The 57311-nt window shown below is 41.8% G+C and overlaps 1 protein-coding gene across 1 annotated transcript; it reads left to right on the forward strand.

The window, feature by feature from the left end:
* Window positions 1–3970: 3970 nt before the first annotated feature.
* On the forward strand, window positions 3971–43297 carry T265_00999 (hypothetical protein; the record flags this gene model as incomplete). The annotated part of the gene is made up of 15 exons (XM_009164914.1): window positions 3971–4147; window positions 4181–4264; window positions 4300–4379; window positions 13323–13596; window positions 17386–17654; window positions 18522–18765; window positions 21756–21947; window positions 23997–24233; window positions 24878–25091; window positions 27550–27811; window positions 30303–30491; window positions 35052–35172; window positions 37689–37847; window positions 40016–40183; window positions 42855–43297. The coding sequence occupies 15 exons, from the start codon at window positions 3971–3973 to the stop codon at window positions 43011–43013; spliced, it is 2829 nt and encodes a 942-aa protein (XP_009163178.1).
* Window positions 43298–57311: the final 14014 nt, after the last annotated feature.

Below are 57311 nucleotides of genomic sequence, written 5' to 3' on the forward strand. Positions count from 1 at the left end.
AAACGTGCCACGCTATGCTCAGCTGGTAAGTATTACTTTTATTTACGATTATTGATTTCAAAAAGATGGAAAGGTGGCTCTTGAAGGAGCCTGGTGATATATAAGTGTAAGTTATCAACGTTCTTACACGGACGTTGGCACCGAGGCAAGCCGTACTACTCTATTGGCGCGGAATAAATGAGAAAGAAGCCTTCGGGTCAACCAGGCTCGCTCTAGGACTTGTTTGTAATTATTTAATGGTTATGTTATATTTAGCTAGTTGAATCAGTGTATGGATGAGACTCAATAACTATGTTCTTCATTACAGACGCCTCAACTGGGAAGTTTCCGAACACAAATCTGCGACAAATAAAGGAAATCGTCCATCACTGGCTGAAGAACGAACGGCAGAAAGTTCGGAAAGGCCTGCAGAGAGCCACCAAGAGTGACAAACGATTTTCCCCCTGTATTTTTTGAATTCATTCATAAAAACATTTGTACTTGAAGGCGCCTATTGATATCCGGGAAGGTAATACGTTGAGCAATTTTGTGAGGGCAGATGGGTTATCACGGCATGGGAGCGTGGTGTTTAGGAAGTTACTGAATTGCAAAAGGGAAAGAGATAAGTGCGTATAATGGGCCGCATTCGCGCGTCGGACAACTTTAGATAAGTGTGGATTGGGTGCGGAAACTTGTTTCATTTCCGCACAGAATCTGCACCCAGGTGCGGAAGTGTGCAGATATTGTGCGGAACTGTCCGCACCCGGGTGCAGACATTCTGCAGACATTTCTGCACCGGTGCTAACTGGGTTACTTTTAGATGCAGAAGTTCGTCAAAATAAAAGTGTCAGGCCTTTATCGACTCCATATGGGAAAAGATCACACATCAGTGGGAACACATTAACCTGATGGCACTTATCGGTGCAACACAATATGTAGACGCTTCAGTAATTTCAACCAGCTACGTTTCTTGATCAAGTGCCAAAGTTTAAGTGTACATGCCCAAAAATGTGTTGCACTCGCAAACCACTGAGCACAGATTCCAGTGAAGAAACATATTTACAATTTTTGATAAATACTGATAAAACTACAAACAGCAGATTGAAAAAAGATATGGATCACCCAAAAGGCACTTATAACATTTGGACAGTCCAATGTCCATCTTTCGAGTGTTGATATACACTGAGTGGATGACCTGTGTGCGCACAAGTTGAGTGCAAAGTACTTATGCCTACTTCCAGTTATCTTCACTGACTGCGGTGATTTCGTGATGGGTCGTGGAGATACTTTTGTGTCCAAAAGCTAAGATAAGGGCGATGCGACCCGCAACACATCCTTTTTGTCCATTCGCAGAATGGATATTGTCAGTAGAACAGAAGTGCATGAAAAGTAAGAAAACTTCAGGCGCTTTTGAGCGCGAGTGGTTCAACCTCCTTAGCTTCCTTGGAGGCTCATAGGCCATGGAGGAACAAAGACAAATTACTCTCCATAAGCCCCCATTTCTATGTGTAAATCAAAGTGGGATGCAGATGTAAAGTGAAGAAAGACGCATCAAAGCAGAAAAAATATTTTTCTTCGTTGGCAAAACTGAGTTCTACGATTGTTCAAGTTGTGACATGAACATTGTCCAAACAGCGGACGAAATTCGGGCTTAATGTTGAAGACTGAGCAGAAAATGACCGATGAGCTTCATATTTTGACATCAGTATCCACAGAAATGATTAGATGTGGGTGAAAGCACACACCCATTGTGGTGAAATGATTCGTTGCGGGATTTCCGTACTGCCCACTTCAGGGGAATTCTCTCAGTGGATCCGTAGTGCCTGCAACTACAGCGCCAAAGCGGTTGACAAAAAACTTCTAGAAGGGCAGGACTTCAGGCCTACGTATTTTGGAGGACAAGTGCTGTAGTTTTCGCTGTACATAATCATCGCTTTTTTACCAACTTTCCGCCAGACTACTTTGTGCATTTATGGAGGGTTGTTGGATTACATAATAAAACGCACATGGAGATCGGGATCAAGACCATGCAGAGAGTTATTTCAGGATGCCGTAGCGTTTTCATTATTTTTGTAGATGTTCAGGCCACTTGAAGTTTCACACGAGTGCAGATTCGCCGTTTAGGTCAATCGGAGATGGAGGTCATGCTGGTGGCGTTTTGTACCTTTAGTTTACTTCCATTATAACACTAGGTATTTCATCAATTGCATAATAGCTTTTTGTTTGAATACGAAAGACTACAACAACACGCACATGTACAATTTCACATAAGACAAGCGTGGTCACGTGCTTCGACTCTCTCTTCTGATTTCGCTCGCGCTTGCAGTGGTCATTCACGAGTGTCATGCTCTAACTCTGGTTCCAAAACACTTCAGTCAGTCTTCGGAATATAGTATATGTGGGAACTGTTCAGAAGAAGGCCTCTGAACCAACATAAATTGATTATTGTTTATTTACTGACCTGGGCCAACGACGAACTATTTTAAAGAGAACAATTGTTAGTGAGTCTGTTCCCTCTGACTTCTTTACTATTGTATACCCAACTTAGAGTTATTGTTTTTATTTCTTTGCCACACACCTGGTAAACTAGCTTATTGGGTAGCCAGACCACTACATGCTTCACAGGCTTTTAATGTCATATCCTATATTCATGCGACCTAGGTGGTGCACCATGATTACTAGTGGTTTTTCAACGACCAGGACGCAGTTACCTGGACAGTACTGCGGCAGCCGTCGTGAAAGTGGACAAATATTTCGTGTACGCCAACTTCCTTACAACTTAGGACTACGCTTACATAGACAACAAATGTTCCCATTGTTAGCTACTTTTCACACACCCATAGAGATGTCGAAGAATTTTCGATGGTAGTGATCTTGGTCCACATAGATGTCGTTCCAACTGTCTCAAATTTGCCTTTGACGAAACATAGGGAGTCGTATCAAGAAGGTCTTGAAAGGTTGTAACATAACAAGGAGCGCAAACGCCTGATTTCCATACATTTCTCCAAGCGTGTTGAACAAGAAAGCTTATATAGAAAGCATGGGAGGGGTTAAAAGTTTGAATATTTCTGATGGATGGAGAGCAGGCATGCATGCAGGCTGACTGCATTTTCAGAAATCAGTTGAAATGCCCATGGCAGCTCACGCAACACAGAGGAGAACATTAGTAAATGAGAGCAGAAAATAAGATTATGACATTCTCCGCGCAGTTCGAGAGAGAGAAACTGGGGCTCCCCTATAAAGATAAGCCTGCGATAAGCTTTGAACGGGCATTTTCGCTGGATGCATCTACCAACAGGACTGATTCTGTCTAGTGTTTCCTTACACCCCTTAAATTAGGAATGGTTTTAATTGCCATGATATGTAAACTGTAAAATAAACTAGCGAATCACTATCACGGATTAGCCTCAGTGTGATCAGCTGCGGTAGACTCAAATCACTAATTAACTCAACCTCTGAAGACTCAGAAACACCATGGACGCTCGGGGTAACCATGACATGAAAATAGCTCTCTGTGTTATTTACCTCTTTGGTCTGCCTCGTTTTTTTCGAAATCCGTTTTTCTGTTCGGTATATCGAGGTGCCTCATAGGATAATGCATGAAAAACCACTCAAATGAAGCAGATTGCTATCACCGCCTGCTTCTTTGTAATACCAGTTGGGACTAACGGAAAATATTTGTTTCGCGCCACGAAGATGAGCAACAGTGTTACAGGAGGCTTTTAGTATTTGCTATAAAAGGAGAGGGGCAAAGCGCCCACTAGAGACCGCAAACTTTCAGATTTTTTCTAACTTGAGTAATATTCTCCCATAGATTTGTAGGTGGAACTGGCCTTGGTTCACATAGTTACGGTGGCGCACTTTTGATTAGGCGTTTCGCCGAGTGCACGGGTCATCAGCCTTTTACGCTAATGTCTATAAGCCTTGGTAAATAACATTTGGAAAAGAGTCTGTGTACGGTTGCCTAAATTTATTTTATTCGTCGGGAAAAATGGAACGACTGGATGGAATGGTCGGTGTCGATAATAGGCCGAGGGAAATATTTCCATCAAATGTGGTGCGACCGTTAGAAGATGCTGAGAATCTGAGCAACAATGCCTCCGTATTAGAAGAAACGGAGGCAGATGATGAGGAACGTGGAGAGCTTACTGTGTTGGATCCAAATCATGTAATGCATGCGGCACTGTGCTAACGAATTTAGCCATTGATGAAACGATTTCAAGAGAGCTTAAAAGCAATGCTGATAAAACAGCTTCAGAAGTCAGAAGTGGCACTGAGAGAGATGGTAAAATCGGTCATTTCTAATTGAGTTTTCCCTAGGATGAAGAATGCAAGCGCCAGAAATCTGCGCACATTGAGACCGGATGCGAACTGTACAATTTTCAACAAGAACTTGCTAAGTGAGTGCAGTAGAGGCTCTAAGATTATGCTAATTATTGGATATTAGCAGTCAAGCCTGAGTTTGGCCCTCACATTTGGCTAAATGCCGTTGTTAGAGTGTAAATGTAAGTACAAACAGTTGGCGCCGCCATCTACAATAATAGTTTATCAGAGCTGCCTGCACTGATATCAGAAAAGTAAAAGAGAGCAAAGGTCGACGTCGTCTAAACTCGAGCTGGATGAATTTGGATTAGTTTTGTTTTTCTGATATGCCATGTTTAATCTCGTTTAAATTCCAAATTTAAAAGCGTTAAGCCACCGAGTTATCGCCGGTGCAGAAATTTCTACAGCATATCTGCACCCAGGTTCAAAATAATATATAGGTTCCACATATCGCGGCATCACCCGGGAGAGGTTGAAAAGTTAGCAGATCCACCGAGTTTCGCCGGTGCAGAAATTTCTACAGCATATCTGCACCCAGGTTCAAAATAATATATAGGTTCCACATATCGCGGCATCACCCGGGAGAGGTTGAAAAGTTAGCAGATACGGGAAGAACGTACAGTCTTTTTGTAGCCGGTGGACTTATGATTACTTTCGCAAACAAAGTGGTATCACAACTGAAACCAGAATCCGATCCAGCCGTGAAATCAGACCGCCGCTGTTTTCTCTTGCTACAACCATAGTAACACGATTGATTAGCATACTTTTTGGCTTAGTTGTCCTTCATCCTGCTACTCTGGGGAAAAAGATACCCTGAATCAATGGCTTCCTGCTGGCCACACAGTGCATCCGCAAAAAAATATAAAAAACTAAAATGAACATAAACTTACTGCAACGCCGGAACACATCGTACGTAGCGACTTTGACTGACACGTTGGTGAGGTGCCCTTCAGCAAGTTAGCATGTTAAACACTTGCCGTGCACGAGGACCAAAGGACCTAATCAGGTGGTACGAGCCGCGCGTTATGAACTATTCAGGAGGAGTTGTCCTCTAAAATCATTTAACAACGTACATGGCTAAAACATGTTCCAAGTGTGAAATTCTAGAGAATTTTCACATTCACAAGGAAGCTTTAAAGAAACAACACAACATCAACACAAGTATATGTATTTATTTTATGAAATATTGAGCTATACAAGTAGAGGGCGCATGTATTTGACGAGTATCAGCGACGAGGGTACAGACTAATCAATACGGGGTTGCAAAATATGGAAGTTTATATGACATTTCCTGTGGAAAGAACTCGAACATTTACAAGACATTTTATTGACTAATGCAAACAACCTAGTGTGTTGCACGGCAGAGCACCGTATAACAGAAACGTTCGTTGATTTTACCACAAGAGTGTAAAAATGGGAGAAGTGTTTTAAATATCTGACACCCAGTAATATCCCTCGGAAAATATACAATATCAGGGTGGCCAATTATCATGCAAAATGCAAGTGTCGGAAAAGTTTTCGGAAGTACGACACTTGTGCACATACCTGTGACATCTGCACGTGGCTGATGATCCTAGTGGCAAACCCACATCACCCATAAATATTCCCCCTTCGACTGCGTCCAATTTGGTTAAAAAATCAGCACAGTGTTGTGAAAAGAAAGGTGAGCAGCCTATAAAGTGGTTGCGGAAAAATACATGCACAGAAAAAGCTGTCGTAGCTCAAAAGCCTTCCACCGATCCCGTTGTAGCACACTTCGACATTTTCGTGGGAACTCTGCACTTAGGACCACACGCTGTTGCTCAATTTTGTCATTCATTATGTTTCAGGACTCTAAATAGCGTCTAGCCTTTTTCCAATTTGCATAGCTCTGAGTAAGGTAAGGAAATCTCGCATCAAACCAAGTCACATGCTGTGCATGTAGTTTAGTGAGAAACCATCAGTCATGGGAAATTTCAACTCCTCCGTCGGCCTGGGACCTGTATGATGTTTCTCTTGCGGAAATCAGAGCCGCGACGTAAGACAGCTGTTAAAGATGGGAAAGTCATTCGTGTGACAATGTGCGCTCCTTTGTGTGTGCAATAACCACATCCTTAATATCCTGTATGTCACTTTGCTTGCTTCAGAAATGCCCAATCAAGACCATCGCAAATAATATGTGAAAGACAAACGGTGTGAATGTGGTAAACTCAGAAAATACCTTACAATAAAACGTAAATCAACTCAGTGACTGTTTTAGACATCAACTTTTGAGCATCGTCCGGCTTTTTCTCACCACAGTACGTTCCAATGACGAATAACCGACGGAAAAAAGGGTAAAATATGCAAAATAGTATGGGCCACACCCCGGTACGTGAGTTACTTTAGGCGCGAACACTACCAACGTTAATTTGAATATTGACATTTGTCACCGCAGTACCGCAGCAAACCTGCTTTCATCGGCCTTCTGTTGCACGCAGCACCGACAAAGAGTTTTTATTACGGTACTTGGATTCTCCGAGAGAAACGGACAAAAGACCTAAGTTCGTACAACACAACGGCCAAATTGGATAAAGGTAGGTTCAGACTTTGCGCCATCAGGCGAACACCCGTTAAAATATTTCCACACTGTTGTGAATAGTTAAAAATATCATTGGAAGAGAATATAATTGAAGTACAACCCGCGGGCGGATTCCTCAAATGACATGCAGTGGGCTATCTTGCGGCAAAAAGCTGAGTTACCTGTAGTAACAAAAAGGCTCTCCGGTAACCGTAGTGCCGAATGACTTTCTAGTACCAAAGGAATGATAACACGGATTAGGGAACCCCCCAGCTAGCAGCGTTGTAACGCACACCCTAGTTTATTCCCTGGGCAGTGAAATTCGGCATATATAGAACCTATCACCTGATTAATTATGAATCTTACCCCAGAGATTCGGTAAAATGCATTATGAATGTATTTATCAGTTGAGCAACGAAAACAGCCGGTTACTGCAATAGCCTGGCCTACTTTCCCAAATAACGTTGTTCCAAAATAGCCTCTACGCGCAATACGCATGAATTTGGGACCCAATGGCGATTATTAGAAATAAGAAAATATCGTTTACAATTATCTAACACGTAAACACACCAGGCTTGAAGTATCCCACAGTACAACCACACTCACTCTCTTAGTTGCACGTACAAGCAGAAAGCACATTTTTCCGCAAATAATGGCTCTGCACACTTAAACAAAACCACTTAAATCGGTCGAAAGTTTACATCCTGCATGGAACCAGAAATGTAGTGTATTGCGGTTTTTTATTACCTCGAAACAAATAAAAAAGCTTTGTTGCCTCTTAAACGTCTTGATCTCGCTCGACATAAAAGTCCTCCATTAGTGCAGAAGTTCTTCAGAGATTTAGCACAGGTTCTGCATCCAGGCGCGGAAGCGTACGAACAAGGCATTTAGAGATGTCATACAAAAAGTAAATCAATTCTGATTAAACATTCGTGCACGGTTTCGCAATTTCTTACATTGTTTTGAAATGGAATTATTAATAAATTTTGTCGAGTGTAGTAGAAGTGTCTGTGCGCATCGAGAACTTATGATCTTAGCGTCTTTCAGAGTGTGTCACTGGGGGACGTTTACGGATTTATCGTTTATTCAAGTCAACGGGGCGGAGCACTGGAGGATAGAAGTTCTGTATGTTTATTTGTGGTGCAATGTGTTTACAGTTCCTAAAGTTTAAAATGTCTCTCAGCTGTAACACCATTCTGGTTCCTACCTGTCATGCCACCCGAAGAAAGCACGAAGGCTAGGATACTGCCGCGTTGGAGTTCAACAGCTACTTTGAAGGCGCTAAGTGCGGCGCAGAACCAAGTTGTTGAGATGACAGTGTGGGACATTACCATCGTGTCACTCTAGTTGAGTCGACAATCAAGATTACTATGGGTGGTGCAATCAGAACGAGCTATTCAGACGCACCCAGCATCCATCCAGTCTGTAGAAGGTCATTGCGATTGCCTACGTTTTAAGCTAGCCAATTTCTGCTCCCTAATACGGGGAAAACAAAAAATGCTGATGAACGAAAGTAAAACATGAACAAAAATCAGCGTTTTCTTCTTGCTGTAACACACTGTTTCTAATACCGCTAATCCAGTCGTCATAGCTCTTGAGCAGAAGGCGCTTTGGAAATGGCTCACACGAATTTAGCAAAATAAAAATCCTAAATTCACCAGTATGCAATCCCAGAAACCATAGTTTTGGAGCAGCGAGAACTCACAATTTTCAAAGTGAGTGCAATTTCGGAAAATCACATGGCTGCTTTTATTTTTTCCGACTTGTCTGTGCTACATGGCAACACTTTACTAATGGCAGCCGTAAGGGTAATTATTCGCAGTTGCTTTTGGTTTTCAGAAGTTATAAGGTTCCATTTTCCTTCAAATTTATGCTTGCGTTGTGTGCCGTTATTTTATTTTCCCCAACCAGTCTCCACCGTTCTTAACCAAGTGCATTACTTTCACTGCACAGAGTGAGCCATTGCTTTCAATGCGTGATTCCCTCCCTTTATTCAGTTTATCCCTTGTGACCAAAGCTGCATAAGCTCAAACTACTGCACCTGGGTCCATTGCTTGAGTTACAAAAAGATTGAACTGACTGATGTTGATTATCTTATAATGCTATTATACCTTCATCTTCCACCCTTTCTAGCTAACAGCGTAATTTTGCGTTGTGTCGGCAAGCCATGTCTCAGTTATTGGTTACTTATATGGTTATTTGGGACTTCATTCATCCCCACAACTTACAAGAAAACTGAATGGATAAGACGGAATCTACTGGATAGAAAGTTTGTTTCAAAGTTGCTTCACGCTTCCATTGCTCGTATTTAGGCTTAGAAATTCTATTTGTGTTTCAACTGCTCTGGTGCTTCTGGTTGTCGTGCATACAACAAAGCTAGTGGTGACAGCGGAAACACGTGTGTTTCAGAGTTCTGCTGTGTTTTGAATGAAATTTAATTTGAATTAAGAGCACATTTTTGCACTACCACTTTAGTCAATAAAACATCTGTAATTTTCGCTTCTAGTTTAATAACATGCAACTTATTTACGCATGAAATTGTCGTGGAAGCTTTCGTGTAAGACACAGAGCTCAATGTAGCTGAAAAATTCATCGTCGTCGGTAGCACAACATCAATGAAAAACACCGATTCTTTACTGTCGTAAAATCACGAGCGGTATAAAAGCCTAATCGCAAGAGAAGAATGAAGGTGGGTGGGAGGTGACTACATCTCCATACGATCATCGAGATACTCGGACGCCCAGTCAGATGCACTCAGATTTATTTAAAAGCTAACGACAAAAATATCACTTATTATAGTGTTCCAAATAAGCTTAAGGGTAATCAGACCGACTTCATAATCGTACCCAGAACTTTTAAGTAGTCTTCATGCTCCTGTGCCACATCAAAATGTGATCCCCTGTTTGCTCGCATCGCTCTGCATTGAGCACACAAAGAGCGGTCTTCTCAGGAACTGGTGATTTGGTGTGGACAATAGGTGACCAGACACCGGCGACGTTTGACTTTTGCTACACTTTACGACTGATATCTCTACTGCATAGAAAATGGCTCACTCTTTTGTTGCGTATTTCCTGACGCTAAACTACGCTCATTGCGATTTTGAGACAACTTTTGACAAAGACACGAAGACACTGTAGCTCACTGCTGGCAAAGACAAGGTCTCACAACCACTCAAGAGGGAAATCCGTTATGTTGCATAATACAAGCACCCCCTCAGATTAAATAATTTATGGCTTGCGGCCAGTGCTGAGGTTTGTTTACTCGCAGGTACTCAGAGGGTGCTGTTGGGAGGATTTTCTGAGATGCGCACAATCCGGTAATAATTTTGAGTGCACATTAGTTCGGCGAGGCAACACAAAACGTAGTACCAGGTAATCAAGTATTATCTCAATTCCTGCTTTTCATGTGAGGACTAAAAGTAGCTTGATTTTTAATTATCACCTGCAAACAAGTTTATATCATTTTTTCCTTCCATGCAACACAATTCTGAATGATTTTAACATCGAAGACTTTAACGGCATGGTTCTGAGTGGCTGAGTGCTTGTTGTTCAGCAGTCTGCGTGTTTGTTATTGCCAGATAGCAGGGTAAAAGCTTTGGTCGGTTCAACGCATAGTGATCGGCATCAGGAATGTCAACTTCTACCGCTACTCTGTGTAATTCGCTACGCTGCGTAATTCATATGAGTACACAAAAGTAATATGTCTCCGGAAATACTTTGCCATGGTTATTAATTCCTCGCACAGCATCCGTCTGGTTAAACAAACTGGAATTTTTGTTGTACTGCTTTAATAAAAACCAAATATTCCGGTTCCACCTCCAACTATTTTGCGCTACGAAGCTTGCAAAAGTATGAAGCATGCCTATAGTAAAGTCAATCCCAAAGAACCTTCAGGCCTTTAGAACCTATTTTCATTAGAATAAATTTTAGTCCCGAGCTTATGGCGCAAACTACTCATGTGCATTTCACCAACTTTGTATGTCGGTTTGGAAGAGTACACACGGCACGCGTTGACATAGTTTGAACATACAAGCAGGGATAACTGCACGTTCCCTAATGCTACTGATAAACAGAGACGCCTATAAATCATCTCTTCAAAAGCGGGCTAAAGAAACCAAGTGGTCAATTTTGAAAAGATCTTACACTATGATGAAGGCTACTATTTGAGCTTGTTGATCTAATTCTGCAAGATTTTAACACGGATTGGAACAAAATTGAGTTATATCGCTAATGTTTTTGGCTTACGCAGTATGCTTGGATGCATCCCGGTATATATATGATGATGGCGCTGTTCCTTACTCATTAGACTGTCATTTGAATTTCAAAATGTTTCCTTGTTAAACAAACGCCCCGTGAACTAAATATCCCCACGTTGTTTCTTGATGATTTCGCTCCATTGCGGCATTTTGACGTTGAATGTTGCCCTTTAAACGTAATATTCGCACTTTCGTCATCCATTACTGTCTTAAGTAAAATGTACATAAAACTTTTGTTTTCTGTTAACTTAGTCCAGATGAAAACAAAAATTTGCCAAAACTTGAGGTGAATGGTGATAATATGGCGTGCTGTTGGGTTTTATTCTACTTCGTTAGCATTGTGAACGCCAGCCAAATGATTAAGAAATAGCTAAGTTGCAAACATGGGAGAATGTGTTTGTGTTTAAAAGACTTTAGAAAACCTCTTCTGGTTAACTGTTACCTGATGGTGGACACAGAACTTTCATTGTGCCGTACTATTTCATTGTCCACACTTCTCTAGGGCAGCGTAGAATGATCTACATATGAGCCTCGTGTCCGAAACCTCAGTCGATTTTTCCTGAAATGTCTTCGGAAGTTTCTGTGCACTTCATTGTCTGGATGAGCTTTTATGTGCTGAAGTCTTTTAAGGGGCGAAATTTATCGGAATCAAATGCGCACTGATTTGTGGCAAGTTTCTTTAGTGAGGTGATTTCAAACACCTATACACCTTCTATGGGGGCAGCTAACCAGTGGTTCGTGAGACAGAAAAACCAGAAACTATCACATATTGAAAGACTTCGGTCGAGTTTAAGACAACTTTTAAAGCCTAAAATTTGCATTTGCGCTGCAACACAATGTCAGCTGGATGTCAGCAGGAGTAGAATTGTGACTTAATATCAGTCACCCGAGCTTAAGCCTTGTAGGCCCGACTATCAGACCACTTAGATGACGGCATGCACCCATCAGCTGTTAGCGCTACATGCCATGTTCTGACATTGTGTGTCCTCTAAAGAATAGTGGCTATCAGAAATGTAATCATTTAGGAAATCTCGTCATTCTTCAAGAGGAGCGGATTGGTTATTTTCTGTGATGTTAAATTAGCCGAGTGATCTTTCATCTTGAAAATGGCGGCAAAAACCTATTTTCCATTAGGGTTATCGGGATGAAGTTAACATTCCAGTTATCTTGCTTCAGGTACAGATTTTGCAGTATTATGGACCAGCCATCCAATTGAACTTTAGTTATATTTCATGCAAACTGAAACAATGCAAAATGTTCTGGCTGTATCAACTCCGAAGCAAGTCGTGCATTGGAACAAATGCTCATTGACATTTGATTTTATAGTTTATGCATCATCTTTGTGTTGTCTCCAGAGGGATGCTACATGAATTTTCTTGTTAGATATTACAGTGCTTACACAGTTGTTACTGCTATCCCAATGGTAGGTTCTGGATAATGAAAACGTCCGATAAATAGAATGATTCTTTCAACTGCTTTTCCCCTGTGGAGGTTATGACGTAGTAGAGAACCAAGATATCTATGCAAAAGTAAGCGAATTCAAGCTAGTTCTCTACCTTGTGCTTGAATGTGGTGCATAGCTATGGATATCTCAGCGCTTGAAAACTCTGAACGAAAGATCAGTGGCTGGAACCTAAGTCAGTTTTTTAATTGATCCTCTCTTGGATTAGACAACCTGTAATTAGTTAAGCGATGATGATTCGTCCGGATTGCCTAACAGCTGTGCCGGAAATGAGTGCCTTAGTGTACCGATTATTTTTTGTTTTTAATATGTCCCAACCATTTCGACGGTTTTTCAGCATAGAAGCCTATGTAGGCAGAACAACACTCTGAAAGTGAAAATAGAAATGAATGATTGATGGAGGAACCTGATTCTAGCATATCACAAGCATTCTAATGTACCTACTCCTCCTGGCTGGTGCTGAAAGAAACGAACACCACGAACGATGTATCTTGATAGGAATCCAGTCTATCGCAAGGAACCAGATCAACGAAAGCTTATTCCGGAAGAAAGACCACACCAACAAGTTCTGAACTCCTCACACTCTCGTTCATACCCATTTAAACGTTTATATGAAAAAAGACATAAAAAAGACCACAAAAATGTTTGTCACAGATCGGGGAGTCTACAATATGACGTAGGACCAATAATTTAGCGATTTAAAGACTTATGTTAGCAATTTATGGTCTTTTGTACACCATCTACGATATGCTTTCTCTTTGCAGATTTCAAGTACAACTAGAAAAGAAGCATGCAGAGTATGTGGAAATATCAGAAAAGACCAGAACAGCACAGGACGACCTGAAACAGCTGCGAGAAAGCTACAGCGATTCTGTAAAAGGACTGGCTCAGGAGACAAAAACTATGCATTCCATGCGAAATGAAGTGGACTCTCTTAGTTTACGCTTATTCTATCTGAATATTGCCAAAGACGAAGTGACGGGAGATATCAAAGTAATGAAGCGTGCGGCAGAGAAGGCAACAATAGACCTTTCCAAGGTAAGATCTCAACACGTCAAACGCTGGGACATTGCAATACTGGTATTGAGGAAGTACGGTATAGTGGAATTTTGTCCTGTGTATCTATCATTTTGTTTGTGATGAAATTAGTACACTGCACTGGATCTACACCAAACGGATGTTACACATTGAGGCGTGTACGAGCAACCTTTTAAACTCAAAGTTATGATAAATTTGAAGGAGTTCAATCAAAAGCCAACTATCTCGAGGATCTTGAACTCTATTCTAGACAACGACGACTTCCGTCCAAAATTCTCTTTGGCCGCACTACTGATGGATTTAAAATCTACTCCACAAAATTCACTATTTAGCTGGTATGCATGGTGAACCTTATGAAAGTGGAGACAATATCAAGTCGTGGTCGGCTGCACAGTGATATTTATTGTGCGTGGTCACTAGATTTGCGCACACAACTCTCTCGTCTGAGCAAAGAAAAAGCATAAATTTGTGAAAGGATTGTATTCCACAAATGAAACCATTAGAAAATATAGGGAAATCGACCCAGTTTATCAACCACTGAGAACAGGAATGCTCTAGAACTTTTGAGCTCAACAAGGTATAAGAAACCACATACTGAACCCAGAAGAGACAGAGGAGCACGAATCCAAGTGATACATTGATTTGGTTGAAATGTGCTTGGATGAAAGTCGAAGAAAGAGCCAAGGACATCTGATTAACCTATCAGATGCACCTACGCTATCCAGTACGAACGAGAAAAATGAAAGCGCTACCAATTAAGCAAAGTCATTTAAAGGGATCAGACCTTGTGCAAACTGACATTGGTGTCAAAGGAAAGAGTAGATGAAAACCACTGAAATTAAGCTATATTGTGTCAACTAGTTAAACTAATAGAAGGTAAGCTACACTGAAACACCAGTTGTAAATTCTGTAATCCAGTAAACGTCCAAATCGATAAAAATCTTGGAACCAATCGAACATTAGCTTTAGCAACCATTATAAACAGACCAATAAGCTCACGAGGAAGTTGCCACTCAATCTACCGATAACTCCAAGAGAAAACAGGCATTCTCTAAAAGCTTCAAAAACGTAGACAAGGGGGATATACCCACTCAAAGGTACATTGATGATGTCTACTCGCTTGGTGGTAAAATATTTGTAAGCCACTTAACAAGCTCGGTGGCAAGATAAATAACCACCCGATCAAAAGCCGTCTCTCTTCCGCCGTCTCTCAAGACATTGAACAAACAAATCACATCACCCAAGTGTCAACAGTTGAGGCTGCTCGGGTTCGCTTATTCAGGCGCGTTCAGCGTGCGCTGATGGCACTATAACCAACGGCTCGCATTGCATGTCAGAGCTCCAGGGTTGAAGTACCCGAGCATCCAAGGGTGTGCATTACTGATGAGAAAAAGAACTCGACTCCAACGGCCTGGTTGTTCTTTTTGAATGTTGCTCCAGAACAGGAGGAGGACTATCACAACAAATGATGTGAATGCTTAATGATATTCCTCTGCATAACATCCGGAGATTACGTTTACTTGATGAGACCGGAGGTCGGCCTCCTGAGAATATTTTGCAACCGTTCCATTTCAACGCATCACGTAAGGCGTTCAAACTTTTCATACCTGATTGAATGATTTGTTAGATCTCTAAGATGTTCCTAACACAACCAGGGCTTTTAGTAGGCTGGTCAATACTGGAAGGTCGAGTTCCAATGGGTACCTGTTTTGATTTTCGCTAAAAATATTAGTACCAATTGAACTGGATGAATTCTTTTATAAATATATAAGTATGAACGTAAGCAATATCGGCTACTAAAAAATCTGAATCCACTGCACAGGTAATGGTTTGCATGCCAGGAGAGTTTGACCACATTTTATGACTTTGGGATTATAAGCTTTCAAATTTTACTACAAACGCTGACTTTTCCCAAGGTGCATCTAGAAAGTAATTGCTACGTCACTGGAAGTTGAATAGATCATCGGTGGCATGGGCGAGTCTCTCTGTTCTTATATTAGGAACTAATTTGTAAACATTCCTTCACGGCTACAAGAGGCACTGTTGTTGTGTGCCAAGCCCGGCAAACCTTTCAACACATCTGGAATTATGTTTGAGGTGGATTATGCAGATGACAATGTGAATGACACGGTGCTGCAGTAGCCATCCTTTTACATACAAATAGTGCCCAAGCATTTGGCTCATCAGTGTAATATCTGTTTTGTCAACCAGTCAATGCGCAGGTACGGGGATGTGTGAGTTGGTAGACCGGACCGAAGCTGTAACTGCAAGCAAAAATGTCTATTGACTCAGAGGTGACTGTACAAAATTGACTTATCCCGAAGAACATTGCTGTTCTCTCATTGCGTCAGCCAAAGTGAGGTGAGGAAATCGCGTTTTCGCTCGTGTGGTTGAAGAAGATTTCTGGGTAACATACTGCCCATCCTACCAACACTGGCAGATGGATCTAATCTCCAGTTTCCGGTAACTTCATATGCCACTTGTCTATCAAATTAGAATACCTGTCGTGAAACACTCGTTTGCTGATAAGTCGGTCAAGGTACATGATGAAATATTGGTGTGTAGATTGATTATCAGGGTGAGTATGCAATATTTGATTGGTGCTGGAGCACCGCAACGTCTATAATTCTCATACTGATCCACGTTCTTGTCTCTCGTTCTTCTTGGCTTTGTCTGGTTTGCTGATAGTGCACTGCTTGTGTTGGGTTTGTTAGTTGCAAGGCACGGAAGTAATTAATGAACTATAACCTAAACTGCAACAGTGTTTACGGTAACTTCTATAAGTTAAGTAGGCTATAATTTTGATGGAACATCTTGGACTACTTCTTCTTGAGACGCCTCAAGAAAGGCGAAACTAGTTATATGTTTCCCAGGAGTTCTCAGGAATATTTTGAGTGGTGCCATTTAGAGGTATTAATTAATGTTTGTTGTTAAGGATTCCCAACCTTTACATGAGAACTGTTCAAGACTTTCAAAGCATACTATTTACTTTAATGTTCGGAGGTTTCTTGTCCTGGCATGAATCGAAATTCGCTTTCGAGGAGACTTTTTTCCGCACAACCCTTGTCGCTGGTTTTTGTATACGAAACCAGTAGAAACAATTCAATTGAAGAATAGGATAGTTCACCTAACGCGCAACTAAATGTCTGAAGCAAGTCCTTAGCCCTTGGTATGCAAGGGAAATATTGGTTTATGACACTCCAAGATTGCCTGGTCAAAGTCCACATAAATCTCAGGAGACAACCGCGGAATGAGCCCTCAAGGTTTGTTGTCAGGCTAATTAATTAGAAAAGCGCATAATAAGGGAAACTTTATCAATCTTACACTTGTGAGGTCTTTCTAGGTAGGTAGAGAGCAAATCTATTTATCGGAAAACAACAAAGCACACGGATTGTCTGGCGTGGGCGAACCACCGGTGAAGGTTTTTGACATTAGACATGTGTGCAACTGATCGGTCATCATCGCCACCATCATCATCAGAGACATTTGGTCCTCAAGTTGTGTTAGATTAGACCCAGGAAGGAGGTTTACGTAGTCGTGAAATTTTTATTAAGCGTCTTGAACCTTCAGTGAAACACTGGATGTTTGTGTGCATGTGCACTATGCGCAATAGGCGGCACAGCAAAAAAAATTGCAGAATAATAGCTGGTAGCAGTATACGTCTTTCTGTGTTATCCCGCAGAATAAAATGAAGAATTTTATCAAAGTAGTGACAGTTTCCCAAAAAAATTAGTCGTTGCTTCAAAGTAAACACTAGTGGTGACTAAATTAAGTCTTTTTGGCCCGTAGCAAGAAGACGAGAAAGTTCGTCAGGATCTGCTGGTGAACCGCATTCAGACCAAGGTTGATCAGCTCACCGAGGACATTGCCCTGTACGAAGCACAGATTACTGCACAGGAGGCTGAAATGGAATCAAGCCAAAACCTTCTCCACGAGGCCGAAGCTCAAATTGTCTCAATAAGCGTGGATAAGAAACATTTGATGGCACAGTGGAATACCAGCCTTCTTGGACTACAGCGCCGGAATGAAGCATACGCAGCGCTGATGAAAGCTCACACGTAAGTCACTTCAGAAGCCTTGTTTAGCGTAGCAAAGATCAACCAACCCAAAGGGACTTGAAACAACTTCGAATTCAAACTTATTTTTACTACTATTTGATCAATCCAATTGTGATATCATTTTTGTGGCTACTACATCATCATCATCATCATCATCATCGTCATCATCACCATCATCGATAGCATTACACCAGTGTTCAACACCGATGCTTCAGTGCCGCACAACCATGATTTATTTCAAAGCCTTATTGTAAAGAAAAGATTAAAGGTGGCCGGAAAGGGATTTAGTGCTAGCTTACCACAATCATTCCGGGGTGCCTACACCTCAAGACATTCGCCCAGGCGATCTGGATAGAAACGGACAACAAGAACGCCACTGACATCGGTTGGCAGCCATAGCTTGTAGTGTCTTTAACCGGGTATAGTGAGGATCACGTGGTTCTCACCCTGGAAGGCGAGTAGCACCGACAGCACACAAGCGTTTCGTGATCTCCTACAAAGGTATAGTGACACGTGGTTCTCACCCTGGAAGGCGAGTAGCACCGACAGCACACAAGCGTTTCGTGATCTCCTACAAACTCATTTGCCACATACATTTCCAATACCAAGCTGTTTGGGGGTGAGTTTCATCGTAACTAAGGTACAGCCGTTTAGTTAACAGCTAACATGTTAACTCAAGCACGCTGATTGTATTCGCAATAACACACGGAGTAATGCCAACACATAAAGATTTTATTTGTTTGTTAGGATATCGCTACGCATTATAATTGTTACAGCACCTTAGCCTCAATCTTAAACACCCAATGCACGATGTAAATAGGCAGTGTTGCTAGATCATCCTTCAGTATTTGCCTTCATACATTTCAGCGAAGCAAAAGAGCGACTGATGGTCCTAGACAACGAACAACTGGCTTATAAAAGATCGATCGCAAAAGAACAGGAAAAGCATGAACAATTAACTGTGCTTGTTAACAAAAATGAAGCCGATTTAAACACCCTGAAGAAACAGATTCTCCAGACTCAGACGAAACATGAAGCTGACAAACAGACGTACAGTACCTATACTCGGATGCTACAGGAGACGGAACGTAATTTGTCTGAGGCACAGTCAGTGAGTTTCAGCTATGTGCAGGTCATATGGTGTAATACCTGATCTTGAAACTACATAAATTAGAGTCGGTTCGTTGTGAAAATTATCTATTTTATTCACTCTTGAAAAAATCCCTCAACGGATTCATCGTACGTGAAAGCAGTGCACTCTTCTATGGAAATAGAAATTCAATGAGATGGTCTTGGCGTCACTTCCAGGTGACAAATATAAAAAGCCTCCATCATTTCAAATCCCCCGACTATTTTGATAGGTAACTGAAAACTGTAGGTACAGCTGCCTTACGAATCGTGCCTCTTGTGGTGAGTTGATCACTCTTCTATGCTCGTTGTGGCTGTAAAGTATTGAGTGTGGATTATACTGGCGGCAAACGGAGTCCTTACCACCCAGCTATCTCGAGTGGTTGCATTCATCTTGAGAACTATCGGTGGCGCATATCCCACCAGCTTATTGAGAGATTCAAACACGTGACTTTCCGGTTAGCAGGTAAACACCAGGCATATCAGTTGGCCACCGGCTAAACAGCAGTAAATTTATTACACAAAAGTGCTCAAGTACCATTATCCTGCAGTCACACAGCTCACTTGATTCAAGGTACCTGTGACAGCGAAATCACGTGGTTTGAACCTTTGAAGACAATCTCGATAAAGTTCTTCAAAAGTTCTATGAATTAGAACAGCATGAGGGATGCGAACCATGGATTTTTGACACTTTGAACGTTTCCGTCCTTGTTAATACTAATAATGTAGGTGTCTTTGATCCCTTGTGTGCAACATCGTCTCGGCCGTTCACCAACCTTATAACTGTTGCGTGCTTTCGAGTTATCATAAAGAGTATTCTCCAAATAATTCCATCTTGTGTCATTCTTCCAAGAACAGTTACCACCAGAAAAGTAGTTGTAACAGGTTCTCCAACAGACAACATTTGCGACAAGATTGTGACCGGGCTAACGGTTCGATTGACACTTCCACATGCTATCACGTGGGCTACAAATGAAACAGAACAGGCAGCATGAGTGTCGTCTTTATCACCTGAATAACACGTGAGTGAGTGTCTGAAAAACAAACCTCTGTAATTCTTCGGCCACTCCACTACCCGAACTGTCCGTGGAGTTTAACTGATCGTCTGCGTCACAGTTTGACGCAACTACAATAGTACCCAGTTATTACCTAGAATGGTTATTGAGTCGCTTTGCAGCTATTGTTGTGTGCATGTTGCGATTCCACTCAAGATATCATAGCGTTTGTAAAGGCAATTCGAAATTTTGCTTTAGTCGAACTACCGAGTGACGTTTAACAGCTAGTCATTCTACTGACTACCAGCTGAATTGCGTAAAACGTTTCCGAGCTTTCCAATATTATGTGAAACTAATAAGTACCCAGCTGAACGTCGTAGACTAGACTCGGTTTGCCCATAGCCTTGGGATAAAAATTCGCAGCACGGATTTGAGCAGTTGGTCCTTTATTCGCTCACCGAGCTTGGAAGGTAACCTGCGAACGCAAAATCTAAGCCAGATTTTTAACTACGGCTGTCTCCTCTGTGTAGACGCTGTCTATACTGCCTCACACGTACTGGGTATTTAAAAAACCTATGGCGACGAGGTCCGGACAGACCTGTGAATTACAGTGATCAGTGAGGCAGTTTCTAGTGGAGAGGTTATATTAGTTGGGGCTATAAAAACCCACTTCCAACTCGTAACCGGAAAGAAACAATCAGCGTGATTACGCAAAATGAGGATAACACAATCGCTCATGTTTCACGGCTCAACTCGTTAAAAAGTCAAAAGCTGAAACTACTATGCATCAATAAGGGAAGTTATATAAGCACATCATCCGAGAAAATATAAAAATGATGTATATCAGCCAGCATCCACCCCTAAAGTGGTGAATTTGGAACATTTATCCATTGTTCAGCGAAATCCGAATATAGTCCACATTTTGAACGCTGCCTAGGTCAAATTGAGCGCTGACCCATGTGAGTCATCTGTTCTCCTTTAAGTGTAGGGCCGGGCGTATGTCTGAATTTTCAATTTGTTTTACTCATCAATGTAATAACTTCCGTTTATGCCGAGTGTTGGTTTAATTCACCAAGAGCAGAACTTTCTTGGCGTAAAGGAAATTGTTGATACTATCAACAGTTTTTTGTTTATCTTAATTAATACCAGTGGAATGAAGAAGGCCTTTGCTGCGGGACTGTTTATTGGAAAACCAACTGCACAGTTACAGATTGTTGGACAGGGAAACGAAACCCTCATATGCATCTTGTTTACAAAAACTGAATATACGTATTCTACTTAAATGCGTCTTCCCGGACTTTCCTGGATATTACTTGACTGTTACCAAAATGCAGGCAAATGCTACAAAGCGACTCCACAAATTCCGTAACAGATCTCGCTTTTCAAGAGACGCGAAGAGGATTTACGAGAAAACATACTACTGGCATACCTCATCAGTAGTATCCAGAGTTACACCAGTAACAACTTTGCAGTCATTACGTTACAAAGTTCCAATTTGTAGACTTCTAATTTTTCCCCTGAAAAATATCTTTAAAAGCTTTTGGAATAAAAAGCACAAGCTGTCCACGTTTTGACCGATTTTGGCACAATACCATACACTTTTGATCACTTTTATCTCCTCAGGAACTGGCTTCTAATCAATCCACTGTCGATACCCTAAGAAAGCAGATAGAGAAGGAGACACTGAAGAAGGCCGACTTGGAAAATAAAATTAACAAAGAGTTACAGATCTCGCTTTCAAGAGACGCGAAGAGGATTTACGAGAAAACATACTACTGGCATACCTCATCAGTAGTATCCAGAGTTACACCAGTAACAACTTTGCAGTCATTACGTTACAAAGTTCCAATTTGTAGACTTCTAATTTTTCCCCTGAAAAATATCTTTAAAAGCTTTTGGAATAAAAAGCACAAGCTGTCCACGTTTTGACCGATTTTGGCACAATACCATACACTTTTGATCACTTTTATCTCCTCAGGAACTGGCTTCTAATCAATCCACTGTCGATACCCTAAGAAAGCAGATAGAGAAGGAGACACTGAAGAAGGCCGACTTGGAAAATAAAATTAACAAAGAGTTACGTAACAGGCTCACGGCGAAAAAATCAATGCAATATGTGAATAAGCTGAACGTAACTGTTCAAGATCAAAGTCGGGAGCTCATCACGCAGGTGAGTTGTTGCAATGCTCTTTGTACAACAGTTCAGCTTTCGCCTTCTCAAGGTGTTTAACTACGCTGCTCTCTCCAGTGGAGACCACGTATCCAGTGTGCACTAGAGCTCCATTTGAAGACTGTATTCCGCATTAATGATTGCTGAGTTTTCGTCTACTTTGGGAAGATTTAACTCCTTACACAGAGTCCGGTAAAGTATGACCCAACCGAAAAGAATGAAGAATTTCCTGAAGAGTCTCAGTGCTCTCGGTGTAGTTCACTACATAACTACCTTAGGTAAGATTGCGTGCTTGATGAAAAATGGAGTTGAAAGGTGGTGTTGGCGGAGGTCATACCGTCAGTGTACCTAGATTGTCTTATTGACATTTGAACATGTGGGCCATTCGGATATTTATAATGGCTAGCATTGGACTCATTTCTCTTATTTCTTTCCATTCCACGGCTTTATGTTACTCAAATAATACTGCTCTACAGCAGAGAAACATTAGTGTTTTAGAGTACAATCGCTGTTATAAACTGTAGGGATGAACATGATTCCTCCACTTTGCAGTGAAGCGAAAATTGTTTAATTAGTGTGGGGTTAAGTTAACCTGAAAACTCAATGTGGGCAAAACATTCGTCATAGAAGTGAGGTTACATGAGGAACGCTTATATGTGCTCTTATAGCAGATGCAACTACTCAGTTATCCGACAGTGGCGCAACACAATAATGGAAGCAATGGGTTATCGGTCAATAATGAAGGACTAGTTTACATAGGGGATCATAATTCTGATTTCCGACGCCGTTTTATTTATTTTAATTGCATTCGGTGGCTCAAACCTACTTCAATGAAATCATCAGTATCAAAAGTGTTCGCTGAAGCTGTAGTGTTTAAAATAGAGCGCATGATTCTACCAATCCGCGATTCAAAATTGTGGATCCTCCGGATGGATGACATTTTTGTCACTGTCACTAAACTCAGTACACGATACACACGAATTGTTCAAAGCCAGATTTGAAGATATCAAACCTAAAATGTAACTAGAAAGGAACGACTGTTTAGGTGGACAAGAAGGTGGGTTGAAGCATAGGAACGGCGAGCTGATACAGACGGCACAAATACCGAACGGCAATAGCAACCATTCAATGAGTCGCAAGAAGCGCGGAGAAGACGAGCGGAGAAACGCTGCACCACCACAAAACTGAGAAAAAGGGAGAACTTCATCTTCTAGAATATTTAAAAACAATGAATATACAAGTAATTCTGTCAAAAGGATACCAAAGCATAAGACTTTTCAGCAGAGACAATGGTGAAAAAGAAATGGCAGAGGAATATTTTCAAAACAATGTTGAACTGACAGTAAAACTATTATATCACAATGGGATCCTTTCAGTCCAAAAACCAAGTACTTCTTTAAAAAAGCTGATCTTAGGTTTCATAGAAAACTGACAAAACCCAGTAACAACCAGAGCAGGTTCTATGCTCGGAAAACTTGTAGGAACATATGTGATCGTATAAAAAAGACGTTACTACTTACGAATTGTCGCCATACACGAAGAAACAGGACACAAATGTAACCTCGAAAACGCGAAAATATTTGCACATTGTGACAACAAAAACAGAATAGAGCGGACTATGACAATAGAACGTCAGCTCCAGGCATGATACCACACAGGCCGACATACCGCTACGTTATGCTGTGGTGAAAAACGTTGTGTGCCACAGGACTTTGCAATTTTATTGAAGGGGTTCTCTGCTCAGAGTTCCTATGAAGCCCTGAATTTCTGGCCAAGCCAAAGTCCCCACACTCTTATTCGTCTTCACGTGAAATAGATATGGGTTGTCGAAGATACCCTTCTACTGGATCTAGTTTTAAGCATAATTGCCTGAAATGTATAGAACCACCGTCTGGTATCGGGTTAACTTATTTCATGTGTATTTAATGCAATACAAAAAGAAAGAGATCAATTTGAATATATTGACGTCCAACTAGCCCATCTAGCCACTGAACACTCTTGTTAAAAGCATTTTTCAAATTACTGCGATACACAATTATCTTAACGCAGATTACCCAACTGGAAAATCAAATCGCTAGGGACGATTTGGCTACGGCGGTGAAAAAAGCGGAAAACCAGAGAATAAAGGAGAAAATTCAAGAAGTCGAGCGAGAAATTCAAGAACGCAACGGGCTAATTAACAAGTTGGAAGCTGAGATCCATCATGCCACTGTCATGGTGGAACGAAAACAAGGTGCCATAGATCTACTGAACAAAAAACTTGACCGTCTCTTGCAAGAATCCGGGGTAAGTATGGACCATTTTACTGTTTTATGACGAAAAACAGGTCAATGTCCTCTTGTCATAAACTTACACCACTTCCGAATGTTATTTAGTATCTCACCATGGTTATTGCTTTCATTAACGGCAGTTGCATCTGCACACTGAATGAGTTTACATTGACGATCTGGTTACATTAGTCAAAGGAGTCCAGCACACATATTCAACAGCTACACTATCGATCTCATCGGTCACAGCCTTTGTAGACTCCGGCGATATTCTCAAAGTCAGTGCTGCTAACCTAGTTCAGTAACTGGTGATACAATGAAAATAGCAACGCAACTTACATCCGTAAGCTATGGATTGAACTAATATTTTCGAACGACAAGTGTTCGAGGGTTCCATTCCTTGCATAATCCTTGAATTCATCTGTCACTCACTCGGGACAAAACTTGCTCCAACAGCTCACCATCAATGAGAATCTAAGGCTAAACGCTAGCAAGCGACTGTGTTGGTCTTTTCACAATGGCCCGTAAGGTGAAGAGATTACCTATATCAGGGACTGATGTCATACACAAATTTGAATCCCGTGCATGGGAGATGCAGCAGTGAGTGGCCTTTTCAGTTTTTGCCGTGATCACTATTCCTTGAAGTAATCTTTTCATTTCTAGGGTGTGGAAATGGGACCACTGGGGGCGATGATTGCCAACCTAACGAAAGCTGTCAACGCAAAACAAGAGGAGATTGGCGAACTGGAACAGCAATGGCTGAAAGAGCAAAATGAATTAGTGCGTCAGATGAACGAGCGTGACAATTTAACAAAGATGGTGGAACGGCTGCGAAAACAGTTGACTATCCTGGCTCAAAAAAAGCTGAGAATGGATAGTGAGTGAAAAGTGTCATATACCTTAGATTGTCAACAACTCTATTTCGTGGACCGACTGCACCCTATTCCGCCACGTTGAGCTTCAAGGTACAAACTTTTCAAGGGTTTTACACTTGAAGTTTACTTATACACTTCTTTGTCGGACTCAGAGAGTAACTAGTTAGTCCAACTGCATCAGCCCTCATGGAACATTTGTGAATGAAATTACATTTCGTTTGAAAAACGCAGCTTCATCCTCCAGTACATGGTTGTCACCCCGCTTCCAAACCGGTCATTCTATCTTGGTGAAATGTACCTTTTCTAAGGTTACTTTACCAGCTATGCGCCACCAACGACTTAGGAGGACTGTTTCGCCTACATTAATGACTCCATACGTTTTGTTCGGTTCCATTTCCAATCCCCACGTGAGCTCTACAAACCATCTCAAAAAGACCGTACGCACTGTGTTAGCGCACGACAACTAGATTCACGTCTATGCGTACTTTATTGAACAGTATGCTTGACATTGTGCCTCATGTGACCCAATTTCACCCGTCCATTGGCTTAGTCGACCGTGTTCTGCTTCAGACTACCTGTGCTCATCAATTTGACTATCCCGTTTTTCTCTCAAGCCGTTTGCACTCATCAAATAATGACATTTCCTTAAGACCAGTTGAAGTTTTCCGACTCTCGCCAATACTACCGGTTTTGAGGAGGCATCAGTCGCACATATACAGTGAAATTACACAAATACTGTGGAAAGTCAATATGACTCACATTCCGATGTTACTGAATACATGGACCAAACTAAGGAACCCGCATTAATGAGATCCGCTGAACTCAGTTAAGATGAAGAGCGGGTATCAACAAGTGAAATACAAAGTCATTCCAAGATAAATATATTTAACTACTCGTTTGACTGTTTCGTTCTCCCCTATGAGGGTCCAAATGAATGTCGAGTACACGAAGCTGCATTTTAGAAAAAACGTGAAGAAGCGACATTTATTTCAGCCTGAGGTTTTGCTTAAGTATGAGTTCATCCTTCTGAAGGGCTCATCTGAACACATGTGAGAAGCTAATAGCAAGCGAAATTTTCTCTGGACTAGGATGTGATCTTTGGGTCTTCTCGACAGCGAAAAACTTCAGCTAACAAAGAAGTCATTCTCTCAGGTGACTAGTATGTGAAAAATCTTATTGCCTTGCTTGCCTTTCAACCGTTTGAGTACTTCTGCTGATTCTATCCTGAAGACCATTGGGATGAAGATGTGTTTTTCTCAGGTAATCCTCAGGAAATCATACTGGTTTTTTGAAAAGCCTTGTAGCGGTTTAACATAGGATGTTGGACAGCTTTGAATGTATTTACTTTGCCACACTTTATGCCGTAAGTTGAAGGAGGCTGAAAAGCCTGGCACACCAAATCAGCGCACCACCGACACACCTTGCTGACATTTAATTTTTCGTAACCCCATTTTTAAATCTATTTACCCCCCATTAGTTCGAGCCGTTACAAACCTAGGATAAACAAAACGCAATTTTAATTTTCGAGCCATAATTGACGATTACCTGCTGCGTCACACCTGAGACTGATAAGCATGTGCTCAATACAATGCTAAAGGAACACGGGGGTTATGCTAGTGTTGCGCAATTTTTAAAGCAACCAAATTGGTGGACGATTTCCATTTGGATTTCCCGGCTTTGAGACCTATTCAACTGCCCACCATTAGTGTTCTGTCCGCTGTGTTCAGTCAAAAACTGTGACAAGCACGAAAGCCAAAGAGGCGTGCAGTGGATGATGATGATGGCAGTTGATAAATGTGCGTTGGACGTTGACAAATAGATTTTTAATCGAATAAGTCAGAAATATATGGACACCATTTGGTTCCCGTTAAATTCCACAATTTCTCTGCAGTTCATTGGCATCCGGTGAATGGATGCTCGATGGAGGGTACTGTGATGGATCGAGAACTAGCTGAATGTCGCAAACATTGTTTGTCCACTTTACTCAGTATCGAGTTTCTTTGCAAACCCACTGGGGGAATGGTGCAATTTGGTTTGCGATCATGAAACTGAGTGATTTCACCAGTATGCCCCCCCGCACACAAACGGAACCATTTAGAATAGTAAATTGTTTTAATACCAGGCCGACAGGACATACTTGGAAAGCGGGTAATGGATGACCGGAGGGTTCAGGTTATGGTCCCAAAGGAAACAATTTTTGTGAATCGTTCGAAACAAGCCAAGCTAAAGAGCCTTGGAAGTGGAATATACGACCAAAATTACGTAAAATATTGGTCAGTGAAATGGGTGCGGGTTGGCATTTTAACACTTTGATGCTTCTGTTGCATTTTAAAAGTGCCGTAAGAGTTTTTGTCGTAACAATATCCATTGGTATAAAGATTTCTCGATAAAGAGAACAACACTAGGCGAATGACGCTGCGACGCTTCAAATACCACCCATTTGTTCACTTCAACCCACAGACGAAATTGCAATACAGGAACGAGAAAAAGCCGAATTAGAGCGGGAACTAAAGCATCTGCAGAACGACACTGGCAGGCTGAATGGGTTGATTGCCAAAGAAAAGGCGGTTGGAGAAAACCTGACTAATGAGAATAAACTGGCCGAAACGGATTTCGTGCGTATGCTTCGTGAAAAGGAGATGGAGGTGGCAGAACTTCAGGGTAAATTGGACGAGTTAAAACAAGAACGAGAAGATATGCTCAACGAATTGGTTGAAGTGGAGTACGTTCTTTTACAAGAATTAAACGCATTGCGTTCAACTCGAGTAATGATGCCAGGAGATGGATCTCTCCGCATGGCTCAATATCCATAAAAAGCAGTTACTATTGTTATGTTGTGTAAACGAATGCAGTTTGACTCCGGTATTTATTATTGACATATTCCAGTCCTTAATACCCAAGATTATTATAAAAACGTCACACTAGTTTATTCCAGTGGGCGTATCGCCATAGAAATTAACGCCATTTATTCTGTGGTAATAAAAAGACTATTCTCACATTTCAGAGTTAAATCACTATTTGACACTTAGGTGACTTGGATATGCCGTCTGAAGTAGCTTCTAGATGTTTCGGAATTGATGACTTATAAGGCTTCAGAGTTTATGATTGCGGTTGGCAACATTTCTATTCGGGCCTAGCAAGCTATAAACTTTGAATTTCTAGATGAAATATCTCTGGAGACAGAATACTGCCTTTTACTGACACACCGCAAAGCTTACATCTCAGGTGCACACTGACGATGTGAGTTAGTGTACAACACGCCGCATGCATTTTGCGGTGTATATCACGAAACACCATTGGAAAAATACGCAAAATGAACAACAGTATCCATCATTAGAATGCGCGAACCGACTCACCCATCAGAGTAGTTTAAACGATATGACGTATCGGTTCTGTTTGTAATTTCGGCTTCCACCTTCCCGTATCAGTAGATTGAGTAAACTACGGTATTTTACAGCTTAAGGTCCTGTGGAACGCAGCCGCCAGACCGATGCAGCGTCCACTTTCATCAAAATAAAGGACTCTAGATAAAGCCGGTGTCAGTCGTACACTCACCTCCGAACCTGAATTTGTATTTTGGTTTGCTGAACCCAAGCTGGGGCGTGTTTCATTGTTGGAGTCGAAGTTGCTTTTCATTCCTATCAAGGCGGCTGAGTGTTAATAATTAAAACGATACATAAGATTGCGGATGATGTACCGAAGTAATGGAACCTCCACAACAGAGGTATAGCTGCCCACTGGTTCGACAGTGTCCTTGGATCGCTTATTAGCCGAGGTCGAACGGCGCTCTATCAGCCCACTAATGTCGTATCCTCTGCATTTCAAAACCGTGAAATCTGTTTTTGGGACCAAACAGATCCGCACCTTTTTAACCTGAAGAATGTGTTCATTTAAAAATTCCAGTGCTATTCATTTGAGTGAACTACCCTCGGGATCGCTTGTATCTTTCATTCAACTTCTTTTTGAGCTATCCAGTAGCGTTCTTAGTAAACATGCCATAGCGCTTCGGCACAAAACTTCCTGGATGGAGGTACTGATAGGTCCGATTGTGCTACTGATGGACTGTTTCACGAAGTGCTTCATCTGGATGGGCCAGCTGGGTAATGAGAAAGGCAATTTTGTCATTCATCTAGTGTTAAGGTGTTAACTTTATATTTGGATGGGTGGTGGTAAGATCTTGGAAGAGCTCCGATACTTTTTGCACTTATGTTGTTACAATTAAATCTTCATCGATCCGTCCGTCTTCAGCTTTCTTAGGTTCAACTGTGTAGCCAACTTGCTCTTAGAATTTGGCATGGATAGATCAGCTAGGACAGGGACAAGCGAGCTTCTGAAGGCGACTTCTTCAAACTTTCCGTGTCTCCGACCCTGGAACTCGGAAGCAATATCATGCACAAATGGGAAAACTTCTTCTCCTCTGTTGTTTTTATTCTACAGTTAATATCAATTGCATGAAAAAAAGCCATACGTGATTTAGGCGGTCTCACCCTGAACAAGGATGTAATGCCTAAAACCTGTCCAACCTTGAACATTCAATGGAAACTAAATCTCAGATGTAGGTTTCAGTGTTTGTACCAACCATTTTGTTAGTTTTGAGGAGAGCTTCCATCAGTAGGATGGACCTAAGGAGAATGTTTTGCTTGTGCAGTATAGTAAGACTATGGGGTTGCGATAGCAGTTATCTCAGCTTCAAGAAGTTGGCCCTTGTTTTGGAGGCCAATCGGTCATCTACTAGGGACTGCAACTCTGGAGACAACTTTCCCAAAATCACACCTTCAGAACCTTGTAAGGTCACCCAGATTTGATTCGACAGCGGCGTTTCGCACCGTGACCACCAACGATAAGGTGTTGTAGTTTTGTAGATCGATTTCTACCGGAACATGGCAATCATATATGAAGAAACTGGTCATAACGCTGGCACTCGCGCCGTGATTGGCATGTTTTCAAGATCCCGAAAATTAAGACGCATATTCAGTTTAATCTATTTACTTCATATTTTTTATGTATATACCAGAATTATAAAGCGAAATATATCCGGTGCGTCGTGCACCATCCCATTCCCCAGTTCTCTCTTCATGTTTGTGACGGACAAGTCGTATTTAATGCTTTTCAAAAAGTTATCAACATTGTTGTTAGCGAAGCAAATGTAATCTGGTTTTCAGCTTCCCAGTAATAGGTCATTTAATCGAAATCGTTTTCTATTTGACTCCTAGACGCACTATTATGCTCTGGGAGAAGAAAGTTCAACTATGTGAGGAAACGAAGGATGCCGTTGAATGTCGTCTTGGACAAGGCGAAATGAGTGTGATGAGACATGAGATTCACCGAATGGAAGTCAGGAAGAGCTCACTATTAAATCAGCAGGAGAAACTTTTACAAGCTTTGGAGCGGTCCGTGGCCAAGTAAGTCTTCAGTGAATTTGTGGTTTTCAATGTGCTTTCAGTTAGAAGAACTATTATCTCCCCAATCTTTGCGTGGCCTTCGTGCAACGCGTCACGTGATGTCGCCTTGTTTGCGGCCCTGTGAATCTTTCATAAAGTGTTGGAATATTTCAGCTTGTTATTCTAGTCCTTTTGTGACTGTGTGTAAATCAGTGCTGATTCCACCTAACCAGAAGTCGCTAGGCGAATACCTTAATGATCTAGCAAAATCAGCTAGGATGCTCAGTCAGTCATCTACATATCATTTGAAAAATATGGGTATACGTCCCGCACCTAGCTGACCAAGAATTTCCTCTACTCCATCATCATTAAACAAAAACAACCCTCGTCTGTTCATGCGTACTTTAAGAGAATTGTACTAGTGAAATGAAGAAGGCTTTTGCTGCGGAGATATTTATTAGGAAATGCCAACTGACCGGTTACAGACCATTGGACAGGGAAGCAAAACTCATATGCATCTTATTTACAAAAACTGGACATCTTTCTCCTCCTGAACGCGTCTTCTTGAACGTTTCTGGATATTCATTGACTCCAATCATTCATTGCTCAAATCCAAGCAAATGTTACAAAACGACTCCACAAATTCCACAACACTAGCTCTGCTGGTTACGGATTTATGAGGTTGCCAAGGCAAGAAGAAATTAAGTGCAAGTAGTGTGTTGCTGAATTATATGGGGGTTAGAAAAGAAGGCGAAAGACGGAAAGTTCGAATAACCTACAGCTAAGTCCTTCAAGTTGCCTTGCGGGATGGGAAAAGTCGTAAAATCTGAATTGTTAAAAAGTATGATAGGAAACGTATTTGTTCACTACAGCATTTGAATGGTTTATCATAAGTGCCTTATTGATGTGTTCCCAGTTTTTCAGTGACTGATCAGCAAAACCACGTTTGGCGGCAAAACCTGCCTAATTCATCACTGTGTTTCCACCAAGATGCCAACTACTATTGGGGCAATCGTGCAAGTGATGCAGTCCGTCATCAGTTCCCACAGTGTGACCTTACGATAGGCTCAAAATGACTGAATCCAGATACAGAAACATATAAAATCGCAGTTTGGCCTTTCATCAACCCAATGGATCGATATAAGTCTACATGCACTCATACGATGTCTCTGATTGGCCACTCGAAATGTCATCACACCTATTGTGGCTCATCTCTGAGAAATACTGACAGATCTGAATTCCAAAGGAATTCTATAACCTCAAACGGTAAACCTGGTGAGCAGTTAAGAAACCGGGGTGAATGCATAACTACATGTAATACTGAATTCTGCACATAAACCGCCTCAAACCTAAAGACTCATCTTCAACGGAAGAGTACTTTACTGTACAAAGCCAAGCTTTCTTGCGTATTACTTCAAACGGTTTCGTCGTCCTTTTCCTTGCGGTGTTTTACTCCAGCAGTTTGTTTTTCATGGCTTTCTAGATGCTACTGCGATGCAAGCAAAACCTCAAGGTACAAAGCACAGCGTTTCACTTTGTTTAGAGCAAATATTTGGAAGAAATGGAATGAAAAACATTTAAACTTTATGTATATTACTTTGAGGTGTGATTTATAGCGAAGGCACTTGTACCGTTAGTTTCTGTCCAGATTATCCGGTTGAGCACTTAGAGATACAGTCACTTCATAATGCTCGTGATAGGCCAGCGTCATACCTGAGACAATAAATGCTGTCATGGCAACGGCTTTCCGTGACACTGTGTAAGCGTCTTATCAATAAAACAATACCAACTGAATCAGAAAAGCTGCTTTTGCCGAAAATTTGGTGAATTCCGACAGTATTTAGTCCATTGTTACAGGAGATCAAGCTAAAACCGCTCAGTGATATATTCTCAATGGAGAAATTCATCATGAAGGATGAATTCGTTTTTTCGTACTTTACGCTGAATTTCCTTAGTCAGAACTTTAAGAAAAGTACAATGTGCTACCAGAAAGTAATCATCAACTTGAAGGTGACTAACCATTAGATCAACTCAAACCACAGCGGAAAATGGCATTGGGAAACCTAGCCATGTGCTGTCACAAAATGTTTTTTTCGGTTTACCCCACTCAGCTCAGGTGCCTTAAAGTTGAACACAACCGGATTTAAAATTCATACCGGAGGTTTGTTTTCAACAGCGAGCCTGAAAGCAAAGCGTCTGCTATTATGAAGCATCAAGGGCTAGTATGTATGGAATCAAAAGAACACCCCGTTCTAGATTACTAGTTCTCTTGGTAGTTAGTCAGTAGCCTAAGTTGGGTAACGTAGAACACGGATATTTGAAAGAACAACACAATTTATTTTTGCGAATTGCGTAGCGTGTCTGTAGGTCTGCTGGTTTAGATTCTACGCAGTTTGCTTTCCAGTGAGGCCTCTGACGGGTTTGAATAGATCCACTTTGAAGACTTGAGTTAAACAACAGCGTCCTGAGTATGGAAAACTACCAGTACTAAAACCTAGGAATGAACTACTACCCAACACTCTAAATATCCATTTTCAAGCTCACAATATTTTGACTGGGTTGTCGGCTCTTGCTTACTCGACAGCAAATCTGCCACATGTGGTCAGAAATGTTTCAACGAGGGTCAAATGACAATAGTAAATTGGTCACTATGTCACTGTTCTTTGTTGTCCTTGGCCTCAAGTTATTCCACACATCATAACTGCTTAGTGTGTGTGAGTATGTGCCAGCTCTTGTGTTACTGCACTTACTCAATTGTTACTTCCGAGATACTAAACAAAATCAATATAATAGTTTTCCAAAACTAACACAAAACATGCCAGGAAAACAGTATTTACATAATTTGACTCAGTTTATTTGCATCCGGAACTTATTTTCACAGAAATTTCGGCCCCAAAAATTCCAGTCTGGCGTTGAAGCACGTCATTTGGTTCTGAACAATTCAGGCCGTAAAGGTTTCCGCCCCGAGTTTTACATAATGAAGTTTGAGTCCGTAAATGAGCCACGGACTACTCATTCCAGTAACCACTCATCTCTCTCAAGTTAATTATATTACATTGTCGTCGGTGATATCTCCTCATTGTCAGAATACATTTGTTTAGCACAGTGTGTCGTAATACTGGTACCCCGAGTGGATTTTGTGAGGGTTGATCAGATGACCGTTTCTCTATTCACCAAGTTTGGCAATGGTCTGCAAATATTTCGTCCACAGTCGAGGAGACATCGTCATTGCGCGGTTGATTGGGTATTTCTTCTTCCTTGAGCTCCGCCTATATAGTTTTGGAAAGTATCTAATATCCTCTCACGTGGTTGTTCAATCAGTATATACCTCATCCGTAATATTATTTGCCCGCTTGCAATTTGCGTTGCGTTGTGGTCTGTATATCTTTTATTCCTCCAGATGGTTGAAAAGCTTCTCTGGGGTACTTCAATTTCACTTGCGATTTGTCTGTTTCACGGTCTTTGTTTCGCCATGGTCTTTCTTACTTAAGCTTGGTTGATCTTAATGGCGATTTCTATTTTGTTGAAGCGCCTGGAGCAGTTCAGTCGAAAACTACGTCTGGTATCCGGGCCGGAAGCTGTCGACGGGTAGACAGACACATAATTCTTTGGCTCGTAATTAAGGTTCAAATTTCTAGCACAGCATTTTGACCTATGCCGGCTCGATTGTTCTGATGCAACCCTTTGTCCTGCAAACTCCTGCGAATGCACTGAATGAAAATATCCTGTGACTGTTCGTTCTCCTATGTGCCTGCGCATAATTATCTGCAAATTTTCTCGTCAAAGGTGGCAGCCTTTCCGACAGGTCCAGTGATTTTAGGTACAGCAAAGATTTTATCCTTCAATGCATCTTCATATTGAGGGAACGTACTATGTAGCTTATATTTCTCCTTCCCTAGAGCAAACTTTTTCCTCGCTGGACTAATTTCGTTCAATTATGCCACACCTCTTTTGGGACAGAAATACCGCGTTCTCAAGCTCTATTTTTTTCAGCTTTTTTTTGCCTGAACAACTTGAAGATACAAACCAAGATGTGATTCATCATTCTCGCTTGCTTCAAGTCAATGATTTACAAGGACAGATAGTGTGATGGTTAGAGCTAAAGTTTGGTAGGGAAACTCATCGTAAGCTTTCTCAGTCTCTACAGCGTTCAAGTCTGACCAAGTAAGAAGTAACAGTTGAGCTACGAGTGCCATCAGAATACCACTGATTTTGTCATTAGAACTTTTAAAAACTCAAAATTATTTCTTTAGTGACCTTTTACATGTTCTAGCTGACAAGGGAACTAAACTCTAAAACTGATGAGAAAACTGTGGATGGCTTAGTAACTGCAGAGCCAGGCTACTCAGACAGTATTCTACAAGATCATTACGAGCACCGTAGTAGCCAATGGTGTAATAAGCCAAATGTTCGAGCTAATATATCAGTAAAATAATTGCTGCATCGGCTGGTGGCTACAAAACTGTTAGTTTGATTGATAGAACCACCTCTGCCTGCAGAGTTTTCTGAATAAGCTATTTTGTGAGCACATCGGTTTCCTCTACGAGTGAACATTAATGAATGGTGTTGTATATTGTACAGACGCGAACTTATTGTGGCGCAATCTGAAACACAAAGACACCAGCAAAACAGAGCCAATCTCCGCATCACAGCACAGCGACATCTCGAAGAACTGAAGAAAAAGGTCAAGGGTACCAAGCAGGTGAGCCTTCTCCATAACTGGCAGTCTGGATCCAAGTTGACATAAAACTCATTGGATCATGTTGGTCAGTTGGTCATGTTGGTCAGTCAAACAAACGTTTTTAAAGTGCCGTATCACTAGAGTGACTCCTGTACTACCATTCCGTTTCTACTTTACAGCAGACCCTCCAACTGGATTTGTTCTCTTCATCTTGGCTCTTGGCACGCATAAAATATCCTGTTAGATGAACTTACTTTCATCCACCAATTTGTCGCCAGTACGTCACCGGCTTTATATAGCCCCATCCAAAGTGCATATACTTAACTTATAGAACTTTAGTGACCTTACGGAAGGAATACTCCCGGATGTAGTCCTCCAAAAACCAAGTCACCTTACATTAGCAACCCATAGTTACGGGGTAACTGTGCCAGTTTTATTGGTTAAAGTCCACTTGTTAACAAGGTTGAAATGGTTAGTAATATAGACTTAATGAAAACTCAGAGCGGTCCTTATGACCTTCACCTGTGCCCTTGTTATCGGAGAGGCCAGTTAACATGAGGCCATCTACCTTGAATCAGCATTGTTTTAGATTGACTGATGTTATTTTTGTTAACCTATGTTATTGAGCGTTTAACGATCTGATTACACTACCGTCCTCAGGACCTACACAGTCTGTCTCGAACGAATGGCATTTAAACTCATCAGGATTTACTAAAAATCTTACCCTTGATAATTGTTGCACCATTTCTGATTGCGTCTACCAGAGAGGTATTCGCAGCGCAGTCAAAAATGGGATTGAAAGTTTATTAATACTACGAATGAAAATAAGCCACAAACCGGGGAATGGTGTTTTTAAATTACACTTTTTCAGTGAACTTTACACAGATTCATAGAGGAGAACGTCGGTAGCTCAGGTAGCGTAGATGGTCGTTGGCTTGTTCGCTGAACTGGGCAATTTGGTTGCAAACGTTTCATCACCAATCGAGGTGACATCATCAGTGCGTAGTTGTGCGTAGCGGTGGGTAAGTGGTTGTGCATTCAGTAGTGTTACGTGTGTGTTGATATACGTGCTGGTAGCCGGGGATGACCTTTGACCGCGATTAGTTATTCTGTCGGGCGGTTCCATTGGTTGTTCTTTTTATCCCGTGTCCTCATTCGCCGATGCCCACGTGACTTTTCAACTTGGCATCCCTCGCCGTCGTAGTCTAGTCGATGTTGGAGTGACCTCTGTCCTTCCGAGTTCCGGTTGTCACCTTTATTGATTTGACTCCGAGGAGTTCCTTGTTTCTTCGTTTGTGAATCCATTATTCGAAGAAACAAGGAACGAAGAAACAAGGAACTCCTCGGAGTCAAATCAATAAAGGTGACAACCGGAACTCGGAAGGACAGAGGTCACTCCAACATCGACTAGACTACGACGGCGAGGGATGCCAAGTTGAAAAGTCACGTGGGCATCGGCGAATGAGGACACGGGATAAAAAGAACAACCAATGGAACCGCCCGACAGAATAACTAATCGCGGTCAAAGGTCATCCCCGGCTACCAGCACGTATATCAACACACACGTAACACTACTGAATGCACAACCACTTACCCACCGCTACGCACAACTACGCACTGATGATGTCACCTCGATTGGTGATGAAACGTTTGCAACCAAATTGCCCAGTTCAGCGAACAAGCCAACGACCAAACAGATCCATTTTTTCGAGTGACCGTAGGGACCAGTGTAAAGTGAATGAGGGAGATTTCACAGATAAGAGACAATGCATCCAAAATTACTGGGATCCATAGTCAGTAATGTGCTGCACTCTAATCTCGGATAAGAAGTCCATTCATGGTGAACCCAACACACGACCGGTACAGCAGTGACCTCAAAGCAGCCTATTAGGGTAACAATGAAAAAAGGCGCTAGCTGAGAAGTGACCAGATGTTTATCTTTGGCTCCAATATCAAATTTCAATTTATTTCCAAGCTAAGTGTGATGTATGTGGGAAAAACTTCTGTAAAAAATCAGACCTGTAGAATCTAGAGTTGGAAGATTCATGTGTAATTCATGTAATAACTTTATGAGGCAACTATGGATAACTCCACATTATTGGACGTCTTAAAAAGCACGCATTCCGAATTTACGTTCCACTTCAACCACTCCGTTATTTAAAAAATTTCATAGACGTTAGATTTTCATTTTATAGTTAGCACATCGGACGATGCATTGACAGTTATGGATAACGAAAATTAAGTGTAATGCTGAGGAACGGAGCGACAGGCTGATGCAGAAATGCATATTTCTGGACTGAAACTGTTCTGAGGACAAGTTGAGGCGGTTCCTAAAACAAATGTTCCTAAAACTTTTGTCACGCATTATAATTAACAGTTCTCAACTAGTAATCACCTGCACGATCTCAGTGTGTATGTGCAATAATGGTTCATGTTTAATGGAAACAGAAGCCATTCTTTTTTCTTTTTGCCGGACATCAAGTGCCGGTCGTTTTACATGTACGTTTACCGATCTTGATTTAATCCAATAATTATAGTTGGCGAATAACTGCAATACGGAAATCAAAGAACTGGAGGAGAAACTGGTGGAATTGGAACAAGAATTGTTTTCGAAACGCCAGGATTTCGAAAGTGAGCAGAAACTAATGGATGAACTCACTGAGAAATTGCAGTGTCTTGCTAACGACAAACAAATGGTGAGGATTGTTGTCTGCAAATCTGGAACTGCCAGTAATGGGAACAATGTCCACAGTATTGTGTGAAAATATCTTGACCGTGTAAACATTTTTGTGCACTTTTTGGACAAGTGCTTTCCGGTTTGATGACAGTTGAAGTAACCTGAATCCTGAAAGCAACATGACAACGAGCCAAAAATGAGCTAATCGTCGGAGTGAATATTTAGCTCTACGAAAAATAGTGATCCACAGTGGAACGCAAACTCAGTTGAAAATATGCGCGGTAAAATTTGCTACATGTTTTCTCACATAATGGATGAGAAATCTTATACCCCTAATGTGTAACCCAGACCTGTATTTCTAAGGTTCCAAGGTCCTAACCTTTTCACGGGGAAATCTCAATATAACTGTCATAATTGTGTAATGAGTGTGTAGGAGTGTGCTGAATGAAATCCGCACTATGTATTCAGAGGGGTGCAATCCTTGGAAAGAAGTCGGAAGTGTCCGTCACTTCTCAGGACGTCCTAACCGGATGCCACCTTTGAATTATCAAAGACACTATGTAGGGTGTCTATTCGAAAATCATGAGAATTCTGACAGGTCAAACAATTGAAAACCTTGGGAAGCCTTAATGTGAGATATAAGTATCTTTTTCACTTCTTTCTTTCTGTGGTAGAGCCACCGTCTTAAGAAATCTTCAAATATTTATTGGAAAGAACTCTGTCGATTAACAAAACATTTTCGACAAATTTATGTTTACTCGGAAATCTCGCTTTTCGCTAGGCAGTTACATTCGGTCTTAATTTTTATGCGTAAAACACCACACTGACAACACTATCTATTTTCTCCAAGCTCTTCTGGAACGATGACTCCTCAATTGTTTTCTAAACATTTTCCAAGTGATTAAGAACACTAACGGTTTTAGGCCGACTGACAGAAAAGCGGGTTGACAGCTGATGGTGATCATAAGACAACCACAACGACAATGACTATGACAGTAGCTGTGACGATGATCCTGATGATGGGTGCTTAGCAATCGGAGTTTTGTGATCTACTCCCAAGTGACCCAATCTTTAAAGTGGGAGATTTTTGGAAACTGAATCCTGAATTCATCAGATACTGTTGTATGTGCTGTCCAGACTTTCACCCTTGTGTGCTGTAAACGATTGCTGCAGCCAAACTCAAAACGATATTGTCTCCCATAGAGAAACAACTCCTCATGAAAAAATATCACACTTTCTGGTTCATGTGTCGGCTAGTTTACTATCCAAAGTAGAAAAATTTAGTGAGCTGCCGTGTGGTTTTTCATAAGGCTTTTAAATGGGCCATGTCATAATAAATATTGACAGGCTATCCTTCATCATATACACTGACTAGACGTAGTTCGTTAGGCAACAATGTGCGCAGAGTATCATTCAGTGGAGGAAGACACGGAGCGAAGTTTTATCGAACTTGACCAGACTGATTTTTAAGGGATATTTCTATTTGTTGAGCTATTTATTCATTGTGACCACTGAACTGTAGTACTTGATGCTAAATTGCCGTTTCCTGGTTCTAACCGAAGTTAAGGCGTGTAGTACAAATGAAGCTAGTAAAATCGGGGTAATTTAGCTGGTAAGCTACATCTGCACCGCGCACCAACAAGTAGAAAAAATTCCTTGTTTCAATCAGCTAACGTGCTTTTGAGCCCAAACCAAAAACACTCGCGTGATTATGATCTTTGTAACAAAGTTCCCGGGCACCGGGTATTATCTGGTCTTCTTCTACTCCTGACGTATATGTAGTCGTAGCATATGATATCATCTAACTCACCATAATGTTGAGCCTTTTATTGAATGGCTTTTATCCTATTCCTTGGTGCCATATCTGATGCCTGAATTAGTTCACTGGGTGCTGATCAGGTAGCAGCTGATCTGCTCTCTTCGCCTAGGAATGGGCTTGCAAGATATTTGTTGCCACATCTATGCACTGGTGATTTTTCAGAGTATAGTGACGGAACTTTCACAGTTAGCTTCTAAGGTGGGCGAACGGATCAGCTTTTACATGAGTGATAACTGATCATATGTTATAAGGTGAAAAATGCACTGGCTGGCATCTTCAGTTCTCCGTAAACACTCTCAAGAGCACGCAATATCGGATTAAATTAAGACGCTTTTTACGTCTCCTCTTCTTAACAGTACGTTTTCCAGTTGCAACTAAAGCAACACGAAACTGTCTACTGGGAGCAGGTTAATGAAGGACGATATCGGCGTCTGTGCAATTCCACTAGTGCCTTGGTCGCTGAATCGGCACGACAGTACAATCGGATCCGCACACTTCTCATGGTGATCGACAAACTAATGATGGATTTTCCACAAGTAGGTCAAAATTGTCTTGCAAGCCTTGCGATCTCTGAGCTTCCTGGTAATAACACTGCTCATAAGTATATTTGCATGACATCAATTTATAAGCTACTACCTAGTATATACAGGATATATTATATATTTTATTATAGTAAACGATGTACATGATGTGATAAATGTTTTGTATGTAATACGCAAAAACCATGAGAAAATAGTATTCTAAAGCTTGAAAAACTAATATAATAAGTAATAAATATAATAAACCTGGCATGGTAGACAAAAGAAAATAAACATATGATGTTAGCGTGTACTGAATATAGCGTATTTAATGAGATATGACGTCGTGTCTTGTTCAGCAACCGTTACATATGTTTACCTAAGTGATTGCTATCAGAATTATCAGGAAGGTCAGATTCCCGAAAGCAACCACTGAATATCCGAAATCTACTGAGATCCTCACCTCTGCTAGATGTTGGCCAGACAGGCAAGGTCCCCTCAATATGCAGCGCGTCGCAGCCCCGTACCAAGGCCCAACTGCGTGCGTCAACATTGGACCAAGTGAGACAGTGTCGCTCCAACAACTGGCTTGGGAGCGTTGTGTTTTGGCCCTCGCACGCACTCACGCTCTCGCACTCGCTTGTTCGGAATATAGCCGTTGTGTTCCCTCCTGTGAGTTTTTTTTTCGACATTAGGCACCGGAGCGGATCAGTAGTCAGATACAACAGATTGGCGAATCAGTAGATAGCACAAGAATGTCCCTGATTCAAATACGTTCGACTTGGGTTGCTACTATTAGGAGATCCACCAAAAAAGATTAGCATATGCAACATCTTCATTTGCCAGCCTTAATAGGCACCTCCAAAAAGCTAATAAATTACATTAAACCACCCCGCACGCGTTTGAAACACTATCGGAGTCCATAGGTCATGATACTTAAAAACCTCTAATAACCACTTGTTAGGTGAACATGATACATCACATACATTTAGTAGTCTCATTCTCTTTATTTCATCTGTTTTTACTTTAACCTTCATTGAGAAAGGCGATTTTTAGTGAAAAAAGAACCTCAACATTGTGACGAGTTGTAGTAAACTCAGCAAAATTTTGACCTGCGTTTTGTGTCATTGTCGTGGGTATTTCACTTTTGAACGAGTCTATCCGAAACAGTGGTTGTCTCCCAGCCGCTGGAAGTCAATGGGCAGAGGTTAAATTGAGCCTAAAATATCGAAAGTTATAAGATACCGGTGTAACGGTGATACTATTGATGGGGAGGCACGCGAGTAGTATGTGTTGTTCGTAGAATTTCGCTTTGCGTCTATTGAAAAAGGGAGATCTGTTGCGGAATTCGTGGAGCCACTTTGTAACATTTGCTTGGATTTGACCGAAGAATGAGTGGAGTCAATGAGTCTCCAGGAAAGTTCAAGAAGACTCGTTCAGGAGAAGATCGGTGTCCAGTTTTTGTAACTAAGATGCAGATTAGAGTTTCGCTTCCCTGTTCAATGGTCTGTAACCGGTCAGTTGGCATTTGCTAACTAAATAACTCCGCAGCGAAGGATTTCTTCTTTTCGTCGGTATTTGTATAGGGTTGCGTGTATATTTGGTTGAATACCTATTTGGCTTTTGCGGGAGACTCACTTGGATTCCAGCTTAATTTCTCGCTTGTGATACACTTGTCCAACTTTTGGTTAAAGGAGAACCTCAGTGTATGGGAACCCGTAGACCCTGTAAACCTGAGGATCCTGAAGAAGTGCAAAACTGGTCTTATGTTGCCAACCAGTTAGCTTCAAACCCACGGGTAGTGTTTTAAGTCTATGAAATGTATTGGAATATTTCAAATCTCGTGCCAACTGGTAGATGAGGTGGCCCGGTGGAGCAAAACCAGTTGAAGAACAACACCATAGAAGAGAAATTCGGATGAGTTTCCAGTGAATCTCTCGTAAAAAACAAATTAGTATGTAAATGAGTGTATTTGCTTATGTTGTTTTAGTTTAAGGCTATTTGCTTGAGCATTATACTGCAATCTGGATCCTCCCGAAATTCTGCTCTTTATCCACGTTTTATATTGAGTCTGGTCTTTTCTTTGTCTTTAGGTACATTTGATGACTCGTCGCGCTACAACTGACTTTACTGCTTGCTGTCCTTGTTTGAGCAGAAGCAGTCCTCGCAGCTTTTGATATCTCCTGCGGTTTCGGATATAGTCCTGATTATTGTGTTTTTAGTAGTCACATCTTTAAATTAAATCCTTTTCGAAGCTCAAATAGAATCACGCGGAATCGTACAATACCTTCTACTTACTCGTTTCCAGTCAGTTTGTTGAGTCAATTAGTCGCTTTTTCTACACCATTTGCTCCGTATTCATTATCTGTAAGACCAGTGAATCTTGTGTCCACGTAATTTTGCCCAATGGTCTATCGTTGCAAGCGGCATTAGTCACAGGCTAAAAGAGAGGGACCACCTAGATGTAATCAGTCCCTCTACGATTTTTACTTCCCTCTGTAATACTCCATAGGGAGATTTTTAAAGCGCTTTTTGTCCTTGAATGGTAAGGACAACCAAAGGGGTAAGGAAGTGTATTAAAACTCATTTTCAAAGCGTAAATGACATCGGTGTTTATTAGTTCAGTGTAGTAGGCACTTATACAAATCATGCACACGCTCCTTAGCCTTTCTGTGTTCAACATTTCCAGGCACAGCGCGAGCTATATCCACTACACCGCATCTTAGAAAACCGTCTTGAACAAGAAGATAAAAACGAACGACTGGCTTCTGTCCAGTCTCCAGAGTCAGAAGATAGTCGTCGATCCTCGCTGATTTCCAAGGCCACTCCGGTACGAGAGAACCCGTGAAGTTCTACAATAAGAGCACTCCATGAAAAAGAATGTTTATGATGGACCTTACCGGATGTCCAACGCCTTACACAAATAAAAAAAGAACTCAACCCATATAACTGTACCATTCGAAAGACACGGATGTCATGCTTTTTACGTTCCTCTGAATGCATTCCAGATAATATCCCCCTTTATCAGTCTGGTGTCCAATGTCTGGTACCAACCCTCATCAAGAAAAAACAATGTAGATAATGTTGATTGTTTTTCTCATTCAGCACAAGCAAATAAAAGATAATAGTTACCTGTGCCACACAAAACTACTCATTGTTCGGATGTTTTTGTATATGTTGGGCATACAAAATGTGTCTGTACCGCATGTTGCGCGAAGTTACCGTGTCTTTTTAAGGAACGATAAATTCTTTCCGTTTACTGGGAGCTCAACTAGCTTGTTCGAGCGAAAAATGCTTTCCTGTGAATTTAATATCTGAAGAGGATGAAATGAATGTAATACTCATGAGTAACGTATTATACAACTGAGAGATGTGAAAACCTAGATCTTAGCGGGTGAGTAACAGGGAATAGGTATGTTAGGTTTCGGAGGTTGCAACGAATACAGTTGTAAAACTTTGAGACAGAATCAGGTGTTTACCGCTTAAAAAAGCTGTATAAATTGCGTTAGTTGGAGTTGTGGGTGCTTTGTTTTTGTTTGCTGTCGGTCAGCCGCCCACGGACGATAAGTCGGATTGGGATAGAAGTCTTAGGAATTTTCCCCAGGCAGATATATGCTTGGAAAACGCGAAGGTACACAATACTTTTGTTAACCAAAATTGATTTGAGGTAAGCGATCTCAGGGTGCTTGCCGCAACTAAAACATCTTCGCTCTTTCATTTTCATAAGTTTGGTGAAACAAGTCGTTAGAGGTAACCTGATAGTAGTCAGCGTAACCTTGGCTAATATACGGAAATGATGGAAGTTCAGGAGAGCTTCCCGGTCATGGACATTCCTGTTAAGTCTCCAACAAAGCACCCATCATAGGCCGATTAAAATTCTTGAAAATGTATGTACTAAACTGTCAGAGCACGAAGAACGTTTTAGAGACTATCATTAGTTTCAAAATATATGTTTGTATCGAAGACTCAAAGTCTGCTTTGGATGCGTGCGTACGAAGCTTCTGGAATTGCGGGTCATCTGACATTCGATAGTCGCGGTGTTTTTCCTTAGTAGCCTGCGTTTGCTTTTCGCACAGTCTTGAAAATCAACCGCATTATTTACTGCCCCCAAAGCATATACGTTTATAGAACTGGTAGGATCTCGCACTTCCATTTAGCTGAGCACTCACAAGATCACTTCATAAGATGATCGTCTCCTGAAGTTCAAATCTCAAAGTGATCAGGCCCCACTATGGAGAAAGGTAGAACGTGGAGGTCAAACTGGTGACGCTGGACTCGGAAAATTCGCCCAGCAACTTTGCTTTCGTTGTAAACTTAGTTATACAAATGCAGTTTGTTAGTACCTAAGGATTAGCTATCTGACCTTCTGTTGCATCGTATTTTAAAGCTACTCAAACTACCTTAATTAGTTCTTCACATAAGTGGAATTTGGTAATCACATTATTAATTTTTGCCAAAAACGACGTGTCCCTGCAAAAAAGTTTTAGTTGAGTGCATTTCCTAACTCTACTAAAAATTTGACGAGGGATTCCCTGCTCAAACGAACCTCACTTTCACAGAGATCGCATGCTTTACTGGCAAAAACACTTTAACGGCACTTCATGATTTGATCACGCGTTGCATGGTTGTGGTCGGCGAGCTCCTAGTTTAATAGCGGAACGTGGGGTAAAGCACAGCGTTACTAGATGATAGCAATTTCAACTTAAGTGTCATCAGTTGCAATCCAGATTTTGCTATACAATATGCCTTCTGGCTTTATTCAATCTGTCCGCAAAAATTTTGATATCTCTTCTCTTATAGTGTCTTCTAAGTTCTGTCCTCCTATAATTCGTCAGCGTTCCAGGCAAACATAACTTGCATGGAAACGATGACCCTTATATGCTAGTTATCGGCATTGATATTGCAGACCAATCACGTTTAAATTCACTGAACTTAAACATCCAAAAGAATGAACTGAATGATCGATACTTTTCCCCATTTTCCAGGAAATAACTCCATCAGATACAGTGCTGATTAATAGAGTCACCTTTGCGCGTTGCGCACCCGTTACTTCAAACAACAGTGGACGTTGGAAGCAAAATTCGGTAGCTCAAACCTGTCCTTACTGACTTAGAAACGAAAAAACCCCTGGTATTCATGATGGTTGAAGTTACTCTAGCCAGCAGCTTTGTGGGCTATGATGTCAAGCTGATTGACGTGGTAAACAGGGTAGTGCACCTCCTAAAACAGCCAGTTAAGTAGCTGTAAAACAATCCTCATGGGCTCGCTTGAAACGCATCGACAGCCCACAATCGGTTTCGCACTACTTGGGGTTCATCAGGTGGGCACAGTTTCCACACGAAGAACATTTTAGAGACTATCGTTAGTTTCAAAATACATATTTGTATAGAAGACTCGAAGTCAGCTTTGGATGCGTGCATGCGAAGCTTCTGGAATTGCGGGTCATCTTACATTCGATAGTCGCGGTGTTTTTCCTTAGTAGTCCGTGTATGCTTTTCGCACAGGCTTGAAAATCAACCGCATTATTTACTGCCCCCAAAGCATATACGTTTATAGAACTGGTAGGATCTCGCACTTCCATTTAGCTGAGCACTCACAAGATCACTTCATAAGATGATCGTCTCCTGAAGTTCAAATCTCAAAGTGATCAGGCCCCACTATGGAGAAAGGTAGAACGTGGAGGTCAAACTGGTGACGCTGGACTCGGAAAATTCGCCCAGCAACTTTGCTTTCGTTGTAAACTTAGTTATACAAATGCAGTTTGTTAGTACCTAAGGATTAGCTATCTGACCTTCTGTTGCATCGTATTTTAAAGCTACTCAAACTACCTTAATTAGTTCTTCACATAAGTGGAATTTGGTAATCACATTATTAATTTTTGCCAAAAACGACGTGTCCCTGCAAAAAAGTTTTAGTTGAGTGCATTTCCTAACTCTACTAAAAATTTGACGAGGTATTCCCTGCTCAAACGAACCTCACTTTCACAGAGATCGCATGCTTTACTGGCAAAAACACTTTAACGGCACTTCATGATTTGATCACGCGTTGCATGGTTGTGGTCGGCGAGCTCCTAGTTTAATAGCGGAACGTGGGGTAAAGCACAGCGTTACTAGATGATAGCAATTTCAACTTAAGTGTCATCAGTTGCAATCCAGATTTTGCTATACAATATGCCTTCTGGCTTTATTCAATCTGTCCGCAAAAATTTTGATATCTCTTCTCTTATAGTGTCTTCTAAGTTCTGTCCTCCTATAATTCGTCAGCGTTCCAGGCAAACATAACTTGCATGGAAACGATGACCCTTATATGCTAGTTATCGGCATTGATATTGCAGACCAATCACGTTTAAATTCACTGAACTTAAACATCCAAAAGAATGAACTGAATGATCGATACTTTTCCCCATTTTCCAGGAAATAACTCCATCAGATACAGTGCTGATTAATAGAGTCACCTTTGCGCGTTGCGCACCCGTTACTTCAAACAACAGTGGACGTTGGAAGCAAAATTCGGTAGCTCAAACCTGTCCTTACTGACTTAGAAACGAAAAAACCCCTGGTATTCATGATGGTTGAAGTTACTCTAGCCAGCAGCTTTGTGGGCTATGATGTCAAGCTGATTGACGTGGTAAACAGGGTAGTGCACCTCCTAAAACAGCCAGTTAAGTAGCTGTAAAACAATCCTCATGGGCTCGCTTGAAACGCATCGACAGCCCACAATCGGTTTCGCACTACTTGGGGTTCATCAGGTGGGCACAGTTTCCCAAACTTATGTTTACTTGAACTTAATCACACATTTACGCATTGAATAGGTTCCAACAGAAGACTAACCTGAAACCCAGCCAAATCTTTTGTTTATGATGTCGTCCTTCAACTTAATGTGCTGCACAAGGCCACCTTATCATCCAGTTAGTATGAGATTCGAAGTATGCAAATGAGTGTATCTGTAGAACTTTATGCAATTCCGATTCAATGAGAGCACAGGGTTGTCGGGAACTAGGGGACTGCCTACACCTAGAGAACACCAAGGAAAGAAAACCTGATTGTGGGCTGTCAAACAACCCTATGGGTAATGGGTTAGGTCTATAAGATGTATTGAAGACGAGGCGGTCTGGAGCAGCGCAATAACCTGAGAAACAGCATCATAGACGAGAGATTCGGTTAGATTTTAAGTGAGCCTCTCGTGTAAACCAAACTGGTATACAAATGAGTCTGTCCTCCGAATACGCATTCGTATTTTCACTAAATAACCCAGCACTTCGTTGTCGCTTTATACTTATTGTTTGGCAACTTTTTGTAACTTCCTAATATCGTCAAGGTCCAGAGTGATTCAAGCAGTGCGAAATGAGAGAGCAAGACAAAGCACAATCTGTACAGGTAAACTATAAGGTGCTTCTCCACCACTTTCTGGATTGTTCTTGGCTAAAATTACGGTACTCTGTGTCAATATGTTATGCCCTCGAGGGTGTGAAATAAGTCACTAGGACGGGCTTAATCTTCTTCTGTCAATTTGTAAAACTGACTACCTCTTCAACTGACTGGCAGTTGAAGTCTGTCCCCGGCAGTTTTGCCAAAGCGCTTCTAAATCCTATGAATGACAAATGACAAAGGGTAAATAGGAAGGCATATTCACACCTGGAGAACGGGCAGAAACAGTTGCTCTTCGTATTTTAACCATTATCACATTGTTTTTAAATGGCTTATATTCCGCTGTCGAATTAGTTATGGAGAATAAAAGCGCAGCTTATGAAAACGAAGTCATGCACTGCCAGGGAGCTATGCAATTAATTCAGCTGAAGGTAAACTGTCTGAGAAAGATTCTAATGCGGTTGTTGACGAACGTGGGCAACCGTTATCAAGTTGGTGTTGCTGTGTTCAAATGTCCTAAATGTCTCCGTCTTCTTGACCCATTTCTTTTTTATAAGACCTGGGGACTTGCTTCTTCTCCTGCTTATACTTGCGAAACCCAAGTTGTACTATTTTCGTCTGCCTTAGCAGTCGGTGTCTTGTCCGCACAAAATTTTTGAATCATGACAGCAGGCTACCTCACCAAAATCGATCCTCTTACCCTCTTTAGTCGCCAGAACCAACTAATCTACCAATACTTCATCTTTCTTCTCAAAATATGAAGTGCATACTTGACCGTAAACATTTGTTCTCCAACTCCATACCCGCACATACACGAAAACTGCAATCATCCAGTTGGAGTCTCAAACTATCCAGTTATTTGTGCTGCTGAAGCTATGTTCAGCTACATATCTATGCAATCCTGATGGAAGAACAAAACTCACCTAATCTGGGTCTCTTTCTGATATCTGTTTTTGGATCCGGTTCGGTCATCTAGATCGTGTCTTATTTGCAGTCATCAAACAAAATCTGAATTGTGTACCGATTTTGTCTGTGTAACTAAAATTGGACAAACTAAAAATGGAAGTTACAGACTCGCTGTCAGGACGTTAGGTACTATGGTGTTTGAAGCGATGGGGAATATAGGGGCATGCATACTCATGAATTCCCTCAGTAACTCAACACATTCCAGAAAGAACTTCCCACAAGCATATCAGTAAATGCCAAAGTAATGATTGATAAAATCAAAATATGAACCGGAAGAGGGTTCAAGAAAGAAAGAAGCCTTTCGCAACGGAAAGCTATCGTGTGCTGCTTTAGATAACATTTTCGATCAGTTTGTGAAAGACAGACATCAGCATATCGATCGCCGAAAGGATGCAACCCCAATTCAAACAAAGGAACGTCGCGTTGAATGACCCGTTGGGTACTGGAGAATATTTCAGCTAGCCAGTCTCATTTCTACTTATGGAACGACCAAGTAGACTTCAGTGGAAAGTTGACAATGATCTGCTATCAACAATGGGGTGCTATTGTACAGTCTCGTTACTTCTGTGGGATAAATACTTGGTTCCAACCGTTTGGTCTCTGCACCCTTCAAGATAGGTAGTCAGCTTCTTTTGTCTCATTGTAAGACTGTCAGAAATGCCTTGAATGACGAAAAAATGCTTACGGAATTCATCAGGAACCTCTATTGAACGGAAACTTCCAGAAGATAACGGGTATATGGTTGTTGCAAAAATGTATTTTGGGTTCAGTTTGCGGTAGTATGCCCAGTTCTAGATTATGTGTTGCAATTTTTGTGGCAAACTGTAAGACTGCAGATCAAAGTAACACTGTTTACAATCAGCTAAAATTGTATCCAATTAACCCAGAATTGACAGTCAAAAAAAGCTTCAGAAGTTTCTAGACATCTTTTTCCTTGAGGTTTCTTTCATTATACGACCATCCAAATTCCAGCAGTCGCTCCAATGTCGAAATCAGCCTGGTAACACTCTACCCGCTTTGACTGACGACATAAGCTGGACCCTATGAATGGATATTCCGGGCTCCCCCTTTGTCCTGTAATCCTATAGGTAGCGCTGTAACCGTTCGTAGGGTTGCGCCTGCCAGATATGCCTCCAGAAGCCTGAACTTGTGCTGCGGCCCTGAGTATGCAGTCTGCTTTTCCCCTGAAGGCTATCATGGTTCGTTTTTGACTAGTATTGAGGAAATATGTAATCTTTCCTGTGATTAGATAATGTTTCACTTTTTGGCTTAAGGAATTATTGCAGGTTCCGCCACGCGTGATAGTTGCCTCGGTTATTTGATGCACCAGTTGAACGTTTACCGTGAATCCTTTGGATTTCATTTTTTCTTCTTGATCCGCTCCGGACTCGAGGGTTATTTTCGTACTTACAACTGGGGTGAATCAATTATTAAGTATGTTCTTCATCGAAAAGTTTTCTAACTTAGACTATGAGTTGATGTTTATCGTTGTGTAATATTTTGTTAGCCCAGCTAGTGTGATTTGAAAGGTGAGCTATCTATTCGCGGCCGCAGATTCAACGCGGCGAACTACTTTTCTATCCCGCTATCCCAAAATCTCTGTATTTATCATTCGTGGGCATGCAGATTAACTTCATTTGGCCATGAGTGTCGTGATCATTTAGTGTAACCGTTCATCTGCAGCCCATTTTGGTCAGCATTTTTGCTTCAGGTTAACTTGAAGGCTGGTAAATCACCCCACGTAGCAAAATGTTGCGTCGCCTGTCACCCGTAGAGGATACGTAGTTGTTGCCGTGTGGAATTTTGATAAAAGGCCAAGTCCGCTAGTGACCGGATATAATTAACCTGGAATGAGTAACAACGTCATCGTTGTTCTTAACAGCGGTAGCTCAGGAGGATTTTCTAGTTATCGGCTTATTCGCTTGGGGTGGGAACTCGCTCGCATATCTTTCGTCACCATTAGATGATATCGTCATTGTGCTATTGGATGGGTGCTTTCTCATCTCGTGCTTCAGTTTATATAGTTTATCCAGGAGCATCTCATTACTGGGGAGTTATTAGCTAACGGGGAGTATAGCTCAGTGTTTTCTCAATAATCGGTTCTAAATCACTCGCGCATCGTGGCCCGTTTTCTCCCTGAGGGCTGAGCATGTCAGATGTAGTCGTTTTTAACCGCCACAGTCTTCTAAACACCCCTTCCTATGATTGTGGTGTCTTATGGCTCGGAAATGCGTTGCTTCCCTTGTGTTTTGCTGTGTACATCACGTAAGCTCGCTTCTTCAGTAAACACATTCGATACGTCTTGATCTAGAAACGTTTGCTCTGATCAGTGGATTTTTTTTACCAATTCTGCATGCTTTTGTGGTTCTTTTGATCAATTCCTTCCTGTCGGAGAGCTCCAGCTGCCATAGAAAAAAAAACAGAAAATTCTTCTGACAAGGCGGGATAACAGTAGCCGAAAAACCCACCAACAAGTCAAAGAAAACGCCTCCAAAGCCGGATGGATGGTCAAGACCCACGATGATGTCTTCTGTCACTTACAATATCCACTTAGAAGATCACAGGAATGTCATTCAGGACACCTTGTGCGCATAGAGCGCAAACAATTGCCACTGGTATTTTTTTTAAGATGAGTGAAGCGGTCACCAGCTGTACATGTCAGTTCAACTAGGAGCAGTCTGCCAAAAAATCTCTTTGATAATGATTTCATCACCTGTACTGGTCAAGAGAACCTCATAATTTCCATACCTAGTAACTACAGAAATGTAAGCACGGAGCCGTTCGATTGACTAAAAATGGTAACAGCAATTAAAGCTACAGTGAATAACCGGGAATTTACTTGGATATATCACGGGGATAGCCGAAAGTCACCCCAAAGAAACTCATAAGATATGTAAAGCGGAGCGGATAATAAATTCTATGATAAGAACGAAAAATAACATCGAGCTATTTTCAAACCAAAAATCACTACAAAGAGAAAGTGAGTAAAAACAAATAGATGAAACTGCCTTCGTCAATTCCAGCCCATGAGCTGGTACCCGGCCACAAAGTGCAGAGGTTTCGATCCACTGGGTGAACAACCAAGACGCTGGAACTGCCGCAGACCAATCACATTCGTCTAATGAGCCACTGCTATCTAAACTGCAGATAAAATGAGACATGATATGAGAAAAATATATACCCACTAGTGCTCCTCAAATGGCGGCGAGGCATTCGCAAATCATTTGTCAATCTCGGCAGGCACACTGCCAATCAGTGCGTTACGCGCATCTTTGTGACAAAGTAACCTGAACACATTTGGTCATGAGATACCTATTACCGGGGCTACGAGATTCCGGTGTTCAAGAAAGTAATTACTGGTGGTTCTCGAGGGTGAGCTAGTGAAGAGAATTTTTGTACAGCACATGTCTCAAGACCAGTTTTTGGTGATAAAATCAGAAAAAAGCGCTTTCTAAACTGCTCCTTAGTGACATAACACCAACAGAAACGGGGAGTATCGGCATTTATGGAGCCTACAACCATCACCCCTTTGACAGAAAAGTAAAATAAAACATTGTTTTGCTGAATTACTTAGCTATGGCATAAAAAGTCTGAAATAAAAGTTTGTTTCTTCAGGAGATGGTGGGTGTTGGACTGCAGCTTGAGGGCTTTAGATGCCAAAAGCTCCGCTACCGATGGGGCATCATTTATTAAGGTCTGACACCGTGTTATTTAATAACTGTAAGCTCCGGGTAAATGTTGAGATACCACCGCGCTTAAAGGTTACGCCACCCGACACACACGAAATCATAGTTACTTCATCACACTTAGAGGATCAAACACCAAGACTTTCATGTAACGATTACACTCTTGAAATCTAACAGCCGAACAGAACTGGGAAATCGTGTGAATCACCTGGCCAGCGGATGTGAATATTGAGTCAACAGTTCAGGGTAATTTTCGGATAAGTTAGAAAGAGCGAAGATCAATGCAGATGAGATATTGATATCCGTAAGGGTAGCTCCACTCTCCATTTTGGTTGATTTAGGTACGAAAATTATGACGGGCAATAAACTTCTGTCCATCAAGGGAACCATTATGCACTCGAGCGAGAAATCTGCAAAATAATGGGTACTTATTTGACAGCCTCCTATGTTTTCAACTGAAGAGGAATGAACAGCTCGAAAAGGTTCAAATAGGATCACACATCTTTTGGGTTGATGCGGGAATCACAACGCAAAACCGGAAGCAGATTTTGCTTCTCGGTATGGGTGCAATATGAAACAAAACATTCGTCGCTGCAAAGATAAATTATACGTTATGAGGCAGCTTACGGTCAACACGTTTTTCTCTACACCCACTTCATTATGGAAACGGAAGAGAAAAGCAATTTGGGTTTCCTAGCTATGCTCATTAGAAAAAACGAACCGCTGTCTGCAAACTGAAGAATACAGGAGGGAAATACACACGGACCGGATCCCGAACCACTTCAAAAACCAGCTGAAGCGTTCATTCGGATTGTTTTAAGTCCCATGCAGGCGGATCGTGACCCATTAACACATAAAACAACCAAAGACGCAAAAGAGGTAACGGCTTCTTGAGACCCTTAAAACCAATGGCTTTCAACCCGTCAACACGTTGATAGGTACCCACTAGAAACCAAGAATAAACTGAATGCCGTGATGATTTATAAACTGCGACGGTCAATGTGTCGGCCCGGCTGTAACAAAGCTTGTCACTAGAATACACGAAAACAAGTTTGCTAGCAGAGGACTGAAACAATACGACTAGTTTCCGCTCACGTCAGCTGAACTGGAAAACATCTAAACTATTGCTCGTACAAAATCAAATGGGAACTGGGTTTTACCCCGGGCCTGGTACTTTAAAGGTAATTAGAGTAGCGAACATATCTATATCTGCTCAGTCTGTCGGTGGCCTCGAAAAGATTTGCGCGGCTGCAGGACTTTGGACTGCATAGGAAATTAAACTACTAAACAAAAATCGAACCATTTGGGTCAAAAAGCTTAAGGTTTTCTGATCAATCAACCAAAAGGGCCAAAATCGGACCTGTTTGTCTGCGCCATATGCATCTACCTAAGCAGCGCTATCCATTCCGCAGCTAACAAGGCAGCTACTAATAAAGAAAACGATTCTTCAATCCTGAGTCAGGAAGGTGAAAGAGCTGTGACCTTTCTCGAAACATTTAGAATTCATAATCAATGGAAGATTTGGCTTCAGTGAGAGTCAATAACGAACTTCGCTACCTGAACTAATACGTAATACTCTCTGTTTAGTTCTCTGGCTACAAAGGGGAGCATCCAGCACTCCGGTGCGACATTCAAGTGGACAGGCAAATTAAAAATTCCAGGATGAGCATTCCGGAGTCGCCCCTCAGAGGAGAAACGCTAAAAACCTGGACAAGGGCCCTGTAATGATGTCATGAATCCTGAGTACGAGTAGCTCTGCGCAGAATGATCATGCGAAAAGTAGAGCAAACAAAATGTTTGGGCATTTGGTCACACCCTTCTCCCGCACTGCCTTGAAAATTCTTAGGCTGGGCCATCAAACTTCATTAGGCTACCCTGAAGATCAAGTGTACATCTCATAAGCGCCCTCTAAAAGCCCCTAACACATGGAACTTTCGGTATTTATATCCTCAGTGGACGCCAAAGGCTCAGCAATTGACATGTCCTTAGCTGCATTTGGTTAGCTGTGCGGAGAGAAGTAGCAAAATGTGCCGATCAGTCAGCCACACACGTTGACCCCGACGCCAGAAGCTGCTGCAAGAGACTCGCAACAGCTGAAAATGCAAAACTACCAACCTCTGGCTCCATTTTGTCAAAATGCCGTTTTATTCGGCCGTAGACTTATGAGTCAGAGAGCTAAAACCACAAACCCAACAACAGTGTATCGGAAGACTTTACATACACCGAGTTGGGTACGCTGATCCTAGACGATCTGGTAGTTCACACGAACACAAAAGTAAAGCAACTGTTGTCAAATAAAAAATCTGTTTGCTGAGTTTTTAAAATGCAGTCCTCCGCAAAACTGAACCATAAGGAATACTACTTGCTGGCGCCATCCAAAGGTGAAGCGACATCCAAAGACACCCTGCAGGGCGTAAAGCCCAGGAAAACAGACTGGCGCACGTTCTCTCCGAATCCATCAACAACAATGAATAAAGGCGTCCACAAGTTAGTATTGCTCGAGTTACAAGCTGCGGTCAGCAAACCGGTTAGCCCCCAGATTAAACTACATACAGTATGGGCGAAGGGCGCGCATAAACTGGGCCCCAAGGGCACAATCCCTGCAAACACAGCAGTTTTTGGTAACACCCAGATAGGAGGCATTCAAGGGATTAAACTGCGTACAATATAGGCGAAGGGCGCGCATAAACCGGGCCCCGAGGGCAAAATCCCTGCAAACACAGAGCAGCTTTTGGTAACACCCAGATAGGAGACATTCAAGTACTCCATGAAGGCCCTTTGAAGGCTTAGGCCCAAACCCGGTGTACAGCTACTAAAACTGTTAACAACCAAGTGGCACACCTCTCGGTTCCTCCACCTTCAGATGCGGCACATATAATCCTGAGTTGTTCATTCAAAAACTGCCCCAGTCTTCTCAAAAATTTTGAGATAATAAATACTCAGCCTTCCTTGAACAGGCACCCATTAGAGAACCTAAAGAAACCTGGATTACACCGGTCATCTCTGGAGCCTAAATCTCGATGAACGGCTACCATATTTTCCTAGGTGACTACTTACAAACATCCCTCTCATTCCCGATCGACCCGTCTGAAGCCACTCCCACACATTTTGTGATGCACCGTGGATCAGAATTCAGCTGTGTAGGGACGATTGTCTTCTTGTCATGGTCTACCGTTGCCCATCAAGCCGACCGGAAGATGAGTAGTCCCGCACACAAACCCTAAATCAAATCTCCTCCAGCTACTACTTCACAAATTTCTTGTTGGTAGGCGATTTTCGCCCTCGTAAGATCTGGATGGAGTCCCAGGTTATCGACTTAGTCGATATTTTACATTGGTGTTGGCCGAATTCGTTCCCGAGAGCGCTTGAACTCATTATGTCGTGGGACCCACCATACACTAAGCAGCACAAACCCTGCAGGACTTGGTTACCACCAGTGAAAGGCACCCTTTTGATCAAGTGTTGATTAAGGCCCCACTGTGGCGTGACGACCAGTTCAGGCTGACCTTTGACTTCACCTGCCGAGTGCCGGGAACCCGTAACCTCGAACGTAGATTCCAAGTGTTTGACGCGCGAACCTTCCAGAATTCCTTGACCCGATAAAAAAGACGTAAGTGACTGTTGTACAGGAAATTCGAGAGCCTGGCGTGCTGTTTAGTCCAAAAAACCAGTGATTAGCGGCACCTAAAGGATTTGGCGTCTTTTGGAAACAAAATACCGATTGTTCTTCAAAAAGATAACTACAGGAGACAGAAAATCGAGTTGCCATTTCGCGAAGTACAGAGCTGTTATGAACCCGGAACCCGCCAACGCAACATACCAAAACGGGATGCGATATCAGACCTCCCACAGAAACACAGAAATGTACTAGTCAACGCATGATATGCAGCCAAATGCATAAGCCAGCAGACGTGACATTGAGGAACAGGAATGGGTGACCCACGAGTGGCCAACTAGTAAGACCCGAAGCTTATAGAGGACAGTATTAAGCCCTGTATCCTGCTTCGGCGACGTCGTTGCATTTACGCTCGTCAGCACGTAACCACGGACAGTCCTTGAGCAACTAAATCCTAACGAAGCTGGACGTTCGTCAAGTCTTGCACAACACAAACCCTTCATCGTTTTGGTGCCACAGTAGGTTCTTTCAAGGATCCTGATATAAATCTCGTTCCTCCTGGAAGAATATTTCTAACTTGTTCTTCGTTAGTCGCTTTACGAAGGCAGCGCTTTTTCTACTTTGAAAGAAGTGATTGTCGCGCCAATTTGCGAGACCGGCGACAGCCTACTGTCCGGTATCTGGGAGCCTACTTACCTAACAATGGTACTATGCAGGGTGATTGAATGCATGCCGAAGCGGGCCATCCTTGACCACCTCACTACCAACTACGTGATATCTACAGCTCAAAACCTATTCACACTGAACTGTTCTTGCGTGACGAACAAGCCTTGATTTAGGGACAGTCCAACCTAAGCGCAAAGCAAACGCCTTGTGTTAAATGCCGCATCATTATACTTCTCAAAAGCATTATATCAAGTTCACATGTCCAACATCTCCATCAGCTCAGGTCTTTGGGGATCGGAGGAGAATTCAACAGATAGAACATTTTGAGTGGAAGAAGGCTAAACCCACGCTTCTTTAGCATCGGTCTCCATTGGCTTTCCTCATGGCTCCGTTTTAGGACCACTCTCGCTTCTAATCAACTTCGACAACCTTCCAGGCATTCTATCGAGTCCATAGCTTTCTTTTCGGACGACTCGAAATCTCGGTGTTTCATCGCCAGCGCTATTCAAATCAATGTTCGCGTTGCAAGGCTCCAAAACAACACCTTTCTTCTTCCAAGAAGACTCAGAAACCCCCTTTGTCGTGGCTGGTCGGAATAGACCAAGAGACATTACGAGGATGAATGCCAAAATGGATTCAATTCTCTTTCTCTTCTAACTGACCGTTTTCAACTTACCAAAAGGCCTTCACCTTTCTACGGGTGATTTGCCGTTTCTTCCCCAATATTACTCGCATAGACCACCCTACACCTTCTGAAACTACGTCACATTAATTCTTGAATATACCAACCAAGTCGCCCACTCGGGACGCGAAAAGACTAAAATAATATTTAGCATGTCAGGCGA

This window comes from Opisthorchis viverrini, assembly GCF_000715545.1.
Source record: "Opisthorchis viverrini unplaced genomic scaffold opera_v5_10, whole genome shotgun sequence".
Lineage (NCBI taxonomy): Eukaryota > Metazoa > Platyhelminthes > Trematoda > Opisthorchiida > Opisthorchiidae > Opisthorchis > Opisthorchis viverrini.